The sequence below is a fragment of the Prionailurus viverrinus genome, chromosome A1 (assembly GCF_022837055.1).
Source record: "Prionailurus viverrinus isolate Anna chromosome A1, UM_Priviv_1.0, whole genome shotgun sequence".
Taxonomy (NCBI): domain Eukaryota; kingdom Metazoa; phylum Chordata; class Mammalia; order Carnivora; family Felidae; genus Prionailurus; species Prionailurus viverrinus.
In genome coordinates, this window is record NC_062561.1 from 89,547,062 (window position 1) to 89,619,150 (window position 72,089).

Here is a 72,089-nt window from a genome sequence, read left to right on the forward strand (position 1 = left end):
AGGGGCAGAGAGAGGGAGACAGAGAATCTGAAACAGGCTCCAGGCTCTGAGCTGTCAGTACAGAGCCCGATCCGGGGCCGAACTCACATGGACGGCGAGATCATGACCCGAGCCGAAGTCGGAGGCTCAGCTGACTGAGCCACCCAGGCGCCCCTTAGGTGCACCTCTCCTCTGGTAACCATCAGATTGTTCTCTACAGTTAGGAATCTGTTTCTTGCTTTGATTCTCTCTCTCTCACTTTTTCCCTTTGCTTGTTTGTTTTGTTTTTAAATTCCACATGAGCTAAATCATATTACTTTGCTTCATATTTTTTGGTCAGCCTTCCCTTCTGCTGAGTTTCATAAACTGTCAGAGCAAGCCCATAGCCTTTTCCTACCCATACATGCTAACCACCTCTTTCCACTCAGAATGTCTGTCCCCTTCCCCTTGTCTTCATCATTATTTTGCTCCTGCTCCTGATCTTGTTTAATGTTCATTTTATGTTTAATCTATTCCTGAGCTCTCCTCTATTTCTCCAGCTCCAGGGACATGGACCCACCATTTGAGTTTGCTGCACAGCCCCTTTGCCATCCTAGGACATTTTTATGCATGCATAAACCTATGATGCATGCAGCAGCCTGCCTGCACATGGAATGTCACCTTCAGCTCACTTCCACTGTTCTCACTTCCACTTACTCAAAGCCCTGGCTCCTGCACAGGCCCCTCCCCAAACATCAGGCATTTCTGGGAGTCCTTGAGAGCATCCTGCCTGTACTGGAGGTACCCTATGTCCCAGCTCTGACCTGCCCCTTAGGAAAGATATCAGGGAGGCGTACATCCAGGTGGCTGCACTGTGGCCTATGGTAATAGGGTAGGGTGAGGTATGTTTGCTTCTTCTTTGTTGAGCTCCAATCCATTGGAGAAATCCCAGTTCAGTGCCCAGAGAAATCCCAGTTCCAGAAATCCTTGGAAATCTAGTTCCAAGTTGTATGTGAATAGCTCTTGCAGGTTTTACTTATGGCAACTTCTCCAAGTCTATCTTCTTTACTGCCTTGCCATGCAGAGAAGGGTATAGCTGGTTAAGAGTTGGGCACCAGCCATTAGTGCATAGTCCAGTCCAGTCTCTGTATCTTTGTGCCATTGAACAGAGAGGGGCTAGCTGAGGATGGCCATCTTCTCTCCGTGGGGCCCCAAAAATCTCAGGCAACCAACTGGAGTATTTTCTCCCTGCTCTGAGTCTCTGCAATTCACGGTCTCTGCAAAGCTCCCAGCTACCTTTCCCCTCCTTCTAAGACTTTAGGGGAATATTGTCTATGGAAATTCAATTCATGATTTTTCTCACAGAGACAGGATGTGACAGAGACTTCCTCGTTTTGTTCTCTCTATCTTTTTATATAGCAAAGAGAAGAGCAAGCAGCATGTGTATTAAGGTAGGAGGTGGGTGGGTGGGTAATTCTGTCACAGATGAGTTGGTCCCCTGAACTTAGCTACCAGCTCATGTCCAGGGGACCTTAGTATCTGAGACCAAGACATTTTACTACAGTCATGTCTTTTGCAGGGAGCTAAGATCACCAGGAATCATCTGCCATTCCAGACCCCTTGCTGCTTCCTGCCAGGTATGTGGCTCATTCTCAACACCTATCTAAACCCCACCTTCCAGAAATGGAAAGAAGAAAATGATGGCTTTGAATAGAGGACAAGATGAGTTGACACCATCTTATAGACTGAACCTGGATGCAGGATGGGTTGTTTCAAGTGTGGCTAAGAGGAGATATTCATTCAGGCAGGTCCACCTGAGGAGGTAGGATTCTGATGGTCTCCATTCCCCCCTCCAGCCTCCCTAAGGTTCTTTCTTGGGGCAATTCATCTACCTTGGAGACAAGGGGTGGAAATCTTGTGGTTCAATTGAAATCAAACCAGAGTAAGCCAGTGAGCATTAATTGACAGCTTGTGGAGGGCAAAACATTGCAGTGGGTACTGGAGGGGGAGAGGGTGGGAGAATACTCTACCCCTCAAGGTGTACAGACTGAGATGCAGGAATGGGAGAAGGACAAACACACTGCTGTTACACAGCCCAAGCTCATGGGAGTGGTAAAAGTAAAAAAAAATAATCTTTAAAGAGATACTTAAGAGCTGAGGGAATGCAAACTAAGAGAACATCAAGTATTGTTTAGGAATTGGAGATGCAGAAAGAGACTGGAATGGGGTTTGGGTGAGGCCAGGGAGAAAATAAGAAGAAAAGAAGGAAGGGGAGAAATGGGCTGCCTCCCTGGGTGGAGAGAGTGGTGGCATTTATTTATCTTCAGTGTGTGCAACCCTTACTCCTCCAAGTGTATTCAGGAGACATCCCAGAAGATCCAGGAGAATATAGAGAATATGCCCCACCTGCAAAGATTAGCTCTAGACCAAGACTCTTTCTGGCTGTCTTTCTCTTTCCTGGGTCCTCAATCTTCCTCCGATATCCTCTGTCTCCAGACTCTGTCCCAAGCAAAACCTCCTCACCAGAAATAGTCTGCAATCTATACTGTGGTGTGAATGGCTGAGATCTGAAAGTGTCTCCCCTCACAGGGTACTTGCACTCCTGTGAGGATTAGAGCCTTTAAGGTGGACAGTGAGTTCAGAAAAGGCGAACTTCAGGCAGCAGGTGGGAAGAAGTGGGGCCCTTTAGGGCACTAAGTGGCATTCAGCTCCTCTGAAGTTCCTTCAGGAAATCACCAGTCTTCCTCCAATTTAAGGCTTTTCAATGCCTTGTGCATTGGGAGCAAAGTGATCACAGGGCATGTCCCTCCTGTCCAAGAAGATGCTTTTGGCATGGTCTGAGGAAGACTCCAGTTTTGAGTTGTTTTATGAGTAGTGGGAGATTTGGGGTTTTATTCATTAGTTGCTTGGTTGCTCATGCTTGGTTGCTCATGCTTGGTTGCTTGGTCTTATGGCTGACACCTGGGGACTCAGTCTGCTTCCTCACTGCATGTGAGATGCTGTGAGTGCTGTAGTCAGGTGGTCCTAACAGGAGCCATGTTCCGGGGCACAGGAAAACTGAGGGTGCATCCAGCCCTGGCAAACAACACAGCTGGTGAGGAATCTGCATCCAGACAAGTGAGGGCTTGTCTCCCCCCAATTCTACCACCTCCTAGCTGTGTGTGAAGGCAAATTGCCTAGACTTCCTGTGCTTCAGTTAACTTGTCTTTGACTCAGACTTATTAGTGATAATAATAATAATAATAATAATAAATACTCCTTGTGTAGGCAAATGCTTGGTAGATAGTAAGTGTTCAGTTCATATTAGTTTTTATTATGGTGCACATGTATGCCTGTGTGTGTGTGTGTGTGTGTGTGTATGACCTCCTTCCCCTGTAGCCTTAGTGATGGAATTCACATGGGTGTATCACAACAGAGAACTGTGGTCACATTAATCATTCCTGCACCTGGAACACTGACTGCCCCCCAAGAGGTAGGGAAAGCAGGGCATGTGCTCCTCCTCTGAGGCCCACCTGCCCATAACTATGAGCCTAACGCTCTGTCTCTGTGTGGTACGAGAACCCGAGTTACCACCTGACACAAGTCTTGACTGATTCCTCAAAATCTGACTCATCTAAATGGATCCATAAATAGTCTATGAGCCCCTCATGTTTTGCAAAGTACTAGCTGGTGCTGATATACCTTCATTGCTTTGCCTTCATGGGGTTCTATCTTGAGAGTCCAGGAAACACTGAGCCATAAAGTACAAGAGAAGGGAACAGGGAGAGGGAGAGAAAATGAAAAGCCAGGGTGATCTTCCTGTTCTGGAATCCTTTGCTGCCAGTTTATTGTCATCACCAAAAGGGGAAGAGGCTGGTCTGGCAAGAGCCTGGACCTCAGCCCACAGCCCCCATTTATGCTGGCTATTCTATAACTAGTGATTCCAATAGCTACTGGCCATGAAAATAGTCCAGCCCTCTCTGGGGGATCTAACATTCCCTGCTGAAGGGTCCCTTTTGAAGCATTAATGGAGCTGTTCCAACTTGCCCTTCTGCCTGCCCACCTGCATGTGAGCTCCAGGAGGGGAGGGCTTCACAGGCCATTGCCCACTCACTGTTGTATTCCCATTGGTTGGGTCCTTCCAGTTCAGGGATTTCCCTCTCCCCCCAACTTACACACACCATTAACTTGCTTATATACCTCCTCTGACCACTCCTCTGCTATAGGATCCAGCAGCTTTTAAAGTCTTTACTTTACACCCTGATGATACTATTGCTGTGTGGGTAGTGTTTTGCAGCCACAGGACACCAAGAACATGTTTTCAGGAGAAGGAGAATAAAGCAAAGGGGTGGGGTGGCAGAAAAAGGAGAAGGGGAGACTGGGGGGCTGAAGAAAGCTTCCTTCCCCTTGCGGGTATTATGATGGAGTGAAAGGAGAAGGGTGCAGTCTCTAAAAGAAGATGGAGAACAAGAAGTTTGGAAAGTGGAGGCAGAGAGAGAGGAGGTGCTGGCTTTTATTTATTAAAGAGCATCTAGCCCTCCCATGGAAGGCTTAATGACCCCTGAGTCAGCATTGGTTTCTTCCATTGTTCAGGCAAAGAAATCAAGGTTCAGCCAGCTATAGAACCTGCCTAAAGTCCTACCACTAAACTGAGGAGAGATGTGGAAAGGCTTGTATGTCTCCCAAGATGTATGGGCTGCCCACACTCACTGGCTATCAGACTGTGAAATGTTACCACAGGTCCCATGGGAGTTTCAGGACTGAAAGGGGACATCCCTTGCCTATGCTAGGGCTGAGTCTATTGGACCCCTAATGGGGGTGTGGCTAGATGGGATGACTCCATTAATGTGGCCTAGAAGACACGTCTTTCAGGGACAGAGACAGTCACCAGCTGACCTCATGGAGGCTTCACTTGAGGTTTTAGGACTGGAGGAAGGTGTCTTAGCTGTGGTTGGAGGTGGCAGGCTGCTGTCAGGCATGCATCCCACTTCTGAACAATCAGAACTCTGTTTGTTCCTCTGTTTGTGGACCTGATGTTCTAGGCCAAAGGGAAGTAGGGCAGGGAGAATGAAAATGCCTCTGAGAGTCCTTATAGATTTCCTTTTGTTTGGGGAAAGTCACTCAGTCCCAGCTGAGCCCACACACAATGTGTGGCTCTATTCCTGACTCTAAACAATGAAAACCTGAGAAGCTGCTTCCTCTGGGACCCTTTGGCCTTGCCTCCTTGCAGCTCCATGAATCCAAGCACGGCCAGGAACACCACTAGCAGTGATACCTGGTAAAATTAGAAACAGCTCTCACATCCGGCTATGGTTTAAAAGAAGCCAAGCACTGGGATTAATAAGAACTATTATAAAAGTAATTATAAAAAATAATTGAGTCAGCAACAGACCTCAGGCCTGCTGGGCTGTGTTCCAGCTCCTCTGCATCCATTCCAGCATCTCTTTGTTCCCCTCCAGGTGGCCCCACTGCCAAGAAGAAATGGTGGATTTCCCAGTCTTGCCAGACTTCTGCCAGCAAGTACCTCTGTCCAACAATCTCTTCTTATTCACACATCTCCTTCTTCTTCTTTGGCCTGGAGAGATGAACTCAGGTAGTGTGTCAAACTTGCAGCCCAGCCAGCCAGGCCATGCGCAACTCCACTTCTGCCCACCCCTCCTGCCAGGTGCTTCCAGAGCTGAAATCCATACCCTACCAGGCCATGCCAAGTGCTCCACTCCCACATATAAGCCATAGCTTTTGAAGGGCAGGAAGAACCTCAGGCTTAACAGCTCTCATGAAAGAAGCAGCCAACAGAGATGATACACTAATTATGCAAACATAATTCTCGAATTCCCTGAGCTGGAAACCAGGGATACCAAAATGATGAGGCACATCCCAGGTCCTTAAGAAGGTCAAGGGAGGGGGACAGATGTGACATAAAATCTGTTCAGGGATGTGAACAAGGCTGCAAGAGAAACATACCCAAAGATTTGTGAGCACAGGTAAGAGACAAACCTGTCTTTTCCAAAAAGCCAAGAAGAACCCTAGAGAGAAGGTACTGTTTGAGTGGACCCTTTAAGGACATATATTTTTCAAGAAGATGACAGATGGAGTGTTAACTGAGGCAGGCCATGCCCCAAGGAGAGGGCCAGGCATCAGGTGTGGGTGAAGAGACAACTTGAGGGAATCTGAAAAGGGAAGCTAGTAGGAAGTGTGTTAGGGCTATACCCAGAGGGCAGGAAGGAGTCTCAAATGGGGCGAACAAAAAAAGTCACCACTATATTCTATGAGCAAAGTGAAGGATGGGAAGGATCCATGAAGGGAGAGCTTTGGGATTGGGTTTTAGCTGAGCTTCAAAGGAAGAAAAAGAGGTATGAGAAAAGGTGAAGCCAGAAAGAAGAGTGAGGGCATGCTGAGTGTCAGGAAACAATATGCAAAGGGACTGCTACAGGAATGGCAACTCTCATGGAAATTTCAAAAAACAGGGAGTAAAGGAACCACATGGAGACACCATTTACGAGGGTGATCAAATAAAAAAATTCTAATAAATAAAAATCTTGAAGGCAAGATTTGGCCTTTAGATAGGAAAATCCATGAAGCAAGGAGCCCCCCATAGATTATTTTAATACCTTTTGTTATTAGAGAAGCTGTACATGTGCATTATAAAAAATTAGAAAATCAGAGAAGGAAAAAATAAGAAAACATCTATTCCCATCATGCAGAAATTATCACCATCAACCATTTGGTATATCTCATTTCAGGCCTTTTTTTTCCTGCACATGTTTTTATGCAAACATGTCACTTTTTAATCAAATAAAAGAGTAGTGTACATATGGTTCTGAAACTTGCCTCTTTTTTTTTTTTTGGTCAAAGATTTCTTTTCATGTAATGTCCTGGCTATATTTACATAACTGTCCCCAAAACAACATTTGCAACTGGTTGGTTCAAACAAATTACCACTCCAGCACCACACATTGTATCTGGTTGTAATATCCCTTGTGTATATTTTAACTTGGCATATTTGTGACAATTATTTCTTCAAGAAGCCAAGACCATTGTTCTGTAAAGTGTCTTACTTTTGTCATTTGAGTTTTTTACTATAGATTCCTGAGCTGCAAAGGAATGTGATAAAAATTTATCTTTGATGAGAACTGATTTGGGCTGTTTTTCTGGCTTCTCATCCTAGAGGAGGTCAGTGTGGTAGGCCCTGGGGAATCCATCCTGGCACTTGTGGGGGAAGAAGTGGAGTTCTCATGCCACTTGTCACCATACCTGGATGCTGAGGATATGGAGATCCGCTGGTTCCGGAGTCGGACCTCTGAAGTGGTCCACCTGTACCAGGGGCGGCAGGAGCTCTACAGCCAGCAGATGGTGCAGTTCCAGAACAGGACCAAACTCCTCAAAGATGATATCATGGATGGTAGTGTGAACCTGCAACTCCTTGGCATCATTCCTGCTGATGAGGGCCTGTATGGGTGCCGTTTCCTCTCCAGCAACTTCTCTAGGGAAGCAGTCTGGGAGCTGGAGGTAGCAGGTATGTGACCTAGCCAAGCCCCAGTAGGAGAGACAAAGGGGTCCATTTGGACAGATTTGGTTTGCTCAAGAGTAGACAGAGAAACATGGAGAAAGGGAAAATATATCTAATTTAAAAAAACTATTAAAAATAAAGATTCATTAGCAAATGAACAAAGTAAATGTTCACAAAAAATATATACAAATGGCCCTTAAACATATAAAAAGATGATCACCTTTACTCATCATGAAAGAAAGGTAAATTAAAGCTACCCTGATGCGCAATATTTTACCTCAGAGATTGGCAAAAATTCAACAGTTTGACCATACAGGGGAAGCAGGCCTTCTGCTCTGTACCCTGATGATGAAGTTGAAAGCAAAACTCCAGTGCAGGGGGATTTGGCAATAGTTAACAGGATAGCTTGCACATCTACCGTTTAAACTGCAACCCCATCTCTAGGAGTTTACCCTGAAGATAAACCTCCTACAACTCCAATATGAAAAAGGCATACATATAAATTTAATCTTTGTAACATCATTTGTAATTGTACAACAGTGGAAACTACCTTAGTATCTAAGCGTAGGTGTTGACTATGTCACACATTGGAATGATCCACAGTATGCAGCTGAAAAAAATGAGAAGGAGCTCTATGAACTGATGTGGAGTGACTTCTAGGTTGTTGGCAAGAGAAAAAAAACAGGTGCAAAAGAGTTCTATAGCATTTAAACTTTTGTGGGAGGAAAAATAAACATTGCACAAAAGGAACACAGGAAGGATACACTAGGAACTAATGAAATTGGTTACCTGAGAGGGGGGAAGGTGCAATGGATGGAAAGGATGTAGAAAGGTTTGGGGCTTTCCTGCTACACATTTTTTACAGTATGGCTCTTTAAATATGTTAATGTATTTTTATTTTTTTAATACGAAATTTATTGTCAAATTGGTTTCCATACAACACCCAGTGCTCATCCCAACAGATGCCCTCCTCAATGCCCATCACCCATCCTCCCCTCCATCCCACCTCCCATCAACCCTCAGTTTATTTTCAGTTTTTAAGAGTCTTTTATGGTTTGGCTCCCTCTCTCTCCAACTTTTTTTCCCCTTCCCCTCCCCCATGGTCTTCTGTTAAGGATCCACATAACAGTGAAAATATATGTTGTCTGTCTTTCTCTGTATGACTTATTTCACTTAGCATAACATTCTCCAGTTCCATACATGTTGCTACAAAAGGCCATATTTCATTCTTTCTCATTGCCAAGTAGTATTCCATTGTGTATATAAACCACAATTTCTTTATCCATTCATCAGTTGATGGACATTTAGGCTCTTTCCATAATTTGGCTATTGTTGAAAGTGCTGCTATAAACATTGGGGTACAAGTGCCCCTGTGCATCAGCACTCCTGTATCCTATGGGTAAATTCCTAGCAGTGTTTTTGCTGGTTAATAGGGTAGATCTGTTTTTAATTTTTTGAGGAACCTCCACACTATTTTCCAAAGTGGCTGCACCAGTTTGCATTCCCACCAACAGTGCAAGAGGCTTCCCATTTCTCCACATCCTCTCCAGCATCTATAGTCTCCTGATTTGTTCATTTTAGCCATTCTGACTGGCGTGAGGTGGTATCTGAGTGTGGTTTTGATTTGTATTTCCCTGATGAGGAGCGACATTGAGCATCTTTTCATGTACCTGTTGGCCATCCGGATGTCTTCTTTAGAGAAGTGTCTATTCATGTTTTCTGCCCATTTCTTCACTGGGTTATTTGTTTTTTGGGTGTGGAGTTTGGTGAGCTCTTTATAGATTTTGGATACTAGCCCTTTGTCCGATATGTCATTTGCAAATATCTTTTCCCATTCCGTTGGTTGCCTTTTAGTTTTGTCGGTTGTTTCCTTTGCTGTACAGAAGCTTTTTATCTTCATAAGGTCCCAGTAATTCATTTTTGCTTTTAATTCCCTTGCCTTTGGGGATGTGTCGAGTAAGAAATTGCTATGGCTGAGGTCAGAGGGGTCTTTTCCTGCTTTCTCCTCTAGGGTTTTGATGGTTTCTTGTGTCACATTCAGGTCCTTTTTCCATTTTGAGTTTATTTTTGTGAATGGTGTAAGAAAGTGGTTTAGTTTCATTCTTCTGCATATTGCTAAACATATTAGTGTTTTGCATATTCAAAATATAAAGTTAGCTCCTCAGGATGGAGAAATAAAGGAGTGCATGTGACACAGGCACTTGAGTGCTGGTGGGATTCAAGAGAGACAGAGGACAATATATTGAAATTTGGGGTGGGATTTTTCTTTACTTCAAGGGACTGTCCCTTATGTAATATGACTAAATTCTAGCAGCTCTTCTTGGCCAAATAGCCCCCCATAATATTTCCAAATGTCCTTCATGGGTACTACTGTTCCCATGTCCCGCATGCCACCACAAATTTAAAATATCATTTGTGGGCACCTGGGTGGCTAAGTAGGTTAATAATCCAACTCTTGATTTCGGCTCAGGTCATGATATCATGGTTTGTGGGATCGAGCCCCATGTGGGGCTCTACACTGACAACATGAAGCCTATTTGGAATTCTCTCCCTCTCTGTCTGCCCCTCCCCAACTTGCACATGCAGATACTCTGTCTCTCAAAATAAATAAATAAATAAACTTAAAAATAAACTGTAATTTACATTCCATAGGTGGGGGCTGTGAGCCCACATGTGTGTTAGGAGCAGTCACAGTCATGATTCCTTATAATGACTGCAGATGGTGAGTGGTGGCATGAACATCATGTACAACTTCTGGGAAGGAGCCTGATCTTTCCCACTCTTCTTGCTTTTCCCAGGAATGGGCTCAGACCCTCACATCTCCCTTGAGGGCTTCAAGGAGGGAGGCACTCAGCTGAAGTGCAGTTCCAGTGGCTGGTACCCCAAGCCCCAGGCTCAGTGGAAAGATCATAAAGGACAGTGCCTGCCTCCAAAGATGGAAGCCATAGTCCAGGATGCCCAGGGCCTGTTCAATCTGGAAACATCTGTGATTGTTCAAGGGGGTGCCCACAGTAATGTGTCCTGCTCCATCCAAAACTCTCTCCTGATACAGAAGAAAGAGTTCACCATCCAGATAGCAGGTCAGTTGGTGCCAACTAACCCTCATCTTCTTACTCATCATGTCCTCCCTGTACATTGTTCCAAAGGCCATCTAAAAGGGTACAGTGGTACTGGGGCCTGGCTGTCTATGGGGTGGGCTGGTCTTTACACCTGAAAAGTTAGTGATTTGGATATCAGGAACCTACTAAAAGTACAACAGCTCCCACTCACCCAAACAGTATGCAGGGGAGGCCCCAGGGAACCAACTTATGCACTAAAGTCCATGCCCTAAAATCCAGAAACTAATTAGAGGTCATAATGAGATCCCATGTGTTCCTAATTTCATCCCTTAAATGATATTTATTGAGAGCCCTCAATAAATACCGAACTCTTGCACTCAGGTTCACATTCCTGTGGAGAAAATACAAATAAAAGAGTGAATTATATTGTAAGGTTAGAGGATGTTAGGTACTAAAAAAAGTATTTTAGGTGCTGTACAGAAAATGAAGCAGGGAAGTGTGCTAGGGCATGGTAGGGTGTGTATGTGGATTTAAAAGTGGTAGGTCAGGGAAGAAGATGGTTAGACAATGAGCTTAAGGGTGAGGCCATTATCTAGGGCCAAAATTTTATTATAAAGCACACACTGAAGGTTTTAATTTTCATGACCAATTGTTTTAAGTCTTGAGGATAAACCTAACCTATGGAGCATTTTTCACATTGGCATAAATAAAGTTATATTACAGTTGACCTTAAACAATTCAGTGCGTTAAGAGTGCTGACCACTTTTGACTCCCCAAAACTTAACTATTAATAATCTACTGTTGACTGGCAGCCTTACTTATAACACAAATAGGAGCTTAACATACATTTTGTATGTTATATGTATTATATGCTGTATTCTGACAATCAAGAAAGCTAGAAAAAAGAAAATGTTATTAAGAAACCCATAAGGAAGAGAGGAACTTGGGAAAATGACAGAGTTGGAAGACCCTGAACTCATCCCATCCCACATTTACAACTAAATATCATCCACATCCAAGTCAACAAACCAGAGAGTGATCTGAAGACTTGCAGAACAAACTCCACAATTAAATATAGAGAAGAAGCTGCAGCTGAAAGGTTAGGAAGGTCAAAAATGCAAAGGGAGGTTACCCACATAGAGAGGGCAGAGAAACAAGCCCTCACACCAGGGATTTCACATGGGGAAGACTATTCCCCATAATGTTTGTCATTAAAAAACTGGAGAGGCTGAATTCTGTGAGTTTGTAAAAACAGTGGGATTTGGAGCCTGGAGCTTTAAAAGTCAGCTGATTTGGCATTGGGTGAGCTGGGAGTGTGACAGCTGGGTCACTTAAAAAGACAGCAGCCTGCACACACAGGCAACATAAAAAAAGGCAGTTGACACAAAGTTGGGGTAAACAGAGGTCAGATCTGTTCATAGTGATTTCAGAGAGTGTTGGGGGAATTCTCCAAAAGTGAGGGAACTAGCAGGCACATTTTTCTCCACCACCTCCCAGCATAAACACAGAGCCATCTGTGGGAGGTGAGGCTGCACAGACACTTGTAGTCTTGACCCAGAGTTCAGGGCAAATATTGTTAAAGCTGCATATGCATCCCACCCAGCTGACAGGTGCACAGCTCCACAGCCTACCCTGCCCAGCTGCAGTGCAGTGCCCAGCCCTGCACCACAAGCCATCATCATGGGCCATACTCAGTCACACTCAGCCATCATTGAATGCTGTGACCAACCTCATTTCCCTACCAGCCTGGTGAAAGCCCCCAGCTGTCACAGTGCTCCAGGGGATCTGGCATAGGAGAAGTGGTCCAATGCAAATATTGCTAACACCTCCACCACACTCGCAAGTGTCCATCACAGCTATCATGCCTAGGTCCCACTAATGTCACAGAGAGCAAGCATAGCCCACAACAAGGGAAGAGTGAGGGAAGACAACTACATTGAAAAGAAAACTGACTCAAACTCAACAGTAAGGCATAAGCAAAACACATAGGATGTTTTCCTGAAGTGCCTGTTCCTTGTAAACAGGGACACTGTACTGCAGGGCACTCCAGGTTCGATTCTTCATAAAGTAAATTTCAAAAGCAGAAAACATAGCTAACTTTCTTAACACGGAGAAACAGACACAGAGGGGCAGACAAAATGACAGAGAAAATTATCACAAAGAGATCTAAGTGAAACAGAAATAAGTAACATACCTGATAGATAAATTAAAGCAATAACCATAAGGATAATCACTGGACTTGAGAAAAGACTGAAGGACATTAGTGATCAAGACGGGTCATGAGCTCATAGTCTATGGGTTCAAACCCCGCATTGGGCTCTGTGCTGACAGCTCAGAGCCTGAAGCCTGCTTCAGATTCTGTCTCTGTCTCTGTCTCTGTCTCTGTCTCTCTCTCTCTGCCCCTCCCCTGCTCATGCTCTGTCTCTCTCTCTCAAAAATAAATAAAAATTAAAAAACTTTTTTAGAAATAAAAAATAAATTTGCAAAATATAGTGATAAAAAGTCTTAAAAGCACCAAGACAAAAGAAGTCAATAACTTACAAGGGAAAGCCCATAAGGTTAGCAGATTTTTTAATAGAAACAGTGCAAGCCAAAAGGAAATGATGATTATTCAAAGTGCTGAATGGGAAAAATCTGCAGCCAAGAATACACTATCTAGCAAGGCTATCATTAAGAATAGAAGGAAAGATAAAGAGTTTCCCAGACAAACAAAAACTTAAGGAGTTAATGACCTACTAAACCAGCCCTGGGAGATATATTAAAAGGGACTCTTTGTGTGGAAAGAAGAGATCAAAAATGACAGTATAAAGGTAGGAAACACAAAAGCAGTAAAAATGAATATTGCACACTAATGCAAATGATTATACAAAATCAACTTTTTTGAATATCATACATAGTATATTAATAAGGCTATAACTTTTTAAAGTTTTTACTTTAATTCCAGTTAGTTAACATACAGTGTTATATTAGTTTCAAGTGTACAACATAGTGATTCAACAATTCCAAACATCACCCAGTGATGATGTACTTATCATGACAAGTGCACTCCTTAATCCCCATCACCTATTTAACCATCCTTCACCCAACCTCCCCTCTGGTAACCATTAGTTTGTTCTCTATAGTTAAGAGTTTGTTTCTTGGTTTGCCTCTCTCTCTCTTCTTTTCCCTTTGTTCCTTTGTTTTGTTTTTTAATTTCCACACATGAGTGAAATCATATGGTATTTTTTTCACTAATTTATTTTGCCAGCGTAAAACTCTCTAGCTCCATCTATGTCTTTGCAAATAGCAAGATTTCATCCTTTTTATAGCAGAGTAATATTCCATTGTATATGTATACATGTTTTCTCTATCCATTCATCAGACAATGGACACTTGGGCTGCTTCCATATCTTGGCTATTGTTGATAATACTGCAATAAACATACAGGTGCATGTAATCCCTTTGAATTCTGTTTTTGTATCCTTGGGTAAATATCTAATTATGAGTTGCTGGATCATAAGGTAGTTCTATTTTTAACTCTTGAGGAAACTCCATGCTGTGAAATAAGCCAGACACCAAGGGACAAATATTGTTTGATTCACTTACAGTGAGGTGACTAGAGTCATCAAATTCATTTAGAGATGGAAGGTAGAATAGGAGTTGCCAGAGACTGGGTTGGGGTGGCTGGTAAATGGGGAGTTAGTATTTAATGAGTAGAATTTCAGTTTGGGAATTTGAAAAGAGTTGTGGAGATGGATGATGATGATGATCCACAACAATGTGAAAGTAACTTAATGCCACTGAATTGTACTCTCAAAAATGGTTAAGATGGTAAATTTTATGTTATACATTTTACCACAATAAAAAAGAAAAATGTATTTTTAAAAAGACCACTGAACTAAAATCATCACTTGAAAAATAATTATCTTTAACAGACACCAAATTATTCCATTAAATTGCCACAAGAATTTTGAAAGAGTTACCTTCCATTTTCCATGTATCTCTTTGCCATCTAGCCCCTGTCTGAGTGGGCCTGGGCCACATCTTGCTTCAGGGCAGAGCCTCCTCAGTGAGCCTGGGGAGGACAAGGGGGAACTAGTAGTCAACCCTTAAGCAATTTTGCTAACATTTCTTCCAAAGGTGTGATGAGAAGTAAAAGCAAGTGTTTATAAGAAGTTGGCAAAATGAAATGACTTGCGGAGTTGACCCTAGCAGTAGAGAGCAATAATTCACCGTTCTTTGGATACCAACACCTTGGATTTTCAAGTTCTTCAGATATAGGACAATTGCGGAGAGTAGAGGGAGGACAGAGCCATGGTCACAGAAGTTCTAAGCTGGGAGAGTAGGTGGGGTCCATCACTACCTCCCTTCCACATCCTTCAATTTCCCTTTTCCACTAAGCAAGTTCGAGCTGGCCACTATTCCTCAGGGTCCTACCTGGGGAGAGCGTGGTGCGGCCGCTGTCATGATGCCCGTTTTCACAGATTGCTATGGTGCTGCCCAGAAGGTCTAACGCCTGCCAACTTGGAAGGATTTCCCGCACGCTGGGTCCAGAATAGTCTTCTCACTTAGTGTTTAGTGGTGCCTAAAGCGAAACAACTCTTTGTGGGGTGTTTTCCAGATGCATTTTTACCCGGAACCTCACCCTGGAAGAGAGCTTTCCTTGGGTCTCTGATGGGACTGCCATTCCTCCTGGCTTTTCTCTTGACGCTGGCGCTGTACTTCTTTCAGAAGCAACGTAGGTCCCAAGGTACGGGGCAGGCCGGGGGCCTCCCGCCAGGCTCAGGCTTTGCTGGGAGGAAAGTGGAGGAGGAGGCCCGCGGAGAGGGCAGTGCGGTCCTGCGAAAACGCGGGGCTGGGGTGGGCCTTGGAAACAGCAGGCGAGTGTGTACCGTCACTTGCACTCCCCTTGTTTCCTCTTTTCAGAAAAGTTGAAGAAGCAGGCTGAGAAGGACAAAGGTAAGCAGGGAAAGAGGCGCGCTCTTTGCCCGCACCCTTAACTAGCTGAAGGTGGTGGGGAGAGGGGGAATTTGCTGGTTCAGGAAGGCGAGTACTTCAGACCCGGGGCGCTTGGAAGTGAGAAACGCGGTGGCGGAGGTTTGCTTTGCCACTTCCCCTGCCACGGAGCCCGCTCCTCCCTCGCGTGTAGCCCATCCTGGTTCCTCAGAACGCACTGGGGCCGAGTCTGTGCACTTTAGAGAAGTGAAGCCTCAGTGTACATCAATTGAGATTTTCCTCTTTTCTTCGTTTTTTCTCTAGGGAGACTCACAGAAGAGCTGGGTAAGTTCTGGATACCACGCCCACAGTGAGGCTACCGACTAGTGGGGTAACCAGATGCGTGCGGGGTGGAAGGTGTTCAGTAGTTTAGGCTCCCTGTGGAGAGTGATGGACCGCAACAATCTAATTCTAAACCCATCCTTCTGCTCCGCCCACCTCTCCACCCCCAAATAACTCGCGTGCAGCAGTGAAGTATGTCTGACTTCAGACCCGCCCCCAGACAAACCCTGCCAGCCCCTCTCCTGCAAATTATAGGATTCGGTTACAATTCCACCATTAAACGTTCATCTTCCTAGGATATCTTTCTTTTTAATGCAAATGACACTGAGAAGGGAGGCACGTTTAATTTGCAGGGAAGTGTGAGTAATTTATCAGATTCGCTTTTCTCCCCAAGGAACTCAGCAACATGGGCTGTGTGCCTGAACAGAGGAGGGTAGAGTGAATCCAAAGGAAGGGGGAGATAGAGGAGAAGGCCACAATAGGTGTGGGATTGGGTGGGGGTGGGGGGGGAAGACATCAGGAACCACCTTGCATGCTGCAATAAAACTCCAGGCAAAATTATGAGGTTCCAGAATCTTGTGTTGCAGTCCACCTAGTCCTGTGGAAGGGCAACTATAGTAAGTAATTAACACGCTGGTCTAAATTAGTGTATAGTGTTGCCTTTCCTAGGAGGATTTACTTTTTACTTTTTTAATTTTACATTTATTTATTTTTGAGAGACAGAGAGCACGAGCAAGGGAGGGGCAGAAAGAGAAGGAGACACAGAATCTGAAGCAGGCTCCAGGCTCTGAGCAAGAGTTCATCACAGAGCCCGATGTGGGGCTTGAACCCATGAACTGGGTGATAATGAGTTGAGCTGAAGTCAGATGCTCAACTGACTGAGCTACCCAGGCGCCCCTAGGAGGATTTACTTTTTTAAAAAGTTTTTAATTCCAGTTAGTTAACATACAGTGTTATATTCGTTTCAGGTGTACAATATAGTGATTCAACACATCCATGCATCACCCAATGCTCATACAGACAAGTGCACTCCTTAATCCCCATCACCTATTTAACCCACCCCCACCGACCTCCCCTCTGTTTGTTCCAGTCTATTTATTGATTTGTCTTTATCTCTTTCTCTCTTATATTTACCTTTTGCTTGTTTGTTTTGTTTCTTAAATTCCACATATGAGTGAAATAACACAGTATTTCTCTTTCTCTGTCTTATTTTGCTTGGCATCATACTCTGGCAGCTTCATCTATGTCTTGCAAATGGCAAGATTTCATTCTTTTTATGGCTAAATAATATTACATTACACACACACACACACACACACACACACACCACTTCTTCTTTATCCATTCATCAATTGATGGGCATTTGGGCTGCTTCCATGTCTATAGTAAATAATGCTGCAATAATGAGCATTGTATTCTTTGTATTCATTGTATTCATTGTATTCTTTTGAGAACTACCTAGCAGTGCAATTGCTGGATCATAATTGGTCTATACTTTTAACTTTCTGATAAACTTCCATACTGTTTTCCAGAGTGGCTGCACCAGTTTGCATTCCCATCAACAGTGCAAGAGGGTTCCCCTTTCTCCATATCCTTGCAACACCTGTTGTTTCCTAAGTTGTTGATTTTAGCCATTCTGATAGGTGTGATAGCTCATTGTGGTTTTGATTTGTATTTCCCTGATGATGAGTGATATTGAGAATATTTTCATGTGTCTGTTGGCCATGTCTTCATCTTCTTTGGAAAAAATGTCTATTCATGTTTATTTGGTTTTGGGTTGTTGAGTTTTATAAGTTCTTTATAGATTTTGGATACTAATTTGCAAGGAAGTGTGAGTAACTTATCAGATTCACGAAACAATCAGTTTTGTTGATTGTTTCCTTCATTGTGAAGATGTTTTTTTTATTTTGCTGAAGTCCCAATAGTTTATTTTTGCTTTTGTTTTCCTTGCCTTGGGAGATGTATCTAGAAAGAAATTGCCGTGGCCAATGTCAAAAATGTTACTACCTGTGTTCTCCTAGGAATTTAATAGTTTCCTGTCTCACATTTAAGTGTTTCAATCATTTTGAATTTACTTTTGTGTATCGTGTAAGAAAGTGGTCCATTTCATTCTTTTGCATGTTGCTGCCTGGTTTTCCCAACACCATTTGTTGAAGACACTGTCTTTTTCCCATTGGATATTCTTTCCTGCTTTGTTGAAGATTAACTGACCATATAGTTGTAGGTTCATTTATGAGTTTTCTGTTCTGTTCTATTGATCTATGTGTGTCTATTTTTGTGCCAATACCATACTGTTTTGATTACTACAGCTTCGTAATATAACGTGAAGTCCAGAATTGTGATTCACCTAGCTTTGCTTTTCCTTTTCAAGATATCTTTGGCTATTCTTCATGGTTTCGCACAAAATTTAGTATTGTTTGTACTATATATGTGAAAAATGCTGTTGATATTTTGACATGGATTGCATCAAATGTGTAGATTGCTTTGGGTAGTATAGACATTTTAACAATATTTCTTCTTCCAATCCATGAGTATGAAATGTGTATCCATTTTTTTGTGTCATCTTAAATTTCTTTCATCAGTGTTTTATAGTTTTCAGAATACAGTTCTTTTATCTCTTTGGGTAGGTTTATTTCTAAGTATCTTATTAAAAAATTTTTTATGTTTATTTATTTTTGAGAGAGAGAGAGAGACAGAGCATGAGCCGAGGAGGGGCAGAGAGAGACACACACAGAATCGGAAGCAGGCTCCAGGCTCTGGGCTGTCAGCACAGGGCCCGATGTGGGGCTCGAACCCACAAACTGTGAGGTCATGACCTGAGCCGAAGTCGGACACTCAACTGACTGAGCCACCCAGATGCCCCTCTAAGTATCTTATTGATGTTGGCACAATTATAAATGGAACTGATTCCTTAATTTATTTCTGGTGCTTCATTATTGGTGTATAGAAATGCAACAGGTTTCTATGTGTTGATTTGTTACACTGTGAATTTACTGAATTCTTTTATCAGTTCTAGCAGTTTTTTAGTGGAGTCTTTTGGGTTTTCTATATAGAGTACCATGTCATCTGCAAATAGTAAAGTCTTACTACTTCCTTACCAGTTTGGATTCCTTTTATTTCTTTTTGTCGTCTGATTACTGAGGCTAGGACTTCCACGATTATGTTAAATAACAGTGCTGAGAGTGGACATCCCTGTCTTGTTCCTGACCGTAGAAGAAAAGTTCTCAATTTTTCCCCATTAAGGATGATATTAGCTATGGATTTTTCATAGATGGCCTTTATTATGTGGAAGCATGTTATCTCTAAACCTATTTTGTTGAGGGTTTTTGTCTTGCGTGGATGTTGTACTTTTTCAAATGCTTTTTATGAATCTATTGAAAGGATCATATGGTTCTTATCTTTTTTTTCTTATTGATATGATGTATCACATTGATTGCTTTGTGAATATGGCGCCCTTGCAGCCCAGGAATAAATCTCACTTGATCATGGTGAATGATTTTTTAAAAGTACTATTGGATTTGGTTTGCTAGGATTTTGTTGAGGATTTTTGCATCTATGTTCATCAGAGATATTGGCCTGTAGTTCTCCGTCTGTCTCTGTCTCTCTCTTTTTTTCCTTGGTGTCTTTATCTGGTTTTGGCATCAAGGTAATACTGCCCTCATGGAATGAATTTGGAAGTTTTCTTTTATATTTTTTGGAACAGTTTGAAAAGAATAGGTATTAACTCTTCTTTTTTTTTACTTTTTTAAAAATATAATTTATTGTCAAGTTAGCTAACATACGGAATATACAGTGTACTCTTGGCTTCAGAAATAGATTCCCATGATTCATCACCTACATACAACACCCAGTGCTCATCCCAACAAGGGCCTTTCTCAATACCTATCACCCATTTTACCCTCCACCTTACCCTCTTCCATCAACCCTCAGTTTATTCTCTATATTTAAGAGTTTCTTATGGTTTGGCCCTGTCTCAGTTTGTGGCTATTTTTTTCCTTCCCTTCCCCCATGGTTTTCTGTTAAGTTTCTCAAATTCCACATATGAGTGAAAACATATGATATCTGTCTTTCTCTGACTGACTTATTTCACTTAGCATAATACCCTCCAGTTCCATCCATGTTGTTGCAAAAGGTAAGATTTCATTATTTTTTATTGCCAAGTAGTACTCCATTGTATGTATGTATATACCACATCTTCATTATCCATTCATCAGTTGATGAACATTTGGTCTCTTTCCATAATTTGACTGTTGTTGATAGCACATGATCAGGTGAGATTCATTACTAGGCTGCAGGGCTGGTTCAATATCTGCAAATCAATCAATGTGATACATCACATTAATAGAAGGATATGAACCATATGATCTTATCAATAGATGCAGAAAAAGCATTTGACAAAATACAGTATCCTTTCTTAATGAAAACCTTCAAGAAAGTTGTGATAGAAGGAACATACGTTAACATCATAAAAGCCATATATGAAAGGCCCACAGCTAATATCATCCTCAATGGGGAAAAACTGAGAGCTTTCCCCCTAAGATCAGGAGCATGACAGGGATGTCCACTGTCATAACTTTTGTTTAACATAGTGTTGGAAGTCTTAGACTAATCAATCAGGCAACAAAATGAAATAAAAAGCATCCAAATTGGCAAAGAAGAAGACAAACTTTTACTCTTCACAGGTTACATGATACTCTACATTTCAGGAAAACCTGAAAGACTGTACACAAAAACTGCTAGAACTGATACATGAATTCAACAAAGTCTCAAGATGTAAAATCAGTGTACAGAAATCAGTTGCATTTCTGTACACTAATAATGGAGTGACAGAAACAGATATCAAGGGGGGGGGGGCACCTGGGTGGCCCAGTCAGTTAAGCGTTCGACTTCAGCTCAGGTCATGATCTCATGGTTTGTGGGCTCTATCCCCACATCAGGCATGTGCTGATGACTCAGAGTCTGGAGCCTGATTCAGATTCTGTATCTCCCTCTCTCTCTGTCCCTCCCCTGCTTGCTCTCTGTCTCTCTCTTTCTCAAAAATAAATAAACATTAAAAAAAGAAAGAGATATCAAGGAACCAATTCCATTTACAAATGCATCAAGAACCATAAAATACCTAGGAATAAACATAGCCAAAGATGTAAAAGATCTGTATCCTGGAAACTATAGAAAACTTATGAAAGAAATTGAAGAAGACACAAAGAAAAGGAAAAGCATTCCATGCTCATGAACAGGAAAACCAAATATTGTTAAAATGTCCATACTACCCAATGCAATCTACACGTTCAGTGCAATCCCAATCAAAATAGCACCAGCATTCTTCTCAGAGCTAGAACAAGCAATCCTAAAATTTGTATGGAACCACAAAAGACCCTGAATAGCCAAAGTAATGTGGAAAAAGAAAACCAAAGCTGGAAGCATCACAATTCCAGATTTTAGCCTGTACTACAAAGCTGTAATCATCAAGACAGTATGGTATTGGCACAAAAAGAGACACATAGACCAATGGAATGGAATAGAGAACCCAAAATTGGACACACAAAAGTATGGCCAAATCAACCCTTCTTTATATGTTTGGTAGAATTCTCCTGTGAAGCCATCTGGTTCTGGACTTCTATTTGTTGGGAGTTTTTTTGATTACTGATTCAATTTCTTTGCTGGTTATTAGTCTGTTCAAATTTTCTATTTCCTTCAGTTTCAGTTTTGGTAGTTTATATATTTCTAGAAATTTATCCATTTCTTCTACGATGTCCAATTTGTTGTTTGTCCAATTTTTCATTATATTCTCTTATGACTTATTTCTGTGGTGTTGGTTGTTCTTTCTCTTCTCTCAATTGTGATTTTATTTATTTGAGTCCTTTCTCTTTTTTTCTTGATAAGTCTGGATAAAGAGCTATAAATTTTATGGATTTTTTTCAAAGAACAAGCTTATGGTTTTATTAATCTGCTCTATGGTTTTTGTAGTTTCTATATCACCTAATTATTTTCTAATCTTTATTATTTATTTCCTTCTTTTGGTTTTAGGTTTTGTTTGTTGTTCTTTCTCTAACCTCTTTGGTACAGGGTTAGGCTGTTTGAGCTTTTTCTTGCTTCATGAGGTAGATCTCTATTGCTCTCAACTTCCCTCTTAGAACCAGTTTTGCAGTATCCAAGAAGTTTTGGCCCATTGTGGTTTCATTTTCATCTGTTTCCATGTACTTTTTAAATTTCTTCTTTGATTTCTGGTTGACCAGAAATTCATTGTTTAGTATCATGCTGTTTAACCTCCATGTATTTGTAGTCTTTCCATATTTTTTTCTTGTGGTTGTTTTCTAGTTTCATAGCATTATGGTCATAAAAGTTGCACGGTATGATTTCAATCTTGAATTTGTTGAGGGTTGTGTTGTGGGCTAATATGTGATCTATTCTGGAGAATATCCTGTGCGGACTTGAAAAGAATGTGTATTACAAAAATAAACTCAAAATGGATGAAAGACCTAAATGTAAGACAGGAAGCCATCAAAATCCTTGAAGAGAAAGCAGGCAAAAACCTCTTTGATCTTGGCCGCAGCAACTTCCTACTCAGCACGTCTATGGAGGCAAGGGAAACAAAGCAAAAATGAACTACTGGGAACTCATCAAAATAAAAAGCTTCTGCACAGCAAAGCATAAATAGCAAAATAGAAATAAAAGGAAAAGTTGCAAACTCATTGTATGAAGCCAGCATTAACTTGATTGCAAAACCAAAGACCCCACTAAAAAGGAGAACTACAGACCAAATTCCCTAATGAACATGGATGCTGAGATGTCAGCACAGAGCCCAACATGGGGCTTGAACCCATGAACCATGAGATCATGACCTGAGCTGAAGTCAGATGCTTAACCGACTGAGCCACCTAGATGCCCCTAGATGGGTCTTCCTTTTTAACCATTCTGTCCTCTTTTGTCTTTTTGTTTTTGTGTTTGTTTAGGTTCAGTTAGTAAACATACGTTGTAATATTAGTTTCAGCTGAAGAATATAGTGATTCAACAGATTCAACACTTCCATACAACACCTGGTGGTCATCATATTAAGTACATTCCCTATTCCCCATCACCTCCTCCATCCATTTCCCCTTGGTAGCCATCAGTTTATTCTCTATAATTAAGATCTGTTTCTTGGTTTGCCTTTATCTCTCTTATTTTTTTCCCTTTCCTTCTTTGTTTTGTTTCTTAAATTCCACACAGGAGTGACATCATATGGTATACCCTCCACCTCCATCCATGTCATTGCAAATGATTTCACTCTTTTTATGCCTGAGTAATATTCCATTTTATATATACCACATCTTCAAAGATTCATTTTTAATATTTCTTGCAGAACTTGTTTAGTGGTCATAAGTCCTTTAGTTTTTGTGTGTCTGAGAGATTCTTTATCTCTCCTTCTATTCAAGAAATTCAACTGTGTCTTCTGAATTTGGAAGTAGTGACTTTATGAAGAAGGGGTCCTGGAGTGTCCTGCAGTACATTGTCCCCTCTTCACCACACCTGGCAGTTCATGAGAGTATCCAATATGTGTTGTTTATGTCCTGCTGTTGTGTCATGAGTCACTTTTCCTTTCAGTGTAGTTGTCTTCTCTAATTAGCTGCCTATTGTGGGCTGTGCTTGCTCTCTGTGTTGTTAGTAGGACCCAGGCAGGTCAACTCTAAGGGGGCATGACTGCTGGGGAACTTGGGAGCCGGGTGACAATGCTAGCAAAGTTTGTGCTGGATCACTAATCCTATACCAGATGCCCTGAAACACTCTAGGGGCTGGTGGCTGTGTTATGGGGTTTCTAGGGGCAAAAGCCTGGGCAAGAGAGTGAGGATGGCTGGGCATGGCTGGTACTTGTGCTCAACAGTGGTTGGGGATGCATGACTGGAGGTGACATGGCTTAACAAAATTTTCCCTGAGCCCAGGATCAAAGCTAGTAAGTTGGTTGGTGTGTGCTAGTCCCCAGGAGAACTTGTGGACATGGCATACTGCTAGTGGGTTTTATAGAAAGTGTCTGTGCAGCCCTGTCTCCCATAGGTGGCTCTGTGTTTATGCTGGGGTTTGGGGAAGGAAAATGGCATCTTCCAGCTCTCTCATTTTTGAAGTCCCCTAACATGCTCTGAAATCAGTATGAACAACTCTATCTCCTGCTGGTCTCCAGTGTTGTGTAAACTGTGATTTTTATGTTGCCTCTCTGTGTGGGCTGCTGTCTCCTTAAGGGCAGTGACCCAACTATCACTCACCCTTGGACTTGCCCAGAACTGAGTCAGCTGACTTTTAAAACTCCAGACTCCAAGTCCCACTGGTTTTACAGACTCAAGGAATTCAGTCCCTCTGGTTTTTAAAACCAAATATTATGGTTTTAAAATATTTAAAATATTTTAATTTAAAATAAAATATTTTAAAAATTAAAAATAAATAAAATATTTAAAATATGGTTCACTCTTCCACGTGTGAACACCCTGGTGTGAGGGCCCATTTCTCTGCTCTTTCCATGTGTGCAGCTCCTTCTCTCCTACAGACAGCCTCCCTTACATTTCTGACCTTTCTAACCTTTCAGATGCAGCTTCATCTCTGTGTTTAGTTGTGGAGTTTGTTCTGCTAGTCTTCAGATTGCTGTACGGTTTATTAACTTGGATGTAGATGATATCTAGTTGAAAATATGGGATGGGGTAAACTCAGGGTCCTCCACCTCTGCCATCTTCCCAAGCTTTTTGCTAGAATGATTTACTTTTAAAATGAGACATAAGGTGGAGAAGTCAAAGGAATGCATTTCTAGTGGTAAAATATCAAGGTCTTAATATCTGGCCAGGGGAAATAATTGAGTGTGATGTCTTCCCAGTCTTTTAAATAGTGTACCTAGTAAGTGAACCTGAGGCTTACACAGGCTGTGTTCAATGCCTGGACTTATGAAGGACCTCCTCCCTAGGAAAAGTTTCTGATTTCAGGGCAAAAGAGCAGTAGTCTCTCAAACCAGACATGAGCCCTGGAAAGAAGCCCCTTAGTATCAGGACCTGTTTTTCTTTTCCAGCCTTGTGCAGATTTTTGCCTTAGAGCAAAGAATAGGATGAAGCATAAGAATCCCGTAGATTGGTGGTACAGAGACTAAGATGAGATGTGGTGAGCAGTGGTTTAAGACTAAGAAACCTCTTCCCAGTGGCCTAACTACCTTGGGAAGGTAGTTCCCCTTACCCAAAGACTGATGTTTTCTCTGTGTGTTTTGCTTACAGGGAAGGTTCAGACAGAGCTTGGTAAGTGACCCCTTTTGGGATTATTTCTTCTTGTCTATCTTTTAGCATCTGATTTTCCATGTATGTTCTTTTCATATCCCAACCAACTATGATGCCCAGTATGGAATGCTGATAACAATGTGGGTGGCGGGAGAAAATGCTGATAGCAATATGGGTGTCAGGAGAAAGGGGAGAAGGGCAGGGGTGGGTGCAAAATGCAGTGTGTGAGCAGGGAAGCAGCACTGACCTGATGTTCTGATTCCATTTTTCCATGACTGCTTCAGACTGGAGAAGGGCTGAAGGCCAGGCTGGTGAGTGAAATCTGTCTCCCTCCCACTGTCCACTTTACATCTCAACATCCCAGTCACTCACTCTGACTAACCACCCATGCTTAATTCTGGTTTATTCCACAGGCACATGGCATGCATTAATGTATGTCAATAGAAGTCATATTCTAGTTTTGCTCTCATATTTACTTTCATATCATCCTGAGGTGTAAGCATATTGTAAGCCATTGGTGAAAATTATGGTTGCACATCAGAATTATCTAGATCCTGGTACCGACCCTCAAAGACTGTGACTTGTGGGTCTAGAATGGGCATGTTGACCTATATGTAAATATTTTCCGCTATACCTTCTTCCATTCCCTACATAAAGCAGTCTAATGTGTAGCTTTATTTGTATGTATTCTTGCAAAAGGTGAATTTCTTCTTTGTGCACAAGCATTTTAGTTTCTGTAAATGACATTTACAGTCTTGTGCTGTTCTTTGCTTTTTTCACTCATCACTGTGTTTTAATACCCGTCCCTGCCACCACATCTGGTCTGTGTCTCCTTGCTGTGGAGTACTCCATTTTAGCCGGCCACCTTCTTGGAACAGACATCCAGCCTGCCTCTAACTCCATACCACCACACACATTGCTGACTGAATAGCTTCAAATGTGTTGCCTTCTGGCTTTATGTGGATATTTCTCTGGGATGTGTACCCAGGAAGGGAATTGCTGGTCCATGGGGGAGGGGATATGTCACTAAGTGGGATAGAAGGATCCCCCAAAGGCAGTATCATCATCCTGCCATTGGCAGTACATGGAGGTTCCACATGCTACATCTCATATGAGCCAGCTTTCTAAGTTAGCTTGTCAATGGAGATGAGTGATTGCTCATTGTTCTTTCAGTCTGTCCTCCTCTGGACACTAAGAAGTTTGGGCATCTCTTCATATGCTAGATGACTTTCGGGGCTTCCTTTTTTGAATATTGCCAGTTCGTGTCCTTTGGCTATTTTTAGTATGAGGTTACTATCTTTCTTTTATTGATTCAAGGAGACATGTGTACATACATACACATATCACCAACAAAGTTTCAAAAACTCAAGTCATAAGATAAAAATTTGATGAATTAGATTTTATCAAAATTAATGATTTCTTTTCAGTAGGAAACCATGGACATAGCTGATAGCAGGTGACAGATTAAAGAAGGAATTTACAATGTTTAATACCAGTGAGGGATTAATATTCTTATGCAGATATATCTTCATCAAGTTTTTACCTTATGTCAGGTGTTTTTGAAATTCTACTGAAGAAAAACTTCCTCACACTTAGGTCACAAAGATACTCTCTTCCACTTTCTTCTGTTCACTTTATATGTATTCTGTGTATGTCTTTAATCCATCTGAAGGTTGCCATCTACTACATCATCTGTGATTTCCCCATTGATGTGGGTATTGCTCTTAGTTCATATTTGGTTCCCATGTGTAGATAGGACTATATTTTGACCACCTATTACTTCATTGTTTTCACTGCTATGGCTTTCGTACCCAAAAGTACAAGTTATTCTCCTTTTCTGGGAGTGAATGGACATTTTTAAAAGTGAACGGACATTTTTAGGTCCATTTTAAATTTTAGAATAAATTTACAAAATCTTTTTAAAAAATCCAAAAGTGCCTAAGTGGCCCAGTCAAACATCTGACTTTGGCTCAGGTCATGATGTCCCACATCATGGGAGTTCGAGCCCCACATCAGGCTCTGCACTGACAGTGTCAAGCCTTCTTGGGATTCTCTCTCTCCCTCTCTCTCTGCTCCTCCCCCATTAGCTTGCTCTCTCAAAATAAATAAACTTAAAAAAAATAAATTTCTACTAGTTATTCTGATGTAAAAACAGGTTTGAAAGGCCCTGCTATAAATTTATGAATCTCTGAAAACTTCTATTACTTTTGCTATTTTGTGATTTGTTGATTTATCTGTTGTAAAGCAAAATAAGATAAAACAAAACAGAAATCAACTCAGAATGGTTCATATTAAGAAAGGATGCAAGACAGAATGTCTAAAGGACATGTTAGGACAGGAGCCATGTTCAACCAGGCCCCCTTGGACTGAGCTTGCTGGTCAGATTGAAACTTCATGTGCAACTTTCAGGGCATCTCAGCCACCTGTATTGGTTCTCTTTGCCTACATCCTTGTTCTCCTGCCTTTCTCAGTACAAGGTTAGACTGCATACAGATTTGGTATAACCCAGCACTGACACCACCCACCTACCCAATTCTAAATTCCCAGAGAAATGCCATGGTGAACCCAGACCAGTCTGGACTCTACCTGTCATGGTAGGAAGGAGATCATTGGGTTTGTGTCATTCCTCATGCATCTTGAGTCTCCCTCAACGTTCTAGAGTTACTGGCTCAGATCTCTAAACCTGTTTTCCTTTCTGCTTGGTTTCAGAGTGGAGAGCAGCCCAACAATATGCAGGTAACTGAAGTCAAGGGACTGTAACTTGTGATTGGGTTGGCTGGATTTTAAACACAAAGGAGGTGGAGAGATCTGAGATTAGAGGAAGGGTCTGTCCAAGAGCCAAGTATGGAGCCTGCATGCACACACACACATACAGCATAATCCTACCTTTGCACATATACGACATGACACATATGCCTGCATGTGCACATCTGATTATACTCACACATGCACATTTTTGTGCATGCACATTATACTCACACATGCGCATATCTTCTTTAAAAGCACATCATTTTCTGTGTTTTACCAGATTTGTTTTCATCTGGCAGGAAGGCTGCTAGGGCCTGTTTGTAGGAACCTCTTATCTGAAAGAAGAGATCCTTAAGGTTCTCATCTATCAAATGGGTGTGCTTTGAGGGGTGAGGTGTTGAAGTGCAGGGCACTGGACCAGATGATCTCAGAGGTCCCTTTCCATTTTAAAATCCTAACATTGCTATAAAACTGAGGCTCAGAGTTCACATGATGATCTCAAGGTCACACAGAGTGGTGGCATCCAGGAATTGGACCAGCCAGGAGCCTCTTCACCTTGACCAGGAGTTGGGAGAAGTGAGCCTGCCTCCATCTCCCACGAATCTATCTTGTTTTCTATCTCTGCTCTCCGTGGTACCTAGTATGGCATTCAGGAAACTTTAGGAAAGAAATATGATTCCTGCGGCTTTCAGGTGCTCAGGAGTGACTTGCAAGCTGCTTCAGTAAACAGGGATGGTTTTAGGGTGGGAATGACCACCAGGAGCACTACGGTTTACTTGTCAGGGAAGGGGACAGGCAGGGCCCAGAACCGTCCTCCACAAACCTTAAACCCGTGCCTCTGCACAGTGCATGTAACCCTTGATCCGGCCTCGGCGCACCGCAGCCTGGAGGTCTCCGAGGATGGCAAGAGCGTGTCCTCTTGCGCAGCAGTGTCCGGCTCTGTGGCGGGGGACCAGCAGCGGTTCTCTGAGCAGACGTGCGTGCTGAGCTGTGAGCGCTTCTCAGCTGGCCGACACTACTGGGAAGTATATGTGGGACGGCGCAGCCGCTGGTTCCTGGGTGTGTGTCTGGCTGCAGTTCCCCGCTTGGGGCCAGTGCGCCTAAGCCCGGCCAGCGGTTACTGGGTGATGGGGCTGTGGAACCACTGTGAGTACTTCGTCCTGGACCCACACCGCATCCCGCTCACCCTGCGCGTGCCGCCCCGGCGTGTGGGCATCTTCCTGGACTGGGAGGCAGGAAAACTGTCCTTCTTCAACGTGTCTGACGGCTCCCACATCTTCACCTTTACCGACACCTTCTCAGGCACGCTCTGTGCGTATTTCAGGCCCAGAGCTCACGACGGTGGTGAACACCCGGATCCCCTAACCATCTGTCCATTGCCTATTAGGGGGACACAAGACCTAGAAGAGGATGACCGTGACACTTGGTTACAGCCCTATGAGCCCACAGATCCTACCCTGGGCCTATAGTGAGGCAATCTTTTGCCTGCGGGTCTGGGTCTTTGGCGGCTTCCTGGATACTTTTTGCTCTCCCGCTTCTACGGAGGAAGCATCACAAAAAGGTCAGCAAAGGCTAAAGACTCAGCACAGCAGAAAGGGAACAAAAAGAGGAACCTTTGCTTATATGTGTGTGTATACACATATATACATATAAATACACACACACACACGATTTTAAGAAAAAGAGGCAATTCCAAAGCTTGTTTGTGTGGATGGTAAGAAAAAGCAAATGAATAACAATAAATTCATGCTGTCAGTAGCCACAGTATGCACTGTGGAAGACCAGAAAGAAACTGGAATGGAGGAAAGATGGAGGGAAATCTTACTGGACTGGATAAGAAGAATCGGTTAGCTTGTATATTTTTTATACTTTTTGTATATGTTTTCTAGTTCTAAAATGTCTAGAAGCAATGACACTTCATAAGCAATGAGTTCACTTAGGGCTTAGATCCCAGTGTTAAATGGCATTTCTCACTGAAATGAACTTGGAGAAATGGCTGATTCCAGGGTTGGAGCAGAGAAAGTACAGGTGAATCTGGAACACTGTGTATTCAAATGTGCTCAGAAACTGATGGGGACATAGGAACTAGGATGAACAGGCTCCACTAGCCAGTTATGAGACAGCTTGAACATTATAATGAATAATGACAAGAATTGATCAACAAGGAATTGAGCAAATAAGAAAATTCCCTAAGTGTGCCGAGAGGTTTCTCAGTCAGAAAATAAATACAAAAATGCAGAAAAAGGAAAGAAGAAAATGAAAGGTAACTCTATGAACTCACGTTTTTTTTAAAATATGTACAGATATGTGGAGCACACACACATGTGATAGGTATAGGTAGGTAGGTATGTAGGTAGGTAGATAGATGTGTGTCTGCATGCATATGGTTCCTAGCTCTGTCAGTTTTGATAGCTTAGAAACAATAACACACCTAGCACCCAGAATTTAGCTTTTTTGTTTTCCACAAAAGGAATGAAGATTCCTTTGAGAAATGGTGGACTCCAGGGCTGAGGCGGGGAAAACACAAAATAGGTGTGATATTATGATTAATAAGTATATATTTCCACCTAGACTCTCACACAGAGCTCTTGAAACCCTTAGAATTTCCTAAATGGTAAGAGCTATTAGGGTGGCTTTTGGTATTCATAACAAGCACCTTTCAACCATACCTTATTTATGTTAATGATATGTCTTTTGGAAAGCCCCCTAAGGATGGGGCTGGTTATCAGAGGAACCAAGTATGTGATTAAAAGGTTAAAACTTAGACCCATCTCCCAACCTCCACCTCCAAACTCAGTGAAGAGAGGCTGGAGATTAAGTGCAATCACCAGTATTGCCAATGACTTAATCAACAGAATATATGTAATAAAACCTACAAAAAACTCAAAAGGACCAGGTTCAAAGAGCTTCCAGGTTGGTGAACTCTTGAAGAGGGAGAGAGAGTGGTGCACCCAGAAAGCATGGAAGCCTCACACTTTACCCCATTCCTTGCTTTTTGCATCTCTTCCATTTGGCTGTTCCTGGGTTATAATAAACCAGTAATCTAGTAAATAAACTGTTTTCCTGAGCTCTGTGAGGTGCTCTAGCAAATTACTAAACTTCTGAAGGTTGTGGGGACCTCCAATTTATAGCTGTCAGAAGCACAGGTAACAACCTGGACTTGTAAGGGTGTGTGAAATGAGGGGCAGTCTTATAGGACTGAGTCCTTAACTTTTGGAATATGACACTATCTCTAGGTAAATAGTGTCAGAATTAACAGCTTGGTGTTTAAAAAATATACAAGAATGGGTCTAAAAGATCTTGTATTAGGGGGTGCCTGGGTGGCTCAGTAGTTGAACATCTGACTTTGGCTTAGGTCATGATCTTGTGGTTCTTGAGTTCGAGCCCCAAGTCAGGCTCTGTGCTGACAGCTCAGAGCCTGGAGCCTGCTAAGGATTCCATGTCTCCTTCTCTCTCTCTGTCCTTCCCCTGCTCACTCTCTGTCTCTCTCTTTCAAAAATAAATAGACATTAAAAATATAAATAAATAAATAAATAAATAAAAGATCTTCTACTAGAAAGTAAGGAAGTGCTCAAAGAATGAAGAGGATTTATTGTCAAATTGGGTGTTGTATGGAAACCAATTTGACAATAAATTTCATATTAAAAAAATAAAGTTTACTGATAAAAAAAAAAGCAGCTCAGAATGATCTGCATGCCAAAGGGGCATATTTTGGGGTGGCATATTTGGCTACCCTTCAGCCCAAAAAAATTTTTTTGAACAACACTGAAGGGGATTATAATATGCCACCCCAATAACTGCCACTTTGGAATGAAAATTATTTTGAGCTGAAGGCAATTGAGAATTAACAGATGTAGAAAGAATCTTTCACAGAGCTTCTGTTAAAAAAAAAAAAAGAATGAAGGGGAGATGTCAATTTGACATAAAAGTCAGCTTAAAGGAACTCTACTAGCCAAATTTGATCACAGTAATTAATGGAACTTACAAATAAGTAAAAATAGGAATCCAAGCATATGTATATCTACACTGATATACATAAATAAATGAATACCCAAATAGGGGAGAAGAGAAAATTCAACTCTACAACAGAAGTTTCAAAGTATTTCCCACAAAATAGCAATTATTTATTAATTTAGAATCACAATACACTTACCGATTTTACAGAGGAGGAGACTGGCAGACATCACAATAACAGAGTGACAAGAGTTAACATCACCAGGTATGACATAAATTTATACCATGTGTTTCCTGATGCAAAACAGTGAAGAGAAAACAACAGCATCACTTTTGAGGTCTTCCTGCCCCTAAAATTCATAAATCATGAAGAAATAGACAAGCTGGCTGATACTCCTAAAAACTGTCAAGGTCATTAAAAACAAGGCAAGACTAAAGAATTATTTCAGATTGAAGGAAACTAAAGAGAGGATGACTAATGCAATAGAGTAATATATAGAGAGAATGATAAATGAATGCATATAAGTGCTAAATAACTGGCTTTCTGGGAAGAAAAAACTGTAGCACTTGTTCATTTCCATGGTGTAAATACTACTATGGCTGATTTCAAGCCATTGACGTGACATCAGTGATGGATTTGGGAAGAAATGCCCACAACTGGCTCTCAAGTCACCAGCTCCAGCATACCACTGATTTTATGTGATTCTACATAGAGCATTTGGTCATCTATGTGACTGTCTCTCTAAAAAATCAAATAAGTTCATTTTTGAGTTTATGAAAATGCTTGGCTACCTGTTATTATAAAATTATAGCCTTGTTCAGAAGAAATGAATAGACACTTTTCCAAAGAAGACATCCAGATGACTTGTCATGCTTCTTGAGCATGACAAGATGTTCAACATCACTCATCATCAGGGAAATGCAAATCAAAACTGCAGTGAGATATCACCTCACACCTGTCAGAATGGCTAAAATCAATGCAAGAAACAACAGGTGTCAGCGACAATGTGGGAATGCTTTTGCACTGTTGGTCGGAATGAAAACTGGTGCCGTTACTCTGGAAAACAGTATGGAGGGTCCTCAAAAAATTAAAAATAGAACTACCTTATGATCCAGCAGTCACACTACTGGGTATTTATCCAAAGATTACAAGAACACTAATTCAAAGGGATACATGCACCCTGATGTTTATAGCAGCGTTATTACAATAACTAAGATATGGAAGCAGCCCAGGGCCCACTGAGTGATGAATGGATAAGGAAGAGAGAGAGAGTGAGACGATGATGATAGATAGATAGATAGATGATAGACAAATAGATAGATGATATATAGATAATGGAACATTTATCATCCATAAAAAAGGATGAAATCTGGCCATTTGCAATGACATGGATGTGCTAGAGAGTATTATGCTAAGTGAAATAAGTCAGAGAAAGACAAACACCATATGATTTCACTCATATGTGGAATTTAAGAAACCAAAGGAGCAATGGTAAAAAAGAGATTGAGAGACAAACCAAGAAACGGACTCTTAATTATAGAAAACAAACTGATGGTTACCAGAGGGGAGGTGGGGGGGATGGGTAAAATAAATGATAAGGATTAAAGAAGGCACTTGTGATGAGTACAGAGTGTTGTAGGTAAGTTTTGAATTACTAAGTTGTACACCTGAAACTAATGTTACACTGTATGTTACCTAACTGGATTTAAATAAAAACTTAAAAATAAACTTAAAAATAAAATAAAAACTTAAAAAAATGCTAAGAGAAATAATGGGGAAACAGGGAAAAACAGAGAGAGAGAGAAGCAAATCAAGAAATAGACTCCTGGGGTGCCTGGGTAGTTCAGTTAATTAAGAAGTGTCTGACTTTGGCTCAAGTCATGATCTCAGGGCTCATGAGTTTGAGCCCTGCATCTGGCTTTCTGCTGTCAGCACAGACCCCATTCTGGATCCTCTGCCCACATCTCTCTTTATGCCCCTTCCCCTCCAAAAAATTAAATAAACATAATTAAAAAAGAGAAATAGACTCTTAACTGTAGAGAACAAACTGATGGTTACCAGAGGGGAGGTCAGTCAGGGTATAGATTAAATAGGTGATGGGAATTAGGGAATGCTTTTGTCATGATAAACACTGGGTGATGTATGGAATTGTTGAATCACTATATTGTACACTTGAAACTAATATAACTATGTTAACTAACCAGAATTAAAGTTTCTAAAAGTCTAAAAACTTTCTAAAAGTTATAGCCTTATTAACATACTATGTATGATATTCAGAAAAAATTGGTTATGTATAATCATTTGTATTAGTGTGCAAATATTTTGGTGTCCTACTCACAAATGTTGTATGATAACATTAGAAGTATGTTCCTTGACTGTATACAATGATTATCCATTACTTTAATATTGTTTTTATGCATTAAATAATAAAAAAACAGCTGATACAAAAGGCAAGTTAAATTATTTTTAAATAACTTATAGCTCTACCAGTGCATTTTCAGTAATGGGGAAGCCTAGCTTTAAAGTTGAAAGGGATCTTAGACAGCTACATGTTTTGTGAACCATAGAACCCATGCTGGAGGCCACCTGAGAGGCTGGAATATTCAGAGTAGAAACCCAAGTCTCCTTCCAGTCAAACACCATGACCCTCTTGAAAGTTTCTAAAAATAGGACATGATATATTCAGTTCTGTCCACTGTTTACATTTTTCATGTAGCTATTCCTCAAAACTGGGAAATAGTGAACACAGAACTTCTGTGTGTATCCCAATGCTGTGTAAAAATACAACTGTGAAGTGAGGCTTCCCTTGCTTGAGGCAGCCCAGGCCTGGCTAACTCACAAGTGCGGGCAGAGCTGAGAGAGGGCCTTAACCTTAACAGAGGAAGGGAATAAAGTTATTATTGGCACCGTGGGAATCTTACAGGGGAAACACATATCCCCATGGATTGAGCACTTCAACACATTTTGGTGGGCTTATAAATTGGAAAGTTTTGAGGTCAATTTTCCTAATGTTTACCAATTTCTAAATGTGAGCATCCTCTGACTGAAAAGTTCCATTTCAAGAATCTGATCTACATAAATATTTATACCAGCACCTAAATATATAAGAGGATGTTCACTGCAGCAGTGAAAGCAAGGGTGGAATACCACATACTTGCTACTAGGAGAACAGATAAAAATGGTCTGTATATGCTATGGGTACTATTGCACCATAAATTTTACAGGGGGTGTGTATTATTACTTTTATAATTAAAAAAGTAAGCCAATGTTTTTTTTCCATCTGCTTCATGCAAATGGAAACAATTTCAAGAAAACATTTTTTAAATTTTTTTCATTTATTTATTTTTGAGAGACAGAGAGAGCACAAGTGGGGAGGGGCAGAGAGAGAAGGAGACAGAATCCAAAGCAGGCTTCAGGCTCTGAGCTGTCAGCACAGAGGCTGACACGGGGCTCAAACTCACGAACTGTGAGATCATGACCTGAGCCGAAGTCAGACGCTTAACTGACTGAGCCACCCAGGTTCCCCTACAAGAAAATATTTTTAAAATATATAATTGTAAGTCAAAACCATCTGCTTGGATAGTCTTAACACTACAAGGTAGTGACATGACATGTTTTCGTGTCTGTCATAGTTTTCAAATCACTGCCTTTGATTGCCTCTGTAGATAGAGCCCTTCTTTCTTGTTCCTCAATGGCAGAGCCCACAATGTTCATATAACTTTATTAAGTGATGTGTCCAGTTTGCAAACTCTGGTCTCCTATCCAACTCTGACATCTGACAGGTTGTGTGCCTGCTGTGGGGGGGGGGGGGGCTGTTCTGCTTCTAGAGACCTTCTCTTCCTCCCTCTGACAACTTTTGCTGTTCTCTCAATGAGGCAAGAAGGAGAGATGAAGGAAACAGTGCAGCCATACCTCCCCTGGGTCCTCCTCATTCCTCAGTTGCCCCAGCTTGGGCTGAACCCCTAACCTCTGCTCCATTTGTTCATGCCAGGATATACCAATGCTCCTGTGATATTGGGTCCGCTCACTTGGAGACTACATTCTTGGGATGGATAGTGCATCAAAGTGGCTCAATTTAGATAGCTTTCCAGATATTTTTTTTTGACCGAGGAAACACACACCTTGTGTGTGTGCTGTGTTAAAGCAGGAGTTGGGCAGGCTGTCTCCAAGGACCACGCCCTTCAGTTTTCTCTTTCTCTGGGCAGACCAACAATCCCATCACGTAAGATGCAAAACATTGGGTGGTACACACCACAAAATTATATATAATTTTTGTAGGGCTGGTCTAGGGGAGTGGCAAGTACCCCCACCCTCCTCTCCATGGAGGATAGGGAATTGCATCTCACCATGAACATTCCACTCCTAAGGCTTTGGTGACTCCCCCTTTCCAGTATCTTTCCCATTCTCTGCCCCACAAAAAACAAATGAGCTCCTCTTTTAGCCATGTATTTATGTCACAACTTTTAAATTAGTTTATGGTCAATGCAAATCAATTCTATAATGAGTAATCAAAGCATAAATATGAAAATTCAAAATAAGTATTCAACACAAAAAATACAAGCATAAAAGCGGGTTCATTCATACACACACAGCAACATAAGATCCAGTAGATGCTGTTTCAGAGGATAGTAATGCTTGTTCTTCCCCTTAAAGACTATGGCCACATCAGAGGTAGAAAGCCTAAGCTTATCATTATGTGTTCACACATGAGCCAAAATTTGTTTTTAAAAATGCTTTTTATATTGAAACTATTGTAAAAGATATATTTTCCAGAATTAAGCCTCCTCTCTGGCTGCAGTACTAGTTTCTAACATCTAAAATCTGACTGTTACAGAAAGTATTCCAAATGTAACCATCTGGCTCTTAAGTGTTAAAAAAAAAGGTTTTTTTTTTCCAAAAATAATTTAAAGGGATTATTGCAAACTTAACAATGCTGGCATTCTCCCAACCTTACTCCAGCATGGGGGTCTTTGGTTTGGTATCCACAACCTTGGGTCTGACCTTCACCCCATTCCCATCATTCCATGTGCTTCCTTCCCAGGCTCTTCCACTGGCTCCTCCACCCTGTATCCAGGCAGCATTGTGTCTGGTGACTGTGCCTGCTTCCAAAGTCTTGGCTTGGGACTTGTTCCCACACACACCAAGATTCATGGCCTCTCCACACACTGAGGAGACTTGGGAGGCTCTTCCTCCAGCCAGCAGACCCCTGTGTCCTGGCTGCCACAATTGGCATCAGGCTGAGGAACTCTCATTGTCTTCCTCTCTCCCAGCAACAATTTGGAAATGATTTTGTAGACCAAGGCCCAAAGCCATGCCATTGTGGGGCTGTGTGTATCTGTCATGGCTGCTTGCCTCCCTGATATGTTCTCCAAACCTCTCCTGGAAAGTGATCTTGGCAAAGAGTTGGTCAGCAAGAGATTTGGGAGAGACCTAGAACTGGGAAACAGAAGTAGTGGGTGGAGTTGGTTAGCATGGGGGCACTGATGAGAGTTTTTTTTGGCCTGAAGTTGGTTTTGGAAGGGTGAACCCCACACAGATGGGGGCCCATCTGTCATCTGACATCTACTAACCTGGGAGCTCACAACCTCATTGTAGGATCAGGTACTGACCACATTTTTAAACTGTCACTTTCCTGATGGACAAGTTGCTCTCAGTATGTCAAAGAAGAAAGAAAAGGGACCAACTGTATTAAGCTAAACAAGGTCAATACAAGAAAATGGGTTATTTAAGTTAAATTAAGTCCCTCTGCTGGCAACCTTGGGAGGGAACCTCAGGTACAAAAAACATAGCCTATTATTTTTGTTCCTTTTCCCTTATGTTCATCTGTTTTGTCTCTTAAGTCCTCATATGAGTGAAGTCATATGATTTTTGTCTTTCTCTGACTAATTTCACTTAGCATAATACCCTCCAGTTCCATCCATGTAGTTGCAAATGGCAAGATTTCATTCCTTTTGATTGCCGAGTAATACTCCATTGTATATATATACCACTTCTTCTTTATCCATTTGTCCATCAATGGAAAAATAATATAAAAACAGGGAGGGGGACAAAACAGAAAAGAATCATAAATATGGAGAAAAAACTGAGGGTTACTGGAGGGGGTGTGGAGGGGGGATGGACTAAAGGGGTAAGGAGCATTAAGGAATCTACTCTTGAAATCATTGTTAGACTATACACTAACTAAATTGGATGTAAATTTAAAAAAATTAAAAAATAGATGGAGGAAGGGAAGATGATGGCATAGGAGGACACTGGGCTCACCACGTCTTGCTGGTCACTTAGATTCCATCCACATCTGCCTAAATAACTCAGAAAACTGCCAGAAGACCAGCAGAATGGACTCTCCAGAGCAAAGCAAAGACAAGAGGCCCATGGAAGAGGGTAGGAAGGGCAGAGAAGCCATGTGTGCTACACGGACTGGTGGGAGGGAGCCAGGGCGGTGGAGGGGCAGCCCACCTGACAAGGCAGAGCCCATGAAGTCTGGCACAAAAGCAGGGGCTGGACAGTGTGAGTTCTGACAGCCAGCTGGACTTAATATCTGGAATGTTAAAAGTCAACAGCTTTGCTTTTGGAGAGCGGGGAGGGCAAGAGGACACTGGGAGGGAGAGTTGTTGAGCCCTGGGAGACAGAGCTCAGCTTGGCAGGGGAACAAAGGTGCTGACCAGCACCATTTCCCTCTCCCACCCCCCAGCTGAAACCACAGAGTGAACTAGTTCCCGTCACCAAATGTGCGTGCACTGTGCAAACACCCAGTGCTGTGCTTCTCTGGATCCATCCATCTGATGGGTCTGCCTCCCTCATGGTGCTGCACAGCCCCTCTCAAAGGGGACCACCTATGGCAAAACGAGCTAAGCCTGCCCATCCTGCCCCTTTGCACCTTGCGGATCCACCCTGGCTAATACGCCAGATCCCACTGAAGCAGCACCACAAGCCCGGCAGTGTGCAAATAGCCCAGAGAGGGGCCACACCACTCCAGTGAGCCATGCCCCTGGGAGAGGGGAAGATAAGGTACACACCAGTCTGACTGTGGCCCCGCCCACCAACACAACTTACTCCAGACAGCACAGGGGAAGTGCCCTGCAGTTTGGAGCCACCTGAGGTAATACCCAAAAATGATTAAACAGAAGAACTCTCCTCAAAAGAAACTACAGGAAGTAGCGACAGCTAACATATTGATCAAAAACGATTCAAGCATTATAATGGAACAAGAATTTAGAATAATAGTCATAAAATTAATCACTGGGCTTGAAAAAAGCATAGAGGAGAGCAGAGAATCTATTGCTACAGAGATCAAGGGACTAAGAAATAGGAGGAGCTAAAGAATGCTACAAATGAGGTGCAAAATAAAATGGAGGCGACCACAGCACAGACGCAGAGGAGAGAATGGGTGAATTCGAAGATAAAATTATGGAAAAAGAGGAAGCTGAGAAAAAGAGAGAGAAAAAAATCCAGGACTATGAGGGGAGAATTAGAGAACTAAGTGATGCAATCAAAGGGAACAATAATCATATCATAATAATTCCAGAAGAAGAAGAAGAGAGAGCAAGGGGCTGAAGGTGTACCAGAACAAATCATAGCTGAGAACTCCCCTGATCTGGGGAAGGAAAAAGATATTGAAATCCAAGAGGCACAGAGAACTCCCTTCAGACATAACTTGAATTGATCTTCTGCATGACATATCATAGTGAAACTGGCAAAATACAAGGATAAAGAGAAAATTCTGAAAGCAGCTAGGGATAAACATGCTCTAATATACAGAGGTAGACCCATAAGAGTAGTCACAGACCGATCTATTGAAAGTTGGCAGCCCAGAAAGGAATGGCAGGAAATCTTCAATGTGATGAACAGAAAAAAATATGCAGCCAACATCCTTTATCCAGCAAGCCTGTCATTCAGAATAGAAGGAGAGATAAAGGTCTTCCCAAACAAATACTGAAAGAATTCATCACCACTAAACCAGCCCTACAAGAGATCTTAAGGGGGACTCTGTGAGTGAAATGTTGCAAGGACCACAAAGTACCAGACATCACTACAAGCATGAAACCTACGGACATCACAATGACTCTAAACCCATATCTTTCTATAATAACACTGAATGTAAATGGACTAAATGCTCCAACCTAAAGACATAGGGTATCAGAATGGATAAAAAAACAAGACCCATCTATTTGCTGTCTACAAGAGACTCATTTGAGACCTGAAGACACCTTCAGATTGAAAGTGAGGGGATGGAGAACTATCTATCATGCTACTGGAAGTCACAAGAAAGCTGGGGTAGCTAGCCATACTTATATCAGACAAACTAGACTTTAAATTAAAGGCTGTAACAAGAGATGAAGAAGGGCATTATATAATAATTACAGAGTCTATCCATCAGGAAGAGCTAACAATTATAAATGTCTATGCGCCGAATACAGGAGCCCCCAAATATATAAAACAATTAATCACAAAAATAAGCAACCTTATTGATAAGAATGTGGTAATTGCAGGGGACTTTAACACTCTACTTACAACAATGGATAGATCTTCTAGACACACGGTCAATAAAGAAACAAGGGCCCTGAATGATACATTGGATCAGATGGACTTGACAGATATATTTAGAACTCTGCATCCCAAAGCAACAGAATATACTTTCCTCTCGAATGCACATGGAACATTCTCCAAGATAGATCACATACTGGGTCACAAAACAGCCCTTCATAAGTATAAAATAATTGGGATCACACCATGCATACTTTCAGACCACAATGCTATGAAACTTGATATCAATCACAGGAAAAAGTCTGGCAAATCTCCAAAAGCATGGATGTTAAAGAACACCCTACTAAAGAATGAGTGGGTCAACCAGGCAATTAGAGAAGAAATTTTAAAAAACATGGAAACAAATGAAAATGAAACTACAACAATTCAAACCTTTGGGATGCAGTGAAGGCAGTCCTGAGAGGAAAATACATTGCAATCCAGGCCTATCTCAAGAAACAAGAAAAATCCCAAACACAAAATCTAACAGCACACCTAAAGGAAATAGAAGCAGAGCAGCAAAGACACCCCAAACCCAGCAGAAGAAGAGAAATAATAAAGATCAGAGCAGAAATAAACAATATGGAATCTAAAAAAAATTGTAGAGCAGATCAATGAAACCAAGAGGTAGTTTTTTTGAAAAAATAAACAAAACTGATAAACCTCTAGTCAGGCTTCTCAAAAAGAAAAGAGAGAGGACCCAAATAGATAAAATCACAAATGAAAATGGAATTATTACAACCAATCCCTCAGAAATACAAGCCATTATCAGGGAATACTATAAAAAATTATATGCCAACAAACTGGACCTGGAAGAAATGGACAAATTCCTAAGCACCCATGCACTTCCCAAACTCAAACAGGAATAAATAGAAAACTTGAACAGACCCATAACCAGTGAAGAAGTTGAATCAGTCATCAAAAATCTCCCAAGGAAAGAGTCCAGGACGAGATGGCTTCCCAGGGGAATTCTACCAGATATTTAAAGCAGAGATAATACCTATCCTTCTCAAGGTGTTCCAAAAAATACAAAGAGAAGGAAGACTTCCAGACTCATTCTATGAAGCCAGTATTACTTTGATTCCTAAACCAGACAGAAACCCAGCAAAAAAAAAGAGAACTACAGGCCAATATCCCTGATGAATACGGATGCAAAAATTCTCAATAAGATACTAACAAATCAAATTCAACAACATTTACAAAGAATTATTCACCATGATCAAGTGGGGTTCACTCCTTGGCTCCAGGGCTAGTTCAATATTTGCAAATCAGTCAATGTGATACATCACATTAATAAAAGGAAAGAAAAGAACCATATGATCCTGTCAATCTCTGCAGAAAAAGTATTTGACAAAATACAGCATCCATGCTTAATAAAAGCCCTCGAGAAAGTTGGGATAGAAGGAACATACTTAAAGATCATAAAATCCATTTATGAAAAGCCCACACCTACTATCATCATCAATAGAGAAAAACTGAGAGCTTTCCCCCTGAGATCAGGAACACCGCAGGGATATCCACTCTCACCGCTGTTTTCTAACATAGTGTTGGAAGTTTTAGCGTCAGCAATCAGACAACAAAAGGAAATCAAAGGCATCAAATTTGGCAAAGATGAAGCCAAAGTTTCACTTTTCGCAGATGACATGATACTCTACATGGAAAACCCAACAGACTCCACCAAAACTCTTAGAACTGATAAATGAATTCAGCAAAGTTGAAGGATACAAAATCAATGTACAGAAATCAGTTGCATTCTTTTTTTTTAAAATTTTTTTTTTCAACGTTTATTTATTTTTGGGACAGAGAGAGACAGAGCATGAACGGGGGAGGGGCAGAGAGAGAGGGAGACACAGAATTGGAAACAGGCTCCAGGCTCTGAGCCATCAGCCCAGAGCCCGACGCGGGGCTCGAACTCACGGACCGCGAGATCGTGACCTGGCTGAAGTCGGACGCTTCACCGACTGCGCCACCCAGGCGCCCCTCAGTTGCATTCTTAAACACTAATAATGAAGCAAAAGAAAGACAAATAAAGAAACTGATCCCATTCACAATTGCACCAAGAAGCATAAAATACCTAGGAATAAACCTAACCAAAGATGTAAAAGATCTGTATGCTGAAAACTATAGAAAGCTTATGAAGGAAATTGAAGAAGATGCAAAGAAACGGAAAAACATTCTGTGCTCGTGGATTGGAAGAGTAAATATTGTTAAAATGTCAATGCTACCCAAAGCTATCTACACATTCGATGCAATCCCAATCAAAATTGCACCAGCATTCTTCTCGAAGCTAGAACAAGCAATCTTAAAATTTATCTGGAACCACAAAAGACCCCGAATAGCCAAAGGAATTTTGAAGAAGACCAAAGCAGGAGGCATCACAATCCCAGACTTTAGCCTCCACTGCAAAGCTGTAATCATCAAGACAGAATGGTATTGGCTCAAAAAAAGACACATAGACCAATGGAATAGAATAGAAACCCCAGAACTAGACCCACAAACGTATGGCCAACTCATCTTTGACAAAGCAGGAAAGAATATCCAATGGAAAAAAGACAGTCTCTTTAACAAATGGTGCTGGGAGAACTGGACAGCAACATGCAGAAGGATGAAACTAGACCACTTTCTTACACCATTCACAAAAATAAACTCAAAATAGGTAAAGAACCTGAATGTGAGACAGGAAACCATCAAAACCCTAGCGAAGAAAGCAGGAAAAGACCTCTCTGACCTCACCGCAGCAATTTCTTACTTGACACATCCCCAAAGGCAAGGGAATTAAAAGCAAAAATGAACTATTGGGACCTCATGAAGATAAAAAGCTTCTGCACAGCAAAGGAAACAATCAACAAAACTAAAAGGCAACCAACGGAATGGGAAAAGATATATGCAAATGACATATCAGACAAAGGGCTAGTATCCAAAATCTATAAAGAACTCACGAAACTCCACACAGGAAAAACAAATAATCCAGTGAAGAAATGGGAAGTTAACATGAATAGACACTTTTCCAAAGAAGACATCCAGCTGGCCAACAACAGGCACATGAAAAGATGTTCAACGTCGCTCCTCATCAGGGAAATACAAATCAAAACCACACTCAGATACCACCTCTCATCAGTCAGGGTGGCTAAAATGAACAAATCAGGAGACTATAGATGCTGGAGAGGATGTGGAGAAACGGGAACCCTCTTGCACTGTTGGTGGGAACACTAACTGGTGCAGCCACTCTGGAAAACAGTGTGGAGTTTCCTCAAAAATTAAAAATAGACCTACCCTATGACCCAGCAGTAGCACTGCTAGGAATTTACCCATAGGATACAGGAGTGCTGAGGCACAGGGGCACTTGTACCCCAATGTTTATAGCAGCACTTCCAACAATAACCAAATTATGGAAAGAGTCTAAATGTCCATCAACTGATGAATGGATAAAGAAATTGTGGTTTATATACACAATGGAATACTACTTGGCAATGAGAAAGAATGAAATATGGCCTTTTGTAGCAATGTGGATGGAACTGGAGACTGTTATGCTAATTGAAAAAAGTCATACAGACTTTTCACTCTTATGTGGATCTGTTTACACTTTTTTGTGGATCCTGAGAAACTTAACAGAAGGCCATGGGGGAGAGGAAGGAAAAAAAAGGTTAGAGAGGGCGGGAGCCAAAACATAAGAGACTCTTAAAAACTGAGAAGAAAATTTTGGGTGGGTGATGGGTACTGAGGAGGCATCTGTTGGGATGAGCACTGGGTGTTGTATGGAAACCAATTTGACAATAAATTTCATATTCAAAAAAAAGAAATCAAGTAGTAAACAATAATCTCCCAAAAAACCAGAGTCCAGGGTCATATGGCTTTCCAGAGACATTCTACCAAACATCTAAGGAAGAGTTAGCACCTATTCTTTTGAAGTTGTTCCAAAAAAATAGAAATGGAAGAAAAGTTGCAAACTCATTGTGTGAAGCCAGCATTAACTTGATTGCAAAACCAAAGACCCCGCTAAAAAGGAGAACTACAGACCAAATTCCCTAATGGACATGGATGCAAAAATACTCAAGACACTTGCCAACCGGATCCAACAGTACATTAAAAGAATTATTCACCACCACCAAGTGGGATTTATATCTGGGTTGCAGGGCCAGTTCAATATCTGCAAAACAAGCAACATGATACATCATATCAATAAAAGAAGGACAAGAACGACATGATCCTCTCAATAGCTGCAGAGAAAGCATTTGACAAAATACGCATCCTTTCTTGATAAAAACCCTCAAGAAAGTAGGGATACAAGGATCATACCTCGAGATCATAAAAGCCATAAGTGAAAGAACCGCCACTAATATCCTCAATGGGGAAAAAAACTGAGAGCTTTCCCCCTAGGGTCAGGAACAAGACAGGGTTGTCCACTCTCACCACTGTTATTCAACATAGTATTGGAAATCTTAGCCTTAGCAGTCAGACAATCAGCAAGATACTCTTTGCAGGCGACATGATACTCTATATGGAAAACCCAAACATTCCACCAAAAACCTTCTGGAACTGATCCATGAATTCAGCAAAATAACAATATAAAATCAGTTAACAGAAATGGGTGAATTCCTATACACCAATAATGAAACAACAGAAAGAGAAACCAGGGAATTGATCCTATTTACAATTGCACCATAAACCATAAAATACCTAGGAATAAACCCAACCAAAGAGGTGAAAAATCAATACACTGAAAACTATATTAAACTTCTGAAAGAAATTGAAGACACACAAAAAAGGGGAAAATATTCCATGCTCCTGGATTGGAAGAATAAATATCAATACTACCCATAGCAATTTACATATTCAATGTAATCCCTATAAAGATAACACCAGCATTCTTCACAGAGCTAGAACAAACAATCCTACAATTTGTATGGAACCACGAAAGACCCCAAATACCCAAAGAAATCCTGAAATAGAAAACCAAAGCTGGAGGCATCACAATCCTGGACTTCAAGATGTATTACAAAGCTGTAATCATTGAGACAGTATAGTACTGGTACAAAAACAGACACTCAGATCAATGGAACAGAACAGAGAACCGAGAAATGGACCCACAAACGTATGGCCAACTAATATTTGACAAAGCAGGAAAGAATATCCAGCGGAATAAAGACAGTCTCTTCAGCAACTGGCGCTGGGAAAACTGGACAGCGACATGCAGAAGAATGAACCTGGGCCACTTTCTTACACCATACACAAAAATAAACTCAAAATGGATGGCAGACCCAAACATAAGACAGGAAGCCATCAAAATCCTAGACAGGAAAGCAGGCAAAACCCCCTTTGACCTCAGCCACATAAATTTCTTACTCAACATGTCTCCAACGGCAAGGGCAACAAAAGCAAAAATGAACTATTGGGACCTATTCAAAATGAAAAGCTTCTGCACAGCAAAGGAAATAGCAAAACTAAAAGGCAACCGACAGAATGGGAGAAGATATCTGCAAAGGACATATCAGATAAAGGGTTAGTATCCAAAATCTACAAAGAACTTATCAAACTCAATGCCCAAAAAACCAATAATCCAGTGAAGAAATGGGCAAAAGACATGAATACACACTTCTCCAAAGAAGACATCCAGATGGCTAATAGACACATGAAAAATTGCTCAATATCACTCATCATCAGGGAAAGACAAATTAAAAGCTCAATGAGATATCACCTCACATCTGTCAGAATGGCTAAAATTAACAACTCAGGCAACAACAGATGTTGGCAACAATGCCAGAGAAAGAGGATCTCTTTTGCACTGCTGGTGGGAATGCAACCTGGTGCCACCACTCTGGAAAGCAGTGTGGAGGTTTCTCAAAAAATTAAAAATATAACTCCCCTATGATCCAACAGTTGCACTAACAGGTATTTATCCAAGATAGGTGTGCTGTTTCAAAAGAGCACATGCACCCCAATGTTTATAGCGGTGCTATCAACAATAGCCAAAGTATGGAAACATCCCAAATGTCCATCAATGGATGAATGGGTAAATAAGATGTGACATATATATATCACATATACATATTGTATATACATATACAATAGAGTATTACTCGGCAATCAAAAAGAATGAAATCTTGCCATTTGCAACTACGTGGATGGAACTAGAGGGTATTATGCTAAGCGAAATTAGTCAGTCAGAGAAAGACAAATATCATATGATTTCACTCATATGGAGACTTTGAGAGACAAAACAGATGAACACAAGGGAAGGAAAGCAAAAATAATAGAAAAAAACAGGGAGGGGGACAAAACATAAGAGGCTCTTAAATATGGAGAACAAACAGAGGGTTACTGGAGGGGTTGTGGGGGGGATGGGCTAAATTGGTAAGGGGCATTAAGGAATCTGCCCCTGAAGTCATTGTTTCACTATATGCTAACTAACTTGGATATAAATTTAAAAAAAAAAAACGAAAGAAAGAAACAGTAGAGACCCACGTGGTAGCTAAAGACCTCTGTAAAAGTCAGGCAGGGCAGACATGGAGTGGTGCTGAACTGCATAGACCTCAGACAGAGCAGAAGCTCAGGTGGACTGGGACTGGGACCATTGTGGTCCCTTTTTCATAGAACAAGAAGCTTCACCTGGCATCAGGTGCTGGGTAAAGTCATCCATTGTGGATGTGGCCAATGTGCTTAAAGCCTAGAAGGTGTCATGCCTTGCACCAGGGGCTGTATTTTATGGCCTAGCAGGGAGTAAAGGCATCGACCACTTACATGTAGCAGGAGCATGAGGGCTGGGAACTGAGAAACTGTGGAGTGAAGTGGGTGTATGATGGGGTCCCTGCCTGAGCAGGGGATAAGGTGGGGACAAGGAAGGTCTCTGGGAGGAAAGAGGCCTGAAAGATGAGGAGTTAGCTCGATCCCCAGAAGAAAGCACCACAGGGTGGGAAAAGGCACAGTTCATGCAACAAAAGCAAGAAATCCTTTGAAAACCTGAAAACTGCAGCAGGGCTGGGGTACAATACGTGACTGGAGGTGGCTTGGAGGCCAGACTGGGAGGCCCTGCGAACCACAAAAAGGGAGCCAGGTATTCCTTAAAGGGCAAGAGACCATGGGTGATTCGTCATGCCAAAATTCAAATCAGAGTTTTTACTTTTAAAAGTAAAACAGTCCCTGTTTAAAACAGTCCCTGTTCCTCAGACTGTAAATGAGTGGGTTGAGCATTGGAGTGAGGATGTTGTAGAAGATGGAGGTGGCTTGGTCTCTCACTGGTGTTTTAGTGGAGGCCCACTGCATGTAGCTGAACATGGCTCCTCCATAGTACAGACCCACCGCAGCCAGGTGGGAGGAACAAGTGGTCAGAGCCTTCTGTTTACCCTCAGTGGAGGGAATCCTAATGACAGCTTCAAGGACCTGGGCTTAGGAAACCACAATGACACCAAGGGGCGGCAGCAGCAGCATGACCACACAGCAAGCATAGATGAGATCCTCAAAGAGCGAGGTGTCAGCACATGAGAGGTGCAGCAAGGCAGGGACCTCACAGAAGAAGTGATCCACCTCCAGAGAGTGACAGCAGGGGAAACTTAAGACCATGCCCACATCCATAACACTGTCAGCCACCCCACCCATCCAGGATGCCAGGGCCAGGAGGGAGCAAACCTGCCAGTTCATAAGCACAGGATACTGCAGGGGGTGGCAGACTGCCACATACCGGTCATAGGCCATGATTGCCAAGAGGAAGCACTCTGCTCCTCCTACCCTGACCACTAGGAAGACCTGAGTAGAACAGCCACCCCAACAGATGAACTTATGGCCCAAGAGATTAGCTGCCATCTTGGGCACCACTGTGTTCATCATGATCAGATCCATGATGGAGAGTTGGGTGAGGAAAAAGTACATTGGAGTGTGCAGGTGCCTATTAGCCTGGATGAGCAGGAGAAAGATGTTGCCATCCAGGGAAGCAACAAAGGCCAGAAGGATAAGGGAAAAAAAAAGAGGAAATCATATGTTGAGTAGCTGAACAGTCCCAAAACGATGAAGTCTGATAGGGAGGTGCGGCTCCAGAGCTCTATGGCTGAGATCCTGAGAACAAACAAAGGAGCAAACAAATGAAACTACTAATCTGGCATCTCCAAATAACCATATTTCTCCTGTTTCTTCTAAAAGACAGAGCCTGACCCTCTGACATGGCCCCACCCTTTCCTCCTGCAGTGAAAATCCATTTTTTCTTCAGCTTCCCTCAGATCCTTATCTACCAAGATTTGATCCTTACTTCTCTCAAAACACAAGGAGCAGAACCCCAGAGGAAGGGAGCCACTGAATGCAAGGGATAGAGATAAGGGGCTTAAATGACAGGTGAATAGCTGTAGACTTAAGACATAGGTTTAAGAGGGGAAGTGAGGTATTGGGAGACGAGAAAGAGAAACGAGGAGAGAAAAGGGATGACAGGTGTAAGGATAAATGCAAACTAAAAATTAGGAGCACCTGGGTGGCTCAGTCAGTTATGCTCCCAACTCTTGATTTTGGCTCAAGTCATGATCTACTGTTTGTGGGATTGAGCCTCGCATTGGGGGCTCTGCGCTGACACTGAAGAGCCTGGTTAGGATTCTTATTATGCCCCATCTCCCCATTAAAAGAAACAAGTAAATAAACATTTATAAAAAAAATAAAAGAAGTGATTACCCCCTCTTAGAGCATTTACTTTAGAAAACTTCTCATTGTAACCTCGTTTCTGCCTTTTATTTAAAACTTTTAAAAACTAAGTAAGCTTCTTGCCAGCTTTCTGATCCAGGAATGTCTTTCTCAAGGACCTAGAATCCATCTCTTTGAAATGTAATCGTCAAGGAAGGTAGTGCCCCTATCTCCCAGGCTCTGTGGGAGAGTAGGACCCTAATTCAGCAGGCACCATGCTCTAAGTGGCAAAACCACCTCTTGTCATAAAGTGTGAGAAGTTTATTTTTCCTTTGGATAAAGCCAATTAGCTAACACAGATTGCAACCCCCTTTACCAGGTGAATCTAAGATGAGCTACGTGTCACAAATGGTACTGTCAAATCCTCTTACTTGAAGACCAGTTCTTGTTTATCTCAAAAGCATATTTGTAATGGGGTGTTACTGCCTGTCTATAAAAAGGTGATATTTCTTCTGTTTTGCATTCTCTCAGCAGATTACCTCAGTAATGGGCATCACATTCTGGTTTAATGCTTGTTCAAAAATAAAAATGTTTTCTATGTTGGATGAAGATTTTCATTTTATTTGTTTGTTTGTTTCCTTATTTATTTATGTGATTTACTTATTGTGTTTATCCAATACAGGTACTGAAACAGAGATAAATATTGATGTCAAATGTATCATGAGAATCTCATGATGCCTCTCTGGACATATCCACCACTCTCTTCCTTGGAAAGGAGAGAAGAGACTGGACTATGCCTATCTCCCGGTTGTACACCAGTCACTTCACATAGTTCCAAACCTAGGTTAGGTACTAAGCTAATTAGAACCACTGAATATAAGACACTCTCACTGAATTTACTAAGGAAGGAACAGCCAGTGCTCACTCCAGAAGTGGTGGAACTCCAGGGGATATCCTTTTTAAAAATTTATTTATTAAGTAAAGATGCCTTGATACCACCCCTAGGTCTCTGGGTCACTGAGTATGAAAAATGTCCCTTATATGTGGATTTTTAAAAGCCCTCCAGGTGATTATGATGGGGAAATAGGTTTACATGCACTGGAATAGGGCCATCTGTGTGCATAACTCTGGCTTTATTTTGGAAGTGGTGAGTCAGATCATGGCAGTAGATAGGAAAGTCATAAGACATAGCAAGTTACAGAGACATTCTAGTAAACGGAGCCAGAACACAGCTCAGGGATGTAGATTCCAAGATCAGCACAGGCAGGAATGGAACACAGCCACAGTCACCAGAGTGGCATGGAAATATGTGTGGGAAGGGTCAACAGGTCTGCCTGCTGACTGTGGAGCTCAGTCCAGAGACTAGAGAATGGATAAACAAGGACACAATTTTGCCCAGTTAAACTAGATTACCATCTATCTGGTCTCTGATGCCAACAACTTTTGTCACCTGACATCAAGGAGGTATCTGTGTCCAGTGTAAGTCTCTAGGCTGAAGACTGAAGTCAGAAGAACTTCTCCCACTTCTTGGTCACTTTTAGTATCTCATCTGTCAGGTCTTCCCTCACACCCTTCAGCACCCCCCAACCCCATTCAGTTCACCACAGTTCACCTTCTGCTCCACCTTGTGAATCTCAGCTGAGATGTGCCAGACACAAGAACCATGCAAATATCTAATCCTTAGGGCAATGTGTGACCAAATGGTGGCTTGGGAAAGGCTTTACACACACTTTCCTCCAAACTCTAAGGCCCCAAAATAAAAACTTATGGAACTAAACATCCAAGATGCTCTTCTGTTTCTCATAAAACTGACAATGAGCTCATGTCCCAGGTTTACATCTCTAGTTGCATATCAGATGTTTCAGGACACCTAATCCAGCTCATAATGAGCTCAGGGAATAGACAGAATCTCCACACTAAGGAAGAAGCCAAAATTAATGAATTGACTTCAGGAAAAAGTTCATTCCCCATAGCCATAACTCTGAAAAACACCCCAGATTGCATCTAAACAAAGGAAGAAGGCACCTACGGGACATCCCCTGACATATTCACTCACACTTCTCTCAGAGGTCTTCACCCTTACCTCACCCATGGGTGCTGGAAGAGAACATGATCATCACTGAGGGTCAGAGTGAATACCTAAATCTACAATCTGGGAGTTTTTTCATGCATAACAGGAGCCTGGTCAGTTATTCTGCAAAACTTGTACTCAGTTGATGTTCTATTTTATTTGGTCATTCAACAAATACTTACTGAGCACTGTGGACATAAATGAAGACCAGCCAAATGAGAAAAGAAAAGGCTATTTATTCAGAGCCTTCATATCAAGGCAGTCAGCCACTTCCACTTGTATTTTGGCAGAGACTCAAGGGTAGAGGAGTGGTTAAACTTTAGAGTGGAAAAAAAGAGAAGCTTCAGGTTTGCTCCAACTGGGAATTGTTGGCATAGGAAAGAAGGAGATAAGTTAACTAAAAGCAGGGTGGTTAGGGACATGTTGGGATTTCTGTGGTTTGTCTTAAGTTGGAAGTGAAGAATTAGGGAAGCTGGAAGTTATTAACCAAAAATATTAATTTGAGTACTATTGTTACAGAAATTACCGTTTATCTTCCTAGATTTTACTAAAGTTAGAAGTCCGATTTCTTCCAAGTTGGACTTATGGCAGGCTTACTTCCTAGGCTGTTTATTATACATAAGGGGGTTGATTCCTGGACAAATTGCTATAGTTTGTGGGTCAGAGTTCTATTTTTGTGCCATGATCCAGCCATTGTTGGTTTGTATGTTGTATCACAGCAATGTGATGACTTATACCTGGAAGTAGGAACCTGGAATCTGCATTATTGAGGAATATCTACCAGGTGGTTATTTCTCCCTGAAAAAGCTTGAGAAGCAAAGCATTGAGAAGAGGATGGGATGACACTGCCTATTATCTCAATTAAGGCTATGTTAGAGGGGTTCCCATGGCTATCTCACAATTCTCATCTATGTCAGCTGAGAGAGGAATCAAAGGAAAGAGCTCAGAACTCATGCTTAAGATGGATCTCCCTGATGTGCTATAATGGCTTCTCAACTACCTTGCTCTGCTCTGAGGTCTCACATTAGGATAGGGTTGTGTTGCTTATTTGATGTTCATTCCTACTTCCAGTGGATGATGCTCCAGCTCAGAAGAGGTTGCCTCGTTTAACATCAAGTTCATCTGATGGATCGACTCATAGGTGAAATCTAAAACAAGGAAGATGGGGAGGAATTCCAGGCTCACCTGCAGTAGGACTAGACATCTGTGGCCTTTCAATGTACTTTGGGGAAATTGACAACATTTTATTAAGGATGAGTTTTGCAGCATTCGCCAATTTTCTCTTTCCTTCTCAACCTTGTTATCACTTGTATATCCCAAGAAAGTGTTCAGATTCATGTAATATAATGCATCTCTCTGTGCTTTTCTCTCCTTTGGCTGTGAAAAAGGCCTCCGTCTTTTCAAAATTATTTTTTCTTCATTTTTAGTTTTTCTCATCTTTCTACTTTTCTGCCCCAATTCTTTTAATATCTACTAGGTTATTAAGATCAGTAGAAGAGAAAATAGTCCTTCACATGTTAACCATAACCATTTGTCTTATGTTGGCATACCTGGGACTAGGAATCTAGGCAAGTATTGTATTTGGAAGGTGACCACAGAAAGTAAGTAGAGAAAAGTGGAATGGAAAGGGCCAACACAGGGTCACAAATATGGATGAGTGGGGTTAAGTCCTGTCATGACTTCAGGGAGTGTGCAATACATTCTTGCAAGTTGTTCACAGAACCCAACTCAAAGGGCAAGGAAGCTAGGTCATTTTTCCACCGTCCTATGAATGGGCTGTAGGCTGCTCTCAGGGGTATGAATTCCTCAGCACCACTGGTCTCCCCTGCAGGTGGCTAACCCCACACCCCATCCAGAGAAGACACAGGCAGAGTGGCAGAGTGTTTGCAAGATTTGCTGTTGTGCAATGGTACCTTGAATGCCTAGAGACTATGGATGGGGTACTGAGAACATCTACATTTCTGGACTTAAATAAACATTTTTAAAAGTTTTAAAATTTCCAGCTAGCTACCATAGTGTGTAATATTATTTTCAGGTGTACAATATAGTGATTAAAAACTTTTACACAATACCCAGTGTGCATCACAAGTGTGCTCCTTACTCCTCATCCCATATGTAACCCATTCCCCCAACCACTTCCCTTCTGATAACCATCGGTTTGTTCTCTATAGTTAAGAGTCCACTTCCTGGTTTGCCTCTCTCCCTCTTTTTTTCCTATGATTGTTTTGTTTCTTAAATTCCACATATGCGTGAAATCATATGGTATCTGTCTTTCTCTGACTGACTTATTTTCTTTGCATGATACTCTCTAGCTCCATCCCTGTTGTTGTAAATGGCAAGATTTCAATCTTCTTTATGGCTGAGTACTTCTTTATCCATGAATCAATTTTATGGACACTTGAGCTGTTTCCATAATTTGGCTATTGTAAATGTTACTGCTATAAATTTTGAAGTGCACAGATTCCTTTCAATTACTGTTTTTGTATTCTTTAGATGAAAACCTAGAAGTGCAATTGCTGGATTATAGGGTAGTTCTATTTTTAACTTTTTGAGAACCTCCATACTGTTTTCCAGAGTGGCTGCACCAGTTTGCATTCTGACCAACAGTGCAAGAGGGTTCCCCTTTCTCTACATCCTCACCAAAACCTTTTGATTCTTGTGTTATTTATTTTAGCCATTCTGATAGGTTTGAGGTGATATCTCATTACAGTTTTGATTTGCATTTCCCTCATGATGAATGATGTTGAAATTTTCATGCCTCTGTTGACCATCTGTATGTCTTCTTTGGAAAAAATGTCTATTCACATATTATGCCCATTTTATATGATTATTTGCTTTTTGGGGTGCTGAGTTTTATAACTATTTTATATATTTTGGATATTATCAGATCCATTTGTAAATATCTTCCCCCATTCTAGGCTGCTTTTTAGTTTTCTTGTTTCCTTTTCTGTACAGAAACTTGTATTTTGATGTAGTCCCAGTAGTTTATTTTTGCTCTGGTTTTTCTTACCTCAGGAGACATCTAGTAAGAAGTTGCTATGGCCAATATCAAAGAGGTTACTACACGTGTTCTTCTAGGATTTTAATATTTTCCTATCTCACATATAGGTCTTTAATCCATTTTAAATTTATTTTTCTGTATGGTATAAGAAAGTGGTCCACATTCATTCTTTTGCATGTTGCTGTCCAGTTTCCCCAACACCATTTGTTGAAGGTACATTTCCCCCCCCCACTGGATATTCTTTGCTGCTTGGTTGAAGATTAATTGACCATACAGTTTTTGGTTCCCTTCTGGCTTTTATATTCTGTTCCATTGTCTATTTTTGATCCAAGGCCATGCTGTTTTGCTTACTACAGCTTTATAGTATAAATTGAAGTCTGGAATTGTGACGCCTCCAGCTTTCCTTTTGTTTCTCAAGGTTACTTTGGCTATTTGGGGTCTTTTGTGGTTCTATACAAATTTTAGGATTGTTTGTTCTAGGTCTGTGAAAAATGCTGGTGGTATTTTGATAGCGATTGCCTTAAATGTGTGGATTGTTTTGGGTAGTATGGACAGTTTAACCATATTTGTTCTTCTAATCCATGAGCATGGAACATCTCTATTTCTTTGTGTCAGCTTCAATTTCTTTCATTAGTGTTTTATACTTTCAGAATACAGGCCTTTCATCTCTTTGGTTAGGTTTATTCCTAGGTATCTTATGGTTTTTGGTAAAGCTGTATATGGGATAGATTCCTTGATTTCTCTTTAAGCTGCTTAATTATTGATATATAGATGTGCAACAGATTTCTATACGTTGATTTGTATCCTGTGAATTTACTGAATTTATGTATCAGTTCTAGCAGCTTTCCATGGATTCTTTAAGGTTTTCCATATACAGTATCATGTCATCTGCAAATAGTGAAAGTTTTACTTCTTCATTACCAAAGTGGATGCCTTTTATTTCTTTTAGTTGTCTGGTTTTTGTGACTAGGACTTCCAGTACTATGTTGAGTAATTATGGAGATTGTGGATATCCCTGTTTTCTTTGTGGCAATAGAGGAAAGGCTCTTAGTTTTTTCCCCAGTGAGGATGATAGTGGCTGTGGATTTTCAAAGATGGACTTTGGTTTATTTTATTTTATTTTTTATTTTTATTTTTTTCCTTTTTTCATATATGAAATTTATTGTCAAATTGGTTTCCATACAACACCCAGTGATCATCCCAAAAGATGCCCTCCTCAATACCCATCACCCACCCTCCCATCCCTCCCACCCCCCGTCAACCCTCAGTTTGTTCTCAGTTTTTAAGAGTCTCTTATGCTTTGGCTCTCTCCCACTCTAACCTCTTTTTTTTTCCTTCCCCTCCCCCATGGGTTCCTGTTAAGTTTCTCAGGATCCACATAAGAGTGAAACCATATGGTATCTGTTTTTCTCTGTATGGCTTATTTCACTTAGCATCACACTCTCCAGTTCCATCCACGTTGCTACAAAGGGCCATATTTCATTCTTTCTCATTGTCACGTAGTACTCCATTGTGTATATAAACCACAATTTCTTTATCCATTCATCAGTTGATGGACATTTAGGCTCTTTCCATAATTTGGCTATTGTTGAGAGTGCCGCTATAAACATCGGGGTACAAGTGCCCCTATGCATCAGTATTCCTGTATCCCTTGGGTAAATTCCTAGCAGTGCTACTGATGGGTCATAGGGTAGGTCTATTTTTAATCTTTTGAGGAACCTCCGCACTGTTTTCCAGAGTGGCTGCACCAATTTGCATTCCCACCAACAGTGCAAGAGGGTTCCCGTTTCTCCACATCCTCTCCAGCATCTATAGTCTCCTGATTTGTTCATTTTGGCCACTCTGACTGGCGTGAGGTGATATCTGAGTGTGGTTTTGATTTGTATTTCCCTGATGAGGTGCGATGTTGAGCATCTTTTCATGTGCCTGTTGGCCATCCGGATGTCTTCTTTAGAGAAGTGTCTATTCATGTTTTCTGCCCATTTCGTCACTGGGTTATTTGGTTTTTGGGTGGGGAGTTTGGTGAGCTCTTTATAGATTTTGGATACTAGCCCTTTTTTCGATATGTCATTTGCAAACATCTTTTCCCAATCCGTTGTTTGCCTTTTAGTTTTGTTGATTGTTTCCTTTGCTGTGCAGAAAGCTTTCACGTTTTGCAAATGACATGATATTATACATGGAAAATCTGACAGACTCCACCAAAAGTCTGCTAGAACTGATAAATGAATTCAGCAAAGTTGAAGGATACAGAATCAATGTACAGAAATCAGTTGCATTCTTATACACTAATAATGAAGCAAAAGAAAGACAAATAAAGAAACTGATCCCATTCACAATTGCACCAAGAAGCATAAAATACCTAGGAATAAACCTAACCAAAGATGTAAAAGATTTGTATGTTGAAAACTATAGAAAGCTTATGAAGGAAATTGAAGAAGATATAAAGAAATGGAAAAACATTCCGTGCTCATGGGTTGAAAGAATAATTTGTCAAAAGGTCAATACTACTCAAAGCTATCTACACATTCAATACAACCCAAATAAAAATTGCACCAGCATTCTTCTCGAAGCTAACAAGCAATCCTAAAATTCATATGGAACCACAAAAGGGCCCGAATACTCAAAGCAATTTTGAAGAAGACCAAAGCGTGAGGCATCACAATCCCAGACTTTAACCTCTACTACAAAGCTGTAATCATCAAGACAGCATGGTATTGACACAAAAAGAGACACATAGACCAATGGAATAGAATAGAAACCCCAGAACTAGACCCACAAATGTATGGCCAACTAATGTTTGACAAAGCAGGAAAGAATATCCAATGGAAAAAAGACAGTCTCTTTAACAAATGGTGCTGGGAGAACTGGACAGCAACATGCAGAAGGATGAAACTAGACCACTTTCTTACACCATACACAAAAATAAACTCAAAATGGATAAAGGACCTGAATGTGAGACAGGAAACCATCAAAACCCTAGAGGAGAATACAGGAAAAGACCTCTCTGACCTCACCACAGCAATTTCTTACTTGACACATCCCCAAAGGCAAGGGAATTAAAAGCAAAAATGAACTATTGGGACCTCATGAAGATAAAAAGCTTCTGCACAGCAAAGGAAACAATCAACAAAACTAAAAGGCAACCAACGGAATGGGAAAAGATATATGCAAATGACATATCGGACAAATGGCTAGTATCCAAAATCTATAAAGAGCTCACCAAACTCCCCACCCAAAAACCAAATAACCCAGTGACGAAATGGGCAGAAAACATGAATAGACACTTTTCTAAAGAAGACATCCGGATGGCCAACAGGCACATGAAAAGATGCTCAACATCGCACCTCATCAGGGAAATACAAATCAAAACCACACTCAGATATCACCTCACGCCAGTCAGAGTGGCCAAAATGAACAAATCAGGAGACTATAGATGCTGGAGAGGATGTGGAGAAACGGGAACCCTCTTGCACTGTTGGTGGGAATGCAAATTGGTGCAGCCACTCTGGAAAACAGTGCGGAGGTTCCTCAAAAGATTAAAAATAGACCTACCCTATGACCCATCAGTAGCACTGCTAGGAATTTACCCAAGGGATACAGGAATACTGATGCATAGGGGCACTTGTACCCCGATGTTTATAGCGGCACTCTCAACAATAGCCAAATTATGGAAAGAGCCTAAATGTCCATCAACTGATGAATGGATAAAGAAATTGTGGTTTATATACACAATGGAGTACTACGTGACAATGAGAAAGAATGAAATATGGCCCTTTGTAGCAACGTGGATGGAACTGGAGAGTGTGATGCTAAGTGAAATAAGCCATACAGAGAAAAACAGATACCATATGGTTTCACTCTTATGTGGATCCTGAGAAACTTAACAGGAACCCATGGGGGAGGGGAAGGGAAAAAAGAAGAGGTTAGAGTGGGAGAGAGCCAAAGCATAAGAGACTCTTAAAAACTGAGAACAAACTGAGGGTTGACGGGGGGTGGGAGGGATGGGAGGGTGGGTGATGGGTATTGAGGAGGGCATCTTTTGGGATGATCACTGGGTGTTGTATGGAAACCAATTTGACAATAAATTTCATATATTAAAAAAAATTAAACTAAATTAAAAAAAATGAAAGCTTAACTTCATCTTTGCCAATTTTGATGCCTTTGATTTCCTTTTGTTGTCTGATTACTGATGCTAGAACTTCCAACAGTATGTTAAACAACAGTGGTGAGAGTGGACATCCCTGTCGTGTTCCTGATCTCAGGGAGAAAGATCTCAGTTTTTCCCCTTTGAGGATGATGTTAGCTGTGGGCCTTTCATAAATGACCTTTATGATGTTTAAGTATGTTCCGTCTATCCCAACATTCTCGAGGGTTTTTTATTAAGAAAGGATGATGAATTTTGTCAAATGCTTTTTCTGCAATGATTGACATGATCATATGTTTCTTCTCTTTTATTAATGTGATGTATCACGTTGATTGATTTGCAAATGTTGAACCAGCCCTGCATCCCAGGAATGAATCCCACTTGATCATGGTGAATAATTCTTTTTATATGCTGTTGAGTTCGATTTGCTAGTATCTTATTGAGAATTTTTGCTTCCATATTCATCAGGGATATTGGCCTGTAGTTCTCTTTTTTTACTGGGTATCTGTCTGGTTTAGGAATCAAAGTAATACTGGCTTCATAGAGTGAGTCTGGAAGTTTTCCTTCCCTTTTATTTTTTTGGAATAGCTTGAGATGGGTAGGTATTATCTCTGCTTTAAACGTCTGATAGAACTCCCCTGGGAAGCCATGTGGTCCTGGACTCTTATTTGTTGGGAGATTTTTGATGACTGATTCAATTTCTTCGTTGGTTATGGGTCTGTTCAAGCTTTCTACTTCCTCCTGTTTGAGTTTTGGAAATGTGTGGGTGTTTAGGAATTTGTCCATTTCTTCCAGGTTGTCCACTAGGTTGGCATATAATTTTTCATAGTATTCCTTGATAATTGCTTGTATTTCTGAGGGATTGGTTGTAATAATTCCATTTTCATTCATGATTTTATCTATTTGGGTCCTCTCCCTCTTCTTTTTGAGAAGCCTGGCTAGAGGTTTATCAATTTTGTTTATTTTTTCAAAAAGCCAACTCTTGGTTTCGTTGATCTGCTCTACAGTTTTTTTTTTTAGATTCTATATTGTTTATTTCTGCTCTGATCTTTATTATTTCTCTTCTTCTGCTGGGTTTGTGGTGTCTTTGCTGCTCTGCTTCTATTTCCTTTAGGTGTGCTGTTAGATTTCGTATTTGGGATTTTTCTTGTTTCTTGAGATAGGCCTGGATTGCAATGTATTTTCCTCTCAAGACTGCCTTCGCTGCATCCCAAAGTGTTTGGATTGTTGTATTTTCATTTTTGTTTGTTTCCATATATTTTTTTAATTTCTTCTCTAATTGCCTGGTTGACCCACTCATTCTTTAGTAGGGTGTCCTTTAACCTCCATGCTTTTGGAGGTTTGCCAGACTTTTTCCTGTGGTTGATTTCAAGCTTCATAGCATTGTGGTCTGAAAGTATGCATGGTATGATTTCAATTCTTGTATACTTATGAAGGGCTGTTTTGTGACCCAGTATGTGATCTATCTTGGAGAATGTTCCATGTGCATTCGAGAGGAAAGTATATTCTGTTGCTTTAGGATGCAGAGTTCTAAATATATCTGTCAAGTCCATCTGATCCAATATATCATTCAGGGCCCTTGTTTCTTTATTGGCCGTGTGTCCAGATGATCTATCCATTTCTGTAAGTAGGGTGTTAAAGTCCCCTGCAATTACCACATTTTTATCAATAAGGTTGCTTATGTTTGTCAGTAATTGTTTTATATATTTGGGGGCTCCCGTATTTGTCGCATAGACATTGGTAATTGTTAGCTCTTCCTGATGGATAGACCCTGTAATTATAATATAATGCCCTTCTTCATCTCTTGTTACAGCCTTTAATTTAAAGTCTAGTTTGTCTGATATAAGTATGGCTACTCCAGCTCTCTTTTGACTTCCAGCAGCATGATAAATAATTCTCCATCCCCTCACTTTCAATCTGAAGATGTCCTCAAGTCTAAAATGAGTCTCTTGTAGACAGCAAATAGATGGGTCTTGTTTTTTTATCCATTCTGATACCCTATGTCTTTTTGTTGGCGCATTTAATCCATTTACATTCAGTGTTATTATAGAAAGATATGGGTTTAGAGTCATTGTGATGTCCGTAGGTTTCATGCTTGTAGCGCTGTCTCTGGTACTTTGTCTCACAGGATCCCCCTTCAGATCTCTTGTAGGGATGGTTTAGTGTTGATTAATTCCTTCAGTTTTTATTTGTTTGGGAAGACCTTTATCTCTCCTTCTATTCTAAATGACAGACTTACTGGATAAAGGATTCTCGGCTGTTTATTTTTTCTGTTTAGCACACTGAAGATCTCGTGCCAATCCTTTCTGGCCTGCCAAGTTTCAAAAGAGAGATCAGTCACGAGTCTTATAGGTCTCCCCTTATATGTGAGGGCACGTTTATCCCTTGCTGCTTTCAGAATTTTCTCTTTATCCTTGTATTTTGCCAATTTCACTATGATATGTCGTGCAGAAGATCGATTCAAGTTACGTCTGAAGGGAGTTCTCTGTGCCTCTTGGATTTCAATGCCTTTTTCCTTCCCCAGATCAGGGAAGTTCTCACCTATTATTTCTTCAAGTACACCTTCAGCACCTTTCCTTCCTCCTTGGAATACCAATTATGCGTATATTATTTCTCTTTAGTGCATCACTTAGTTCTCTAATTTTCCCCTCATACTCCTGGATTTTTTTTATCTCTCTTTTTCTCAGCTTCCTCTGTTTCCATAATTTTATCTTCTAGTTCACCTAATCTCTCCTCTGCTTCTTCAATCCAAGCTGTGGTCGCCTCCATTTTATTTTTCACCTCATTTATAGCATTTTTTAGCTCATCCTGACTGTTTCTTAGTCCACAGTCAGAGTGGTGTGTAACTTATCTTCCCCTCTTCCAGGGGCAGGACCCACTGTGGAGTGGTGTGTCCCCTGTCTGGGCTCCTTGCACACTGCCAGGCTTGTGGTTCTGCTTCAATGGGATCTGGTGTATTAGCGGGGGTGGGTCTGCAAGTTGCACAGAGGCTGGAGGAGCAGGCTTAGCTTGCTTTGCTGTGGGCAGTCCCCCTGTGGGAGGGGCTTTGCAGCACTGGGAGGGAGGCAGACCCATTGGAGGGATGGATCCACAGAAGCACAGCGTTGGGCCTTTGCCCGGTGCAAACAAGTTAGATGGTGATGGGAACTGGTTCCCTTTGGAATTTCAGTGGGGATGGGAGAGGGATATGGTGCTTGCCAGTGCCTTTGTTCCCCCAGGAAGCTGAGCTCTGTCTTCTGGGGCTCAACAACTCTCCCTCCCAGTGTCCTCTGGCCCTCATCACTCTGAGAGAGCAGAGCTGTTGACTTTTAACATTCTAGATGTTATGTCCTGCTGGCTGTCAGAACTCACAGAGTCTGGCCTCTCTGATTTTGCAAGCCAGATGTCTGGGGGCTCTGCCTTGCCAGGAATGCTGCCTCTCTGCCCCGGCTCCCTCCTACCAGTCCGTGTAGCATCCACCGCCTCTCTGCCCTTCCTACCCTCTTCTGTGGGCCTCTTGTCTACGCTTGGCTCCAGAGAATCTGTTCTGCTAGTTTTCTGGTGGTTTTCTGGGTTATTTAGGCAGGTGTGGGTGGAATCTAAGTGATCAGCAGGACGCGGTGAGCCCAGCATCCTCCATGCCATCATATTCCTAGAGTCCAAAGATGGCCTTTGTTATGTTGAGGTATGTTCCCTATAAACCTACTTTGTTTTTTATCATGAATGGGTGTGGTATTTTGTCAAATTCTTTCCCTGGATTTTTTGAAATGGTCATATTGTTTTTATTAATGTGATGTATCACATTGATTTGCAAAAATGAACCATCCTTGCAACACAGGAATAAATCCAACCTCATTGTAGTGAATTATTTTTTTAATGTATTGTTAGATTTGGTTCTCTAGTATTTAATTGATAAATTTTCAGTTTGCTATTATTTTATGAGATATTGGCCCATAGTTCTCTTTTTTAGTGGATCTTTATCTGGTTTTGGTATCAGAGTAATTCTGGCCTTGTAGAATGAATTTGGAAGTTTTGCTTCCTTTTTGATTTTTTGGAATTGTTTGAGAAGAAAGTATAAACTCTTCTTTAAAGTTTTCGTAGAATTCATCTGTGAAGCCATCTGATACTAAACGTTTTCTTTTTGGAAATTTTTAGATTACTTATTCAATTTCTTTTGCTGGCTATCAGTTGTTCAAGTTTTCTATTTTTTCCTGTTTCAATTTGGGTAGTTTATATGTTTCTAGGGATCCATTTATTTCAGGTTGTCCAATTTGTTTACATATAGTTTTTCACAATATTCTCTTATAATTGTATTTCTATGTTTTGGTTGTTATTTCTCTTCTCTCATTTATGATTTTGTTCAGGTCTTTCCTCTTTTCCTTCTTTTCTCTTTTTTTTCTAAGATACAATTTTTATTTATAACATTTCAATTAAACAAGTATGTCATAACCTTAAAATAGTTTTGTAACAGTGTTTATCTTTAAAGATTAAATTAATTTCAAAAAATCATTTTTATTTCTTCTGTTATTTTGCACATGGCTTTTGAATCATGTATAGAAGTTTTTTGTTCCAGTGACATAAAATGGTAGTTGGTTAGATTATTCTTTTTTTTTAAATACAATTTATTGTCAATTGGTTTCCATACAACACCCAGTGCTCATCCCAACAAGTGCCCTCCTCCCTGCCCACCACCCATTTTTGCCTCTCCAAAACCCCCCATCTACCCTTAGTTTGTTCTCAGTCCTTAAGAGTCTCTAATGGTTTGCCTCCTTCCATCTCTGTAACTTTTTTTTTCTCCTTCCCCTCCCCCATGATCTTCTGTTAAGTTTCTCAAGATCCACATTAGTGAAAACATATGGTATCTGTCTTTCTCTGCCTGGCCTCTTTCACTTGGTATAATACCCTCCAGTTCCATCCACGTTGCTACAAATGGCCAAATTTCATTCTTTCTCATTGGCAAGTAGTACTTCACTGTACCACATCTTCTTTATCTACTCATCAGTTGATGGACATTTAGGCTCTTTCCATAATTTGGCTATTGTTGAAAGTGCTGATATAAATTTGGGGTACAAGTCCCCCTATGCATCAGCATTCCTATATCCACTGGGTAGATTCTTAGCAATAGCATTTTCCATTTCTTTGTATTTTCATAGGGTAGTTGTATTTTTAATTTTTTGAGGAACCCCCACACTGTTTTCCAGAGAAGCTGCACCAGTTTGCATTCCCACCAACAGTGCAAGAGGGTTCCTGTTTCTCCACATCCTCACCAGCATCTATAGTCTCCTGATTTGTTCATTTTAGCCACTCTGACTGGAGTGAGGTGGTATCTTAGTGTGGTTTTGATTTGTATTTCCCTGATGAGGAGCAACGTTGAGCATCATTATATGTGTCTGTTGGCCATCTGGATGTCTTCTTTGGAAAAGTGTCTATTCACGTTTTCTGCCCATTTCTTCACTGGACTATTTGTTTTTCAGGGGTGGAGTTTGGTGAGTTCTTTATAGATTTTGGATACTAGCCCTTTGTACAATATGTCATTTGCAAATAACTTTTCCCATTCCGTTGGTTGCCTTTTAGTTTTGTTGATTTTTTCCTTTGCTGTGCAGAAGCTTTTTATCTTCATGAGGTGCCAATAGTTCATCTTTGCTTTTAATTTCCTTGCCTTTGGGGATGTGTCAAGTAAGAAATTGCTGCGGTGAGGTCAGAGAGGTTTTTCCAGCTTTCTCCTCTAGGGTTTTGATGGTTTCCTGTCTCACATTCAGGTCCTTCATCCATTTTGAGTTTATTTTTGTGAATGGTGTAAGAAAGTTGTCTAGTTTCATTCTTCTGCATGTTGCTGTCCAGTTCTCCCAGCACCATTTGTGAAAGAGACTTTTTTCCATCGGATATTCTTTCCTGCTTTGTCAAAGATTAGTTGGCCATACTTTTGTGGGTGCAATTCTAGAGTCTCTATTCCATTGGTCTATGTGTCTGTTTTTGTGTCAATACCATGCTGTCTTGATGATTACAGCTTTGTAGTAGAGGCTACAGTCTGGGACTGTGATGCCTCCTGCTTTGGTCTTCCTCAAAATTACTTTGGCTATTTGGGGTCTTTGTGGTTCCATACAGATTTTAGGATTGCTTGTTCTAGCTTCGAGAAGAATGCTGGTGCAATTCTGATTGGGATTGCATTGAATGTGTAGATAGCTTTGGGTAGCATTGATATTTTAATAATATTTATTCTTCCAATCCATGAGCACAGAATGTTTTTCCATTTCTTTATATCTTCTTCAATTTCCTTCATAAGCTATCTATAGTTTTCAGCATACAGATCTTTCACATCTTTGGTTAGGTTTATTCTTACGTATTTTATGATTCTTGGTGAGATTGTGAATGGAGTCAGTTTCTTTATTTCTGTTTCTATTGTTTCATTATTGGTGTATAAGAATGCAACTGATTTCTGTACATTGATTTTGTATCCTGCGACTGCTGAATTCATGTAGCAGTTCTAGCAGACTTTTGGTGGAGTCTGTCGGGTTTTCCATGTAGAGTATCATGTCATCTGCAAAAAGTGAAACTTTGACTTCATCTTTGCCAATTTTGATGCCTTTGATTTCATTTTGTTGTCTTATTTCTGATGCTAGAACTTCCAACACTATGTTAAAGAACAGTGGCAAGAGTGGACATCCCTGTAGTGCTCCACGTCTCAGGGGGAAAGCTCTCAGTTTTTCCCCATTGAGGATGATATTAGCTGTGGGCTTTTCATAAATGGCTTCTATGAGGTTTCTGTATGTTCCAGCTTTCTCAAGGGATTTTATTAAGAAAGGACGCTGTATTTTGTCAAATGCTTTTTCTGCATCTAGTGACAGTATTATATGGCTCTTATATGGCTCTTTTATTAATGTGATGTATCACAGTGATTGATTTGTGAATGCTGAACTAGCCCTGCAACCAAGGAGTGAATCCCACTTGATCATGGTGAATAATTCTTTTTATATGCTGTTGAATTCGATTCGCTAGTATCTTATTGTGAATTTTTGCTTCCATATTCATCAGGGATATTGGCCTGTAGTTCTCTTTTTTGCTGGGCCTTTGTCTGGTTTGGGAATCAAAGTAATGCTGGCTTCATAAAATGAGTCTGGAAGTTTTCCTTCCCTTTCTATTTTTTAGAACAGCTTGAGAAGGATAGGTATTAACTCTGCTTTAAATGTCTGGTAGAGGGGCGCCTGGGTGGCGCAGTCGGTTAAGCGTCCGACTTCAGCCAGGTCACGATCTCGCGGTCCGGGAGTTTGAGCCCCGCGTCGGGCTCTGGGCTGATGGCTCAGAGCCTGGAGCCTGTTTCCGATTCTGTGTCTCCCTCTCTCTCTGCCCCTCCCCCGTTCATGCTCTGTCTCTCTCTGTCCCAAAAATAAATAAAAAACGTTGAAAAAAATTTTTAAAAAATAAATTAAAAAAAAAAAATAAATGTCTGGTAGAATTCCCCAAGGACGACATCTGGTCCAGGACTCTTATTTGTTGGGAGATTTTTGATAACTGATTCAATTTCTTCACTAGTTATGGGTCTGTTAAAATTTTCTATTTCTTCCTGTTTGAGTTTTGGTAGTGTGTGGGTGTTTAGGAATCTGTCCATTTCTTCCAGGTTGTCCAGTTTTTTGGCATATAATTTCTCACGGTATTCCCTGACAATTGCTTGTATTTCTCAGGGATTGGTTGTGATAAATCCATTTTTATCCATGATTTTATCTATTTGGGTCCTCTCTCTTTTCTTTTGGAGAAGACTGACCAGAGGTGTATCAATTTTGTTTATTTTTTTATTTAAAAAAATTTTTAATGTCTATTTATTTTTGAGAGAGAGAGAGAGAGAGAGAGAGAGAGAGAGAGAGAACATAAGCAGGGGAGGGGCAGAAAGAGAGGGAGACACAGAAACTGAAGCAGGCTCCAGGCTCTGAGCTGTCAGCACAGAGCCTGACGCAGGGCTCGAACTCATGAACTGTGACATCGTGACCTGAGCTGAAGTCAGAGGCTTAACCGACTGAGCCACCCAGGTGCCCCAATTTTGTTTAGTTTTTCAAAAAACCAACTCTTGGTTTCATTGGTCTGCTCTACTGTTTTTTGTTTTTGTTTTTGTTTTTTTTAATTGTATAGTGTTTATTTTTGCTCTGATCTTCATTATGCTTTCTTCTGCTGGGTTTGGGGTGTCTTTGCTGTTCTGCTTCCAGTTCCTTTAGGTGTGCTGTTAGATTTTGTATTTGGGATTTTTCTTGTTTCTTGAGATAGGCCTGGATTGCAATGTATTTTCCTCTCAGGACTGCCTTTGCTGCATCCCAAAGGGTTTGGATTGTTGTATTTTCATTTTCATTTGTTTCCATATATTTTTTAATACTTCCCTAATTGCCTGGTTGACCCATTTGTTTCAGCGTAGGATGTTATTTAACCTCCATGCTCTTGGAGGTTTTCCAGATTTTTCCTGTGGTTGATTTCAAGTTTCACAGCATTGTGATCTGAAAGTGTGCATGGTATGATCTCAATTCTTTTATATTTATGGAGGGCTGGTTTGTGACCCATTATGTGACCTATCTTGGAGAATGTCCATGTCCACTCAAGAAGAAGTATATTCTGCTGCTTTGGGATGCAGAGTTCTAAATATATCTGTCAAGTCCATCTGGTCCAATGTATCATTCAGGGCCCTTGTTTCTTTATTGATCCTGTGTCTAGATGATCTATCCATTGTTGTAAGTGGAGTATTAAAGTCCCCTGCAATTACCCCATTCATATCAATAGGGTTGCTGATGTTTGTGATTAATTGTTTTATATATTTGGGGGCTCCCGTATTTGGCACATAGACATTGACAATTGTTAGCTCTTCCTGATGGATAGACCCTGTAATTATTATATAATGCCCTTCTTCATCTCTTGTTACAGCCTTTAATTTAAAGTCTAGTTTGTCTGATACAAGTATGGCTACCCCAGTTTCTTGTGACTTCCAGTGGCTTGATAGATAGTTTTCCATCCCCTCACTTTCAATCTGAAGGTGTTCTCAGGTATAAAATGAGTCTCTCATAGACAGCAAATAAATGGGTCTTTTTTTAAAACCTATTCTGATACCCTATGTCTTCTGCTTGGAGCACTTAGTTCATTTACATTCAGTGTTATTATTAAAAGATATGGGTTTAGAGTCATTGTGTTATCTGTGGGTTTCATGCTTATAATGATGTCTCTGGTATTTTGTTCTCCTTGCAATATTCACTCACAGTATCCCCTTAGGACCTATTATAGGGCTGGTTTAGTGGTCTTGAATTCCTTCAGTTTTTGTTTGTTTGGGAACACCTGCATCTCTCCTTCTATTCTGAGTGACAGGCTTGCTGGATAAAGGATTATTGGATGCATTTTTTTTATGTTCATTACATTGAAGATTTCCTACCATTCCTTTCTGGCCTGCCAAATTTCAGTAGATAGATCCGCTACTACCCTTATGTGTCTACCTTTGTATGTTAAGGCCCGTTTATTCCTAGCTGCTTTCAGAATTCTCTTTATTCTTGTATTTTGCCAGTTTCACCGTGATATGTTGTGCAGATGATCGATTCAAGTTACATCTGAAGGGAGTTCTCTGTGCCTGTTGGACTTGAATGTCTGTTTCTTTGCCCAGATCGGGGAAGTTCTCAGCTATGATTTGTTCAAGTGCACCTTCAGCCTCTTTCTCTCTCTCTTCTTCTTCTGTAATTCCTATGATACAGATATTGTTCCCTTTGTTTGCATCAGTTAGTTCTCTAATTCTCCCCTCATACTCCTGAATTTTTTTATCTCTCTTTTTCTCAGCTTCCTCTTTTTCCATAATTTTGTCTTGTAACTCACCTATTCTCCCCTCTGCCTGTTCAATCCGTGCTGTTGTTCTCTTCACTTTATTTTGTACCTCATTTATAGTTTTTTAAAATTAATGATGACTATTGTTTAGTCCCTTCTTGTCTGTAGCAATAGTTCTCTGCTCTCCTTTATGCTTTTTTCAAACCCAGCAGTTAATTTTATGGCTATTACTCTAAATTCTTGTTCAGTTACATTGCTTAAATCAGTTTTGATCAATTAGTTAACTTCCTGGAATTTTTTCTTGAGAATTCTTCCATTTCATAATTTTCTAGTTTTCTGTCCCTTATGAGTTTTAAAACTTGTTGTGTGCTCTGCCCCTTTGAGCACTGCTATATTAAAGGGGTGTCATATACTGACCAGGGCCTGGCCCTTCAAGAGTTTCTTTTGGAGAGTGTTATTTGCTCTCTGTTGTGATTTTGGTTATTTTATTTCCCTACTCGTAGTGATATTTTAGACCCACCACCAGGTGTGCTTTGATTTGTTCCTTGGAGTAGCTCTGTAAAGTAAAACAAACAGACAAAAACACACAAGCACCCAAAGAAAACAAAAAAAAAAATTAAGAAAAGCAAAAAACTATGAGTCACTCATATGAGGACTTTAAGAGACAAAACAGATAAACATAAGGGAAGGGAAACAAAAATAATATGAAAACAGAGAGGGGGACAAAACAGAAAAGACTCATAAATATGGAGAACAAACTGAGGGTTGCTGGAGGGGTTGTGGGAGGGGGGATGGGCTAAATGGGTAAGGGGCATTAAGGAATCTACTCCTGAAATCATTGTTTCACTATATGCTAATTTGGATGTAAGTTTTAAAAAATAAAAAATAAAATAAAATAAAGAAAAGCTAAAAACTAAAAACAAAAAATACTGACTACAGGTAAAGAACAGGGTGGAGGTGGTGCTGATGGAAGAGTACATACAAAGAGAGGAATGACAGGAACGTGGAAGAAGAAAAAATAAACATTGACTAGGCAGAGAGACTAAAAGGCTTAATCCAGAGAGAGAAGAGAGAGAGAGAGAGAGAGAGAAGAAAATAAAGAAGGAGGCATGGATAAAGAAAAGAAAATAAAGTTACCCAAAACTATACGGCTTGATTATTCCAGAGAGAGGAAGGAAAGTAAAGAAGGAGGTGTAGAACATGTATGAAGAGAATTGATTCAATATGTCTGTTTAAACAAACCAATAACCAGAGTAACCCGCCTAGAAGATGGAAAAGATAAGGAGGAGAAATGGGTAGAATATATCTATATATCCAGAATTGACCCAGAGTTAATCCAGGCAATGCTGCAGCGCTGGTCTAGAGGTTAAGCAGGGTCTATTCAGCTCCAGTAGATATGCAGTTACCAGGTGTGGAGGGGTGTGGTTTTGTGTAGTCTGGTCCCACCTTCACTATGGGCCCTGGGACTGATACCAGAGGCCCTGCCTTGGTCGGAGGGTGGGGAATGGCGATCCCCCAGTCTCTTCTCCATGGACCAGACCCAGACCTGGACTCAGTGGACTCTATTTGAGTCGTCCTCACTGTGCCTCAGGCACAGATGGCATGGTCCTTCTCTGCCAACTCCCCTGACCCTGTGCTTGGCTAGGATTCAAAGTCCTGCTCCATGCACTCTGGCACTGGGGAAGTGCCTCTCAGTGTGGTCCATTATGTGGTCCTGGCTGGCTTTGTCCATGCTGCTACCCTTCAGGGAGGACTGCCTTCTCCTACTGTGGACTGCCCTGCCCACCTCCCCACTGAGCCCTGGGGGTGACAGACGCAGGCAGGTTTTCTCTTTTCCCACAGCACTCCAGAGAGGGGGCCACCTTCTCCTACTGCAGACTGCACCCTCGACCTGGTCACTGAGCCTGGGGGTGTTGGACACAGGCAGGCTTTGTTCTGTTCCTCTGCCTTCCAGGGAGGGGATCACTTTTTTCTACTGCAGACTGCACCCTCAAGCAGCCACTGAGCCCCAGGATGGTGGACGCAGGCAGGCTTTGTTCTGTCCCACAGCACTCCAGGGAGAGGGCCACTTTCTCCTACTGCGGAATGAGCCCTTGGCCCAGCCGCTGAGCCTGGGGGTGGTGGAGGCTTTGTACTATCGCCCAGCCCTCCAGGGAGGGGACTGCTTTTTCTCACTGTGGACTGCGCCCCTGACCTAGCACCCAAACCAGGGCAGGCTCCTGTCTTCCCCAGATGCATGAACAGGGAGCCAGCCCCAGTCCAAAGAAAGCCCTGCAGTTAGAGATAGGATCCCTCTCAGTCCCAGTCCGAGGTCTTTCTCGTGTCCAGATACGGTCCTACACTTCCCAAGCTGCTCTTTCTCTTTCCTTTGTCTCTCCACAGAAGAGGATCCCTCCCTCCATGCCTATGTGGCCTGTTTTTATCTCCCCCAGTTCGCAATCACCCACCAATCTTTTCTCAAGTTGTCCCATTTTCTTCCTGGTAGATTCAGTCTCTTTTCCTCCCAGACTCTGGGGTTCAAAATCCTTTGGCTTCAGCACTTCTTTGAGAGCAACAATTATCTTTTAAAATATCCTTATTGAACCTGTTGTGTCTTTCTTAAATTTTCAGATACCTATGTTGCTATACTTGATAGTATCCCACAGTTCTCTTAGGCTGTATTCATTATACTTACTTCCTTTTTAAAATATAATTTATTGTCAAGCTGGCTAACATACAGTGTATACAGTGTGCTCTTGGTTTTGGGGGTAGGTTCCCATGATTCATTGATTACACACAACACCCAGTGCTCATCCCAATTGCCCTCCTCAATGCCCGTCACCCATTTCCCCCTCTCCCCCACACTCCTCCCCAATCAACCCTCAGTTTGTTCTATGTATTTAAGAGTCTCTTACTGGTTGCTTCCCTCCCTCTCTGTAACTATTTTTTTCCCTTCCCTTCCTCCATGGTCTTCTGTTAAGTCTCTTAAGTTCCACATATGAGTGAAAACATATATCTGTCTTTCTCTGACTGACTTAGTTCACTTAGCATAATACTCTGCAGTTCCATCCACATTGCTGCAAATGGCAAGATTTCATTTTTTCTCATTGCCATATACTTATTTTTTCTTTTGCTCCTTACACCTGATACCCTGAATTGATCTATAATTAACTGTTGACTTTTTTCTTACACTTTTTAATTCCTTTTTGTGCTTTATAGTTTTTCACAAAACCCTGAACATTTTGAATATTATCTGGTAATCTTATAAATCAGATTTCCCCCTTCTTAGAATGTTTTTTTTGCTTTATATATATAGTTAATTAATTAATTAATTAATCAGTCTTTAGGCTTTAGTTATTTGTTTAGTGAGCTTTATCTATTTTTGTAAAGTCTTTTTTTTTGTATCTGCTTTTGAGCTTTAGAGAGATGGGAGGGCAGTGACACTAGTAACTATAATTCTTAGAACCTGAAATAGGGAGAACACTTTAGATATTTTATTCAATTTAATGCTCACAACAAATATTTTGTAGTAAATATCATCATTCTGGTTACACATGAGGAAACTGGGGTTCAGATTAGTCCCTTGCCCAAGGTCAAGTCTACATAAGATTCTCACCCAGCTCTGTCTGACTTCAAGGTCAAGTGTCTGTGCTATGCTACCTTTATTTGTGTGAATTTCTTAGTAGAAGAGAAGTCAAGTGGGTAGGAGCTGACAGGATAGTAGGAGGTGGTCAGTGTCAGGGACAGATGAACTCTTAGCAGAGTGTTTGTTGAATCCTTGACTTCTTTGAATTCCAGTGTAATTGAGCTCTGAGATCAGAAGAGTCAATGTGATCTTTGATGATTGCCTTATCATTAGGCTGAGGTATTGGGAGGAGGCAGAAAAATGTAGAGGAGTGACACTCTGGAAATCTCTGGAAAATGCCCTTTGCTTACATACAGTATTTAGTGGACATTTTAAAAGTGGGACATAACACAGAACAAAAGCCAATGTTTTCCATTCCCTTTTGGAATGGAAGAAGAGCCAATTAGGTTGACCCGTAGAAAACCTTCCCCAATTTTCCTCTCCTCCTTCTCCTGGGAGAGATTTTGTTTTTTGGTGTAGCTGAGATGAGCAAAGAACTTTGCAGGAAGCTCCCTTCCTTGTGAAGTTTAATTGCCAGACACTAGGGACAGAGATATGACAGAAGATGAATCTCCAAGGATTTGTGAAAATAGAAGCAATTTTCCTTAGTCACAGAAAAGGGGAGAACAATGGGTAGCAGTGAGGAGTGAGGGAATAAAACCTATTAGCTTGGCACTCAACCTGGCCCAACAAAGGGTCTCTTGCAAAG

General features: G+C 41.1%; 1 protein-coding gene across 2 annotated transcripts; it reads left to right on the plus strand.

Moving 5' to 3' along the window:
• Positions 1-1,386: 1,386 nt before the first annotated feature.
• BTNL9 (butyrophilin like 9) lies at positions 1,387-31,120 on the plus strand. 2 transcript variants are annotated; one of them, XM_047878721.1, is made up of 12 exons: positions 1,387-1,409; positions 1,538-1,595; positions 5,397-5,530; positions 7,106-7,453; positions 10,246-10,527; positions 15,107-15,235; positions 15,412-15,444; positions 15,745-15,765; positions 24,984-25,004; positions 25,268-25,294; positions 27,693-27,719; positions 28,578-31,120. In XM_047878721.1, exons 3-12 carry the CDS (start codon positions 5,419-5,421, stop codon positions 29,198-29,200), a joined length of 1,623 nt encoding a protein of 540 aa, XP_047734677.1. In that variant the 5' UTR covers positions 1,387-1,409; positions 1,538-1,595; positions 5,397-5,418; the 3' UTR covers positions 29,201-31,120. The 2 variants fall into 2 exon arrangements, with proteins under 2 accessions (XP_047734677.1, XP_047734687.1); XM_047878731.1 differs by lacking the exon at positions 1,387-1,409 and having other exon boundaries at positions 1,456-1,595; positions 15,107-15,223.
• The last annotated feature ends 40,969 nt before the right edge of the window (positions 31,121-72,089 follow it).

Bases quoted from the DNA above. Each gene is read 5' to 3' on its own strand.
- BTNL9 (XM_047878721.1), top strand. From the start codon at position 5,419: ATGGTGGATTTCCCAGTCTTGCCAGACTTCTGCCAGCAAGTACCTCTG. The intron at 15,445-15,744 runs GTAAGCAGGGAA...TTTTTTCTCTAG, and splicing joins GCAGGCTGAGAAGGACAAAG to GGAGACTCACAGAAGAGCTG. The intron at 27,720-28,577 runs GTAACTGAAGTC...GCCTCTGCACAG, and splicing joins AGCAGCCCAACAATATGCAG to TGCATGTAACCCTTGATCCG.